Consider the following 72,089-nt stretch of genomic DNA (forward strand, 5'->3'; position numbering starts at 1 on the left):
TAGTTCTGCTCTTGACTTGACGTGCCCAAATTGCAATTCTTTGAAGCTTTCTGTATTGGGAGATTTCGCTGATCTCAGCAGTTCCACGTTTTCATGAGTGTTGTATGAAGTATGCCCAAAGTCAGATTGCTCTGTGGTGTCCAGTCCATGCAGTTCCTGGCTTTTTACCTACTTTCCTGGAGGAGTAACTAAAACTTACAGCTCACCACCCCCATGGACTTTTATCTCATCTCTTTTATATTTTAAGAAATTTAAAATATCCAGGAAAATACAAAATAGTATAACATTCTTTTTCCCCAATATAGAATTAACAATTGTTATTTTTTTTGTTATATCTTAGTTTTTTAAAGATCTAAAATATTGTTATTTCAGCTTAAACCCTAGGGAACTAACCCAACACTCCCACTCTGATTCCCCTTTCTAGCTCCTCTGAAGCTTACTATATGATGAGTTTAATGTTTGTTAACCAAAAATAAAATATTAGAAAATATTTTACATATTTTTGTTTATAAACAAATATAGTATGTTTTGTATTGTTTTAATTTATGTGCATGATATGATACATAGCTATCATTCTGTAATTTTTCTTACTTTGTATTATATATTTGGAATCTGTTTGACATATGGAGATAGGTCAAATTTATTTCTTTTAACTGTTGTGTAGGAGTCCATTGTAAGAGTCTGTTGTGTCCAGTCCCCTTGTCCTGGATTCTTAGATTGTTTCCAGTTATTCACTGTTAAAAGCCATACTGCTGAAGTGTTTTTTTTAATATGTCTGGGCACAAATAAAAGAGTGACTTAAAGGGATATACTTATAAATAGTGTGCATATTTTTTATTTTGCTAAATAAAAGCAAATTGTCTCCAGCAGAAAGTCCGTATTTCCTCATATCTTCACCTAAACTTAGATAGATATTATTATGGTGTGGAAATAGTATCTGATTGTTGTTTTAGATCTGCATTACTCTGGTTACTTTTGAGATTGAGACTACGTAAGACTATTGGCCTTTTAAATTTTCCTCCTTTGTGAATTGCCTGTTTATGTCGTTTGTCCTGGCAATTCTGTTTTTTGAGTTTTTGAATTGTTGATATTTTCTTTCATTTTCCTCTTTTTTATTGAATCTCTCTGTCACAAATTTTTAATGTATGTAAAGCATTCTTTCATTAAGAAATCTTAAATTTGTATGTAATCAAATCAAAGAATTGAAATCTTTTAAAAATTTAGTATCTTTATACATGTGTGATATACTTTTTTCATTTATTCAGTTCTTTTTAATGTTCTCAATACTATTTTATAATTTTTACCCATAAAAGCCTTTAACCTTTTTGGTTAGGTTTATTCTTAGGTACTTTATAGTTTTGTTCGTATTGTAAATGGGATTTTAAAAATTTACTATTTCTAATTGAGTTGCTTATGGGACTACTATTGAAATTTATGCATTGAATTCTTATGTTCACATAGTTTTTATTTGCATCTCAAGATTCTTTTATGAAAATGATTACATGGTTTTCAGAAAATTACAGTTTTGTCACTTTATGATACTCATACATCTTATTCATTATCTTGTCTTTTTGTACTGGTTAGAGCCTCTAAGCATAATGTTGACTAGTAGCAATGCTAGCAGGCATTTTTACTTTCCTGACTTTAGTGAGAATGCTTATAATGTTTCCTTATAAATTATGATGCTTGGTATAAGAAAGTGCAGGAACCCACTAAGATTCTTTCAAATCTCAGTTTACTATATTTTTCTTTTCTAAAAGTCATGAATAGGTGGTAGTTGAATTTATTAAATGTCTTTTTTTGCACCTATTGAGATACTCATATGATTTTTCTCCTTTAATCTGTTAGTATGGTGATAGATTGATAGAGTTTGTTTTTGTTATTCTCTCTGTGTGTGCATGCATGTGTAGTTTTCCTTTTTTTTTATTTTTTGCTTGTTTCATTTGGAACTCAAGCATAGAATCGAATCAACAGTTCTCCTCAGTTGATGATGCACTATCATCATTGGTCTATATAAGTCCCCTCTATTGTGTCATTTACTAATTTTTTTCACCATCCTAGAATCCTAGTCCATTTCTCTTACCCACAAAGGCTTTTACTTTAATGTGGTGTTAAATATCTTGTAGAATAAATTGTCACTGTGTGTGTGTGTGTCTATTTTGTTTCCCACTTTTTTTCACACAACACTATATATTTTAAGATCTATTTTGTTGCTGTATATGCATCTAGTTTATTGTTTCTAACTATGGCATAGTATTTCAGATTATGCATCCACTGTATTACTTATATATTCCCCTAGAGATGGACACCTAAAGTTGCTTTCAACTTCCTGCAACCACAAAATAACAATGTGATAAATATCCCATGTAAGATGTCTTTTCATCTGTGTGCTGGTTTCTTTGGTGCATATATCCAGGTGTGTGATTGTTGGTGCATGGTGTATGCATATCAAATTCATTACCATCAGATTGTTTTCCATAATGCTACTTCAGTTACACTTCTGACAGTAGAGGATGAGAATCCTTATTTCTCTGTGTACTTGCCTGCAATTGGTATCATCTGATTTTTAGTTTTTATCAGTCTGATGGATGTAAAGGTATATCTCAGTGTTGTGGCAACTGGCATGTCTCTGATTATTAGTGGTTTCTCTGATTTCTACTCTTATTTGCCATTGGATTTTTCTTTAAATGACTTATGTATTCATGTCATTTGCCTGTTTTTCTATTGAGGTTTCCTTTTCCTTGTTAATTTGCAGGTGTTCCTTATGCATTCTATATGTTAATTCCTTAGCAGGTTTTAAACATTGCAAATATCATCTCTTATCTGTCAACTATTAATTTTGCCTCTGGTATTCTTTTTGAACAGAAATCCTCAATTTTGATGTAATTAAACCCATCTTTTTTTTTTTTTTTTTTTTTTTTTTTTGCCTTACATTAGGCTTTGTGCTTTTAGCTTTTGCTTAGGAAGTCCTTTCAGACTGCCCAGACATTTTTCTTCATTTTCTTCTATTAGCTTTTTAAAAATTGACTTTTAAATTTAAGATCTTAATCCAAATGGGTTTCACCTGCATATACAGAACAGAATAGGGATCCAATTTTATTCTTCTATATGTACTGAGCTAGTTTTCGTAACACTATCTGCTAAGTTGTCTGTTTTTTCTCTATTGACTTATGGTGCTACCTTTCTCATTCTGAGTTTGCTATTCTGTTTCATTATGTGAATTATTAATTTCTATGCACTTAAACACGTATTTATTACTATAGCTGTGTCCACTGTATTAATATCTGGAAAGGAACTTCTTTCATTTTACTAATTTTTTCAAAATTAGATTAGTTTTCCATAAATATTATTTCATAAAATTTGGATAATATGCTTGTTGTGTTCCTAAAAGAAGTCTTCTGGAATTTTTATTGAAATCTGAATTAGTTATCTATTGCTACAAAACTACTTTGTAACTTAGTGGCTTACAAGAACGTAAACATTTATTACCTCATAGCATTTATAGGGCAGGAATTCAGGAGCAGCTTAGCTGGATGGTGTAGTTGGGGTCTCTTGTGAGGGTATAGTCAAAATGTCAATTGAGGTCAAAGTAATCTGCAGGCTTGACTGTGGCTAGAGGATCCTTTCTAAGTTAGTTCACTCACATGGCTGTCAAGTTGAAGCTGGCAAGATAACAGATAACTTCCTTGCCACACAGACCTCTCCAAAGGGCTATGAGAGTATCACTTGCTTTCCCTGGAGCAAGGATTCAGGAAATAGCAAAGTAGAAGCTGTGATATCACATATGACTTAGCCTCTGAAGTCACATTCCCACATTCCTGCAATATCCTATTGGTTACATAAATCAGCTCTCTTTAGTGTGTTGTGGGGGTGGGGTGGGGGACTACACAAGGAAACATCTATCATTGGGGGCCATCTTGGAAACTGGCTACTTCAGACCATCCTCTGGCCTCCAATAATTAATGTCCCTCTCACATGCAAAATACATTCACCCTCCTGACAAGGCTCACAAAAGTCTCATCCTACTACAGTATCAGCTTGAAGTTCAGAATCTCATCTAAATGAGGTCCAAGGGTGGGTAAGACTCCTGGGGTATAGTTCCTTAAGCATAGTTCTTCAAATTCAGTTCCTCTAAATCTGAAAATCTGTGGATTTAAGAGAGAGGACTACACCACAGGCCGTCTTGGAGGATGACCACTACGAAAGTGCATTGAATTTGTAGATTATTTTGAAGATAATTAGCATATGAACATGGCATAACTCTCAAGTCTTTTTTTAAAAAAATTTCTCAAAATGTCTTGTTCATTCTTTGATAGGCAAATATCTAGGTATCTTATAGTTTTTGTTGCTTATTATAAGTGGTACATGATTTAAGATTCTACTTTTGGTTTGTTACTGGTAGTATCGAGGAACACTATTGATTTTTATAATTTGATCTTGTTCTGGTTACTTTGTAGAACTCTCAATTAGTTTTGTTTGTTGATTCAACTGGATTTTCTTTGTCACCTGTAAATAGTTACGGTTTTGTACCTTTCCAATTTTTGTATCTTCTTCTTTTTTTCTTACTGTGTATAAATCTTTCTTTTCTCTGTGACTGTTAATGCTCTATAAATCATTTCTCAGTGTAGTGGCATGTAGCTGAGAATAGATTAATTATGTCTTGACCCTTCGAGGCTTTCATAAATAAAAAAATTTTTTAACAATTTATAGACTTATGCCTTATTTTCCTTGGAATTTAGAGTTCTGCCTCTCTTGTATCTAATTTCTCACCCCCACTTAAAGATGGAATGTGCCTTTTCTTTATTTTTAAATTATCAGGATTTGAATATTATGGTGCAATCTGTTTATGACTCAATTCTAACCATTGTGTATGAGTCACTGAAATTCCTAGGGTGTGAAATGTTTTTTCTAGGTGAATTGCTTAAATCCCTAAAACTACTTTGATATCTTACAGAAGGAAATTCTTAGAATGACAGCCATCTGTGTAATACAAGTCAGAACATGGAAAGAGTTTACTATTTTATACAATAACTTGTTAAATAAAACAAGGATTGTATATCAGTGTTTTGGTGATGAAGTATAATTTAGAAAAAGTTTGTATAAAAGCTTTTTTCATTTTGATGATCCTTTTTGTACATTTCAGGTGCCTCTTTTTAATTTTTTTAAAAAATTGTGTATTATATATTCAGAAAGTGTGTAAAACATATATTCACAGTTTAACAAAAAGTTATAAAGCACACCATCCAAGACAAGAAACAGAACATGCTGTCACCCCAGAACTCCCTGCTTGCCTCATTTTGATCTTAATACTTTTCGACTCCACTAAGGACAATCAGTCTTCTGACTTTTCTGGGAATCACTTCTTTGTCTTTGTTACCATCTCACATGTATCCCTAAACAGTATAGTTTTGCCTGTTTGTGACATCTATTCAAATATAATCATGTGTATTCTTTCCTCTTCTGCTTTTCTTCAACATTATATTTGGAAGATTTTTCTATGTTGTAGGGTATAACTGTGGTTTATTCATTTTATTGCTACATAATATTCCACTGCAAAAATACTCCATAATTTACTTATCCATTCTATGATTGAAGGGTATTTGGATTGTTCAAATATTTTTTTTTTCTATTACAAACAATGCAGCAATGAACATTCTTGTATACATATCCTAATCTTTATGCTTCTTTTTGTTTTATTGCTTTACTGTGTTAGCTAGGATCTCCAGTACAATTTTGAGTAAAAGTAGTGACAAGTCTTGTTGGCTTGTTTTCAGTGTCAAAGAGACAGCCTTCAACATATCACCATTAATTCTGATATCTGCTATAGGTATTTTTTTCTTTTTGTAGATACCCTTTGTCAGGTTAATAACGTTTTCAAAGGTTGCATTTTTAATGTTGAATGGAGGTTGAATTCATATACTTTTTCATTTATTGAGATGATTGAGTAGTGTTTTTCTTTTTTTGTCTGTTAATATGGTAAATAACATTGATTTTCTAATATTGAACCATATTTCCTTTCTGGGATAAATTCAAGTTGGTCATAATATATTAATAAGTTTTACATATTTCTGGATTTGGTTTGCTAATGTTTTAAGATTTTTTTCTCTGACTCCTTCACCTCCAAATATATCAAGTAGCTTCCTTCTTTCAGACATTCAGAGTTTCTGAAATCTTCCTGCTTGTAAACAGGGAATTTTCTTCAAATATAACTGTCACTTTTAATTTCTCTCTCTCAGAAAAATCACAGCATCACTATACTAATAGCTTATTTATATTTTATTAGATAGTTTATTTATCTATTCTATTGACATGATGCAGTTAAGTTCTTGACAGTTTATATGATGGTTCCCATCAATGTATTACGTGGTTAGTTTTCATTGTATCCTGGCCTTATAATACCATGAGCACATGCACATTTTGTGGATATTTTTTGATGTAATGGGGGTAAATTAATTTCTTTCGGGAGCATAAAAATATTTATTAATTTATTTAACAAATATTCATTGAACATCTGCTATGTATCAAGTACTATTCTAAGTTCTAGAGTACAGCCATGAAAACAGATCCCTGCCCTAATGGGGAATTTGGGTGATACTCTTGGGACCTAATGATGGTCTCAGAATAGAAACGGCTTTATTGCAATGTTCCACAGTTCACAGAAAAAAGCATACTTGGTAGTTAATAATCATTTCATGCCTATGGCTGAAACTTTCATATTCCACTTTTAGTCATTGATAAAAACCAAATTTGACCTCCTTACTGCTTTAGAGCATTTCCCATTGAAAAATTTTCTGTATAGTACTTTTTGATTATTGGTATTGTCATAAAGTGTTCATTCATAATTGGGAATGGAACCTAAATAATTCTACCATAAAGTTATTTGCTATTGTAGATACGTAAATATTTTTTGAATGAATTGAGTAAATTCTGATTTTTTAATATACTAAATAAATCTGTAGCATACCCTTGAATTGTTTTTTTGAAAAGCCTGCAAGTACAAATACACATCTTCTTTTTATATTTAAAATTAATAAATGGATTTTTGAAGGGGGTTACTATACTCATTTTTATGTCCCTTTAGCAACTAAATTAGTATTAATTAACCCAGGTAATTAGGACATTTATAACTTTCACATGTTCATTTTTATATTACAAAGAGTTTTATAATAGACTATGAGTTTAGTAAATTAAATCAAAGTGCTGTAGATATTTACCAAATATGTATAACATTGAATTTTAGTTCTAATACAATTTCTAGTTTAAAATATGGATAAAATGACAGCTAATCCCCAAACTTCCAAACTGATTGAAGAAGTATTGACACCCAGAACAGAGACACTGGGTTCCTGTAGAGGAATAAACTTGGTTGCATGTGCAATGTTAGAAACCTCTGAGGTCAGGTTGGCTTCATGGATGTCTGAAATTGCAATGTGGAATTCAGTGCCATTTTCTATTTTTTAAATGTTCTGGTTTAAATTTATAAATTTCTATTGTTCCAGCCTCTTAAGGTATCAGATTGGGAGTATTCACTAAAGCAGCATTGTCCAAATCCTCTTGGAGATCCAGGAAGGATCTTTTTTTTTGTTTTTGTTTTTGTTTTTTAAATAACACCTTTATTGAAATATAATTCACATACCACACAATTCATTTTTTAAAAATGTACAGTTCAGTAGTTTTTAGTGGTTTTTAGTTTATTTGGAGTTGTGCAGTCATCACTACAGTCAATTGTAAAACATTTTCATCACCTCAAAAAGAAATTTTGTACCATTCAGCTATCACCTCTTATCCCCTCATCCTTCCATTCCCCTCCCCACCCACCCCCACTCCTCAGTACTAAGTAACCAGTAGCGTACTTTCTGTCTGTATAGGTTAGTCTGGGCATTTCATATTAATGGAATCATACAATATGTGGTCTTTTGTGGCTTTTCTCACTTAGCATAATGTTTTCACAGTTCATCCATGTGTAGTATATATCAGTACTTCAATCCTTTTTTGGCCACACAATATCTCACTGACTGGATATACTATGTTTTGTCTATTCAGTCATTGGTTGATGGACATTGCAGTTGTTTCCACATTTTGGCTATCATGAATGATGTTGCTAAAAACATTTATGTAAAGATTTTGTATAAGACATACGTTTTCATTTCTCTTGACTATATACCTTAGAATGGAACTGCTGAGTCATATGGTAACTCTAATTTAATCATTTGAGGAACTACCAGACTGTTTTCTGAAGCAGCTGAACCATTTTATGTTCTCACCAGCAGTGCATGAGTTCTCTACTTCCATACCAATACTTGTTATCTGAGTTTTTCATTACAGTCATCCTGGTGGTTGTGAAGTAATATTTTGTTGTGGTTTTGATTTGCTTTTTGTTGGTACTAATGATGTTGAGTATGATTTTATGTGCCTTTTGGTCATTGTATATCTTCCTTGGAGAAATATCTATTCAGATCCTTTGCCTGTTTTTAGTTGCTTTATTTGTTTTTTTGTTATTGAGTTTAAGTATTCTTTATATTTTCTGTATACAAATCCGTTATCGGATATATGATTTGCAAATATTTTCTACCATTCTGAGGGTTATCTTTTTACTTTCGTGATAGTGTCTTTTGAAGCACAGAGTTTTTAATTTTTTTCTTGTGTTGCTTATGCTTTTGATGTCATATCTTAGAATCCTTTGCCAAATCCAAGGTCATGAAGATTTTCCCTTATGTTTTCTTCTAAGAATTTTATAGTTTTAGCTCTTACATTTAGGCCTTTGATTCATTTTGAGTGGACTTTTTATATGGTGTGAGATAAGGGTTCACCTTCATTCTTTTGAAGTGGTCTGTTCTTTCCCAGCACCTTCTGTTGAAGAGACTGTTCTTTCTCCCATTGAATAGTTTTGGCACTACTGTTGAAAATCAGTTAACCGTAGACACATGGTTTTATTTCTGGACTCTATTCCAGTTCGTTGATCTATATGTCTGTTGTTATGCCAGCACCACATTGTCTTGATTAACTGGTAAATGTCTGAAGAGTGTGTGTGTTTTTTGTATTCCTGCCTAGCTGGGTATAGCTTTTTTGTGTTCACCTTGTGCCTCCCACAGACAAAATCGCTCAAATTGTTCCCTAATACGTCAATCAAGTTGAAACAAATTTGCGTCTTCAAAACAAGACAGCACAATTGACTGTATATATAAAATCCTAATGTTTTAAAATTGAAAAAAGATGAAAGCTCTAAAATGCAAGAGGACAAAAGAGAAAGTATTCCAAGTCTCTTTTAAGTAACTCGCCATGAATTTAATATGTATACATTTTTCGGGATCTCTTTTGAGCCTGCATATACTTTTAGCCTGAACCATATCTTACAGTAGTACTTATTACTTTCTGCTGGTTAAAAAAAAATAAATATATTTTTTCATTTATTATAGAATTTGCCATCTGAGATATGGTGAATAAAGTTGTTGTTATCTTATTTTCATATCCATTGGGACTTTATCCCTTCTCAGAAGGATCAGTAACAAAAGTGAAACTAAAAATTATGGGAAGAAGATACTGTTTTCCTCTAACAGATTCAACAATCCATAGTTTGATAATATAGTGTGTTGACAAGGGTTTGGGAAAGTAGGTGCCAATGGGAATGTAAATCGCTTCAATCTCTATAAAGAACAGTTTGGTAATAACTATAAAAATTACAGATGCACATCTCTGACTAGTGATTCTGCTTCTAGGATTTTATCCACTAGATAGATATACTTACACACCTATAAAATTTTGAATGCATAGGATTACTCATTTCAGCATTGGAAGTTACCTAAATGCCCTTTATTAAGAGACGGGCTAATTTTAATCCACACCATGGAATACTCGGAAGCTGTTAAAATAAAACAAGCAAACAAAAACACCCCAGATTGTTATTTACTGGCATGTTGTTAAGTGGAAAAAAGCAAGGTGAAGAAATGCGTGTAGGATGCCACCACTTATGTAAAAAGTTGGCAGGGTGGAATCGATGTGTCTCTGGAGGTATATATGAGAAACTGATAAAACATAGGCTGTCTCTGGCAAAGGGATCTAAGAAACTAAAAGACAAGGTCAGAGGGAGACTTTCCACTGAATATCCTTTTGTATCTTTTGAATTTTGAACCATATTAATGTATTACATAATAAAAATGAAAATTATAACGAGTTAGAGTTTTCAGTACTTAAGTTACTGCTTGGTTATTGAAAATTAAGCCTATATCAACAAGCTGCTAGATTTCTTTGATGCTACCTAACCTTTAGTGGACTGTAAAAGTTATCTTTCTAAACTCAGGAAGGATCTTTTAAGAGAGACAAAGACAGGGAAATCCCTGCACATTGCATTTGCCTATGGCATACCTTTCTGATAGGAAGGCTGAAGCTCAAGAAAATCTGTCTCATCTGGTTACACAATTAAGAAACAGATGTCTCAGGGAATAAATTCAAGATTGAACATTTAAAAATATTTAAATATACAGTGTGCAACAAGAGTACAAAGACAAATACATATTTCATATGTATTAAAAGTATATTAAATTAAAATTATGTTACATTATAAATTAAAATTATGTTAAAATCACTAGGATACCTTACTGCCATCACATTGCCTTACATATCAGAAATGCACACTAAGTTTTAGTTATGGAAATCCAAAATGTGCTTTCCATCTGGTCATTACAAGTTCTTCATATTAAGAACAAGTATGTGAAAAGTTTTCCATCCAGAGTTATTGGGTCATAGAAAAAAAAATTGTAAATCATATAATACTAAAAAAAAATCCTGAATCTAGGTTGCTTTTCAGGAAGTGAAATATAAAGAGCTGAATCCACTTTACAATTTAGTACAAAAAGTGCAATGATGTTCAAGAAGTGGAATAAAGACATTCTGTACCCCAGGTCACATTAAGTTGAGAAAGGGAGTAATAGGGGAGGAAAAGAAAAGAGAAGATAAACAGAGTAGGAGACAAGGATAAGGACTGTTCTAGTTTGCCAGTGCTGCTGGAATGCAAAACACCAGAAATGGATTGGCTTTTATAAAGGAGGTTTATTTGGTTACAGAGTTACAGCCTTAAGGCCATAAGGTGTCCAAGGTGACACATCAACAATCAGGTACCTTCACTGGAAGATGGCCAATGGTGTCTGGAAAACCTCTGTTAGCTGGGAAGGCATGTGGCTGGCATCTGCTCCAGAGTTCTGGCTTCAAAATGGCTTTCTCCCAGGACGTTCCTCTCTAGGCTTCAGCTTCTCTCCAAAATGTCACCCTCAGTTGCTCTTGGGGCATTTGTCCTCTCTTAGCTTCTCTGGAGAAAAAGTCTGCTTTCAAAGTCTGTCTCCAAAATGTCTCTCTCAGCTCCTGTGCATTCTTCAAAGTGTCCCTCTTGGTTGTAGCAGGGTCGCTCCTTCTGTTCTGAGCTTATATAGTGCTCCAGAAATCAGGACCCATGCTGAATGGGTGGGGCCATGCCTCCATGGAAATTATCTCATCAGAGTTATCACCTACAGTTTACGGTGGGTCACATCTCCATGGAAACACTCAAAAGATTCCAATCTAATCAGCACTAAAACATCTGCGCCACAAGATTGCATCAAAGAATATGGCTTTTTCAGGGGGACATAATACATTCAAACTGGCACAAGGACAAAGGGCAAAAGGGGCATAGGGGCTGTGTTGTGTCCTAGTTAAAAACATGCTCAGGATATATCAGAGAAAGGGTTGTGGGAAGATGGCAGAGAAGGGAGCACTAGGACTCAGTCTTTCCACCAGAACAACTATTAAATAGGCAGGAACTGTCTGAAACAACTATTTTGAAACTCTGGAGTCCAGAACACTGTCAGCATCCAGGAAAGAGTAGGGGGAAGAGACTGATAAATTATGGTAAAGAACAGTAGTTTGCTCTCTCTGTGCAGTGGCAGTGGCTACTGGTGCCCATGCCCCACTCCCACTGTGGGGTCCAGCCCTGGCTAACTCACTGGTGACTGAAAGGAACATAGAAATCCTCTTTCCAAGACTAGGGCTGGGCACGCTGATCACTGATCATGGCTTTTTATTAGTGACTCTGGATCACTGGAAGCCCAGCTATGAGGGTGGCCATTGTTTTTATATCCCTCTCCCCCAGACAAAGGCAGCAGTGGCCATTGTTTCAACCCACCCCAGATAAAGGCCACAGCAGAGGAGACTTAAAGATGCTATGTTTCCTCAGAGCTGCAGGGGACAGTTAGGTGAAGGACTTCACTTTTTCAACTTTGGGAAGCCATGGAAGGAGCTCTTGGCACCCTTTGTGATCCCCTCCCCTTTGTGAGTCCCTGGCCCTGTTTTGCCTGGAAAAGACTGACTTGAGACAGTTCTCTCTGGCATGCCCCTCCTTTCAGAATTTGCCCTCCAAGCAAAAGTAGCTTGATACAACAAAATGGTTGTAAGAAACTATAGAGGCAGACAGTCTGGGGCAAAGTCTTGCAAGCCTCAAACACCCAGGAGAGAGAGGTCAGTTTCTTAGGAAATAGGGTGGACAACCAAACTCCTGTAAGTAGGGGAACTTCAAAACTACTAAGAAGCAAAAGGCCTGGGCAAGACACAGGCCCAGAAAGACAGGGAAATCCCTGCACATTGCATTTGCCTGTGGCATATCTTCCTGATAGGAAGGCTGAAGCTCAAGAAAATCTGTCTTATCACCAGCTGATTACACAATTAAGAAACAGATGTCTCAGGGAACAAATTCAAGATTGAACATTTAAAAATATTTAAATGTACAGTGTGCAACAAAAGAGTACAAGACAAAGAAACAGGAGATGGTGGCCCATCCAAAGGAAGAAATAAAAATCCAGAAAACACCAAAAAGAAGTCTAGGATATGGACACACCAAACAGAGCCTTTAAAAAAGTCATCTTAAAAATGCTCAAAGAGATGAAGGAAAAAACAGAGAAAGAACTAAAGGATATCAGGAAAAAAGGAATGGGCAATATGAGAATCTTAGTAAAGAGATAGAAATTTTAAAAAGGAAGCAAATAGAACTACTGGAGTTGAAGACAACAATAACTGAAATAAAAAGTTCCCAGGAGGGTTTCAAGAGCAGAACGGGGCTGGCAGAAGAAAGAATCAATGAACTTGCAGACATAACACTTGAAATGAGTCAGGCTAAGGAGCAGACAAAAAAGAAAAAGAAAAAGAAATATATGAAGCAAAAGTAGCCTAAGACACCTCTGGAACACCATCAAGCATACCAGTATACACATTATGAGAGTCCCAGAAGGAGAATAAAGATGGAAAGGGGGAGGAGGAGCAATGAAAGAAAAAAATGATAGAGAACTTCCCAAACTCAGCAAAAGACATGAATATGCACATCCAAGAGGCCCAGAGAACAACAAACAGGATAAACATGAAGTAAAATACACCACATCATATATTGACCACACTATGGAATGCAAAGGGCAAGGAGAGAGTTTTGAAACTACAAGAGAAAAGCGATGTGTTAGGTACAGGGGAGTCCCAATTAGATTGAGTAAAGATTTCTCAACATAAACCATGGAGGCAAGAAGGCAATGTGTTGAAAGACTTAGATTGCTGAAAGAAAACAACTGTCAGCCAAGAATTTTATATCTTGTGGGACTTTCTTTCAAAAATGAGGCAGAGATTAAGACATTTCCAAATAAACAAAAGTTAAGTGGGTTCATCACCAGTATATCTGCCCCACAAGCAATGCTAAAGGGAGATCTTCAGACTGAAAAGAAAGGACATTAGACAGTGGTTTGAAGTGGTGTAAAGAAATCAAGATCTGCAGTAAAAGTAACTATTTGGGTAATTATAAATGTCAGTATTACTGTAGTATATTGTTTGGTATGTAATCCCACTTCTTACTTCCTACAGGTGCCAAAATGCAAATGCATAAAAGGTAATGATAAATCTATGGTTTTTGGACATACAATATACAAAGATATAAGTGGTAACAAGTACAAAAAAAAAGGTGGGGGGTAGAGGGATATAGGAAAAGTAGATGTGTATGCTATGAAAGTCGAATTGTTATCAAACTAAATATGATTATTATATATTTATGATGTTAAATTTTAACCCCATGGTAACCAGATAGAAAAGAGAAGGTACTCTATATGGTACAACACAAAAATTAAATATATATAAAAGTAGGCATTAACAGAATAATTGAGGGTCAAAAAAGGTATAAGACATAGAAAGTCTAAACATAGATATGACTTGAAATGTAAATGGATTAAACTCTCCAGTCAAAAGGCAGTAATTGGCAGAATGGATAAAAAGGCATGTCCAAAAAGACTGATATCTTGCATATATAAAGAAATCCTACAACTCAATGACAATAGTACAGACAGCCCAATTATAAAATGGGCAAAAGATATGAAAAGACAGTTCTCTGAAGAGGAAATACAAATGGCCAAGAAACACATGAAAAAATGTTCAGCTTCACTAGCTATTAGAGAGATGCAAATTAAGACCACAATGAGATACCATCTAACACCGGTTAGAATGGCTGCCATTAAACAAACAGGAAACTACAAATGCTGGAGGGGATGTGGAGAAATTGGAACTCTTATTCACTGTTGGTGGGACTGTATAATGGTTCAGCCACTCTGGAAGTCGGTCTGGCAGTTCCTTAGAAAACTAGATATAGAGTTACCATTCGATCCAGCGATTGCACTTCTCGGTATATACCCGGAAGATCGGAAAGCAGTGACACGAACAGATATCTGCACGCCAATGTTCATAGCAGCATTATTCACAATTGCCAAGAGATGGAAACAACCCAAATGTCCTTCAACAGATGAGTGGATAAATAAAATGTGGTATATACACACGATGGAATACTACGCGGCAGTAAGAAGGAACGATCTCGTGAAACATATGACAACATGGATGAACCTTGAAGACATAATGCTGAGCGAAATAAGCCAGGCACAAAAAGAGAAATATTATATGCTACCACTAATGTGAACTTTGAAAAATGTAAAACAAATGGTTTATAATGTAGAATGTAGGGGAACTAGCAATAGAGAGCAATTAAGGAAGGGGGAACAATAATCCAAGAAGAACAGATAAGCTATTTAACATTCTGGGGATGCCCAGGAATGATTATGGTCTGTTAATTTCTGATGGATATAGTAGGAACAAGTTCACAGAAATGTTGCTATATTATGTAACTTGGGGTAAAGTAGGGACATGTTGGAAGTTAAGCAGTTATCTTAGGTTAGTTGTCTTTTTCTTACTCCCTTGTTATGGTCTCTTTGAAATGTTCTTTTATTGTATGTTTGTTTTCTTTTTAACTTTTTTTCATACAGTTGATTTAAAAAAGAAGGGAAAGTTAAAAAAAAAAAAAAAAAAGAAAAACAAGGGAAAAAAAATATGTAGTGCCCCCTTGAGGAGCCTGTGGAGAATGCAGGGGTATTGGCCTACCCCACCTCCATGGTTGCTAACATGACCACAGACATAGGGGACTGGTGGTTTGATGGGTTGAGCCCTCTACCATAGGTTTTACCCTTGGGAAGACAGTTGCTGCAAAGGAAAGGCTAGGCCTCCCTATGGTTGTGCCTAAGAGCCTCCTCCCGAATGCCTCTTTGTTGCTCAGATGTGGCCCTCTCTCTCTGGCTAAGCCAACTTGAAAGGTGAAATCACTGCCCTCCCCCCTACGTGGAATCAGACACCCAGGGGAGTGAATCTCCCTGGCAACGTGGAATATGACTCCCAGGGAGGAATGTAGACCTGGCATCGTGGGATGGAGAACATCTTCTTGACCAAAAGGGGGATGTGAAAGGAAATGAAATAAGCTTCAGTGGCAGAGAGATTCCAAAAGGAGCCGAGACGTCACTCTGGTGGGCACTCTTACGCACACTTTAGACAACCCTTTTTAGGTTCTAAAGAATTGGGGTAGCTGGTGGTGGATACCTGAAACTATCAAACTACAACCCAGAACCCATGAATCTCGAAGACAGTTGTATAAAAATGTAGCTTATGAGGGGTGACAATGGGATTGGGAAAGCCATAAGGACCACACTCCACTTTGTCTAGTTTAGGGATGGATGAGTAGAAAAATAGGGGAAGGAAACAAACAGACAAAGGTACCCAGTGTTCTTTTTTACTTCAATTGCTCTTTTTCACTCTAATTATTATTCTTGTTATTTTTGTGTGTGTGCTAATGAAGGCGTCAGGGATTGATTTAGGTGATGAATGTACAACTATGTAATGGTACTGTGAACAATCGAAAGTACGATTTGTTTTGTATGACTGCGTGGTATGTGAATATATCTCAATAAAATGAAGATTAAAAAAAAAAAAAGGCATGTCCAAATTATATGCTTCTGCAAGAGACTCACCTTAAATTCAAAGATACAAGTAGGTTGAAAGTGAAAGGATGGAAAAAAATATATGTATCATGCAAGTAGTAACCAAAAGAGAGCTGGGGTAGCTATACTAATATCAGATAAAGCTAAAATACTATTATCAGATTAAACTAATTTTTACTTAATACTAACTAATTAAAAAAAGTTATGAGGAACAAAGATGGTCCTTATAAAGGGGACAATTCAAAAGAAAATGTAACAATTATAAATATATATGCACCTATCAGCAGGGCCCCAAATATATGAAGCCAATACTGACAGATTTTAAGGGAGAAATTGACGGTTCTACCTTAATAGTAGAAGAATGTAATATACCACTTTTAATAATGGATAGAACATCTGTTTAGAAAATCAAGAAGGAAATAACAAGACTTGAATGATACTCTAAACCAACTAGACCTAATTGACATATACAGAATACTTTACCCAACAAAAAGAGAATGCACATTCTTGTGAAGTGCACATGGATCATTTTCCAGAATAGATCATATGTCCTAACAAAACAAATCTCAATAAATTAAAACATATTGAAATCATACAAAGTATATTTCTGACCACAACGGAATGAAGCTAGAAATCAGTACCAGAGGGAGAAATGGAAAATTCATAAATATGTGTGAATTATACAACATATTAAACAACGAATGAGTTAAATTGAAATTCTTTAGCAAAATTAGGAAATATCTTGAGGCAAATGAAAATGAAAACACAACAAACCAAAACTTATAGGATGCAGCATAGGCAGTGCTGAGAGGGAAATTTATGGCTCTAAATGCTTACATTAAAAAAGAAGACATAACCTCAAAACTGAAAGAACTAGAAAAAGAAGAGCAAACATAACCCAATGTGAGCAGAAGAAAGGAAATAACAAAGATTAGATAGGAGATAAAAGAAATAGAAAACAAAACAAAACAAAAACAATAGACTCAACAAAGCCAAAATTTGGTTCTTTGAAAAGATCAATAAAATTGAGAAACCTTTAGCTAGACTGACAAAGATAAAGAGGATACAAATAACTAAAATCAGAAACGTAAAGGGGACATTACTTTCAATCCTTCTGAAATAAAAAGGAGTCTAAGAGGATGGTATGAACAACTGTACATCAATAAGATGTCAACAAACCAATTACTAGTAAAGAGATTGAATCAATAATCAAAACCCTCACAACAAAGAAAAGCCTGGAACCAGATGCATCACAGGGGAATTCTTTCAAACATTCCATGAAGACTTAATGCCAATTCTACTCACTCTCTCTCAAAAAATTGAAGAGGAAGGAACATTCCCTAATTCATTCTACAAGGCCAATGTAACCCTCATATCAAAGTCAGATATAGATACCACAAGAAAAAAAACAAAACAAAACAAAAAAAAAACACTGCAGATCAATATCTCATAAATGTAGATGCAAAAACTCATAGAATCAGTATCTAGATTGTAGGTTACCAGGGAATGGGGTGGATATATGGAATGAGAAGCTGAGGCTTAAAATATACCACATTCCTATTTGGAATGATGGAAATGTTTTGGTAATTAATAGTGGTGATGGTAGCACAACATTGTGAATGTAATTAAAGGACTAAAATTGTATATATATGAATGTGATTAAAGGGGTAAATGTTAGAATATACATATAGTAACAATAAAAATTTTTAAAAAACTTTTTAAAAACTCATGGAACTGCACTACACAGTGAACTCTAAGCTAAACATGAACTATAGTTAATAGTACAATTATAAACATATGCTATCATCAATTGTAACAAATGTTCCACACCAATGCAATGTTTTAATAACAGGGTGATACATGGGAATCCTGCATTTTCTGCATGATTGTTTTGTAAACCCACTTCTGTAATAAAGGGGTGGAGGGAAGCATGCTCAAGAGCTAGACAGACCTTGAGTTGAACTGTACCCTTGACTAGAACCCTAATTCTGCTGTTTCCTACCTGCGTAACAAAGGAACATTTTTAACCTTTCTTACCTAAAGTTTTCTTGTATGTAAAATAGAGATCTAGTTATTCAATTCCTTCAACAAATTATCTATCTATCTATCTATCTATCTATCTATCTATCTATCTATCTATCTATCTAAGAGGGTTATATTTGATAATGCAGTAGCACAATGTCTGGGACTTAATAAATGTTTGAAATATTAGCTATTAAAGCAGTTTATAATTTCACCAAGAAAGGAAAGCAGAATACTGATCTCGATGCTTGATTTCAACATTTTTGAAATCTACTAGAGCCATGGATATAAGAATAAATTTTCATGTTCTGAAATGCCATGAACAATAAAACATCAAATATACTTTATTGAAGTAAAGCTTTTGTTTTTATTTTTTTCATGAAATATTGAAGGTATTTTGAGTGTGTGGGTGAATACCTTTGATTTACTTTTTTTTTTTTTAAAGTTCTGGCCTTCTGCTTAGTTCTAGTTTCTCCATGAATAGGCCTTATCAGTCCATTCTAGTATTCTTCATATGCTGCCTGTATTCCATTTAGGTGGGTATATCTATTTATCTTTGATCTATCCTTTATTTTAATTTAAATCCTCCTTTGTGAATTTTTGCTTTCTTTGACCTTGATCATATTTTTTTTATTCCTTCTCTCCCTGCCACTACTGCCTGGAATTTGATCCCCCTTTACCTATTTATGCAAATTGTACTCATTCTTCAAGGTCCAAATATAGGCCCAACTATTTTGGAGTCTTATCCAAGTATTTCGTCCACCCTGAAGCTATCTTCCATGAACTCTTCCATGAAATCCTCTTGTATGGAGTACTTCTGCTTTCTGTATTGTTTTGTGCAGGTTCAATTTCTCATTCCAATTTGATCCTGCTGTTTTTGAGAGCAAAGACGATATTTTATACTCCTTTTGTATCCCCTATAGTATCTGGTACTGTGGTAGGCATGTATTTGAGCTCTTGTCTACCATCAAAACAGTTACTAAATTATTACATTATTAAGTTGCTAACTAAAGTGATGGAATTAGCCTAATTTAAATATTTTCCAGGCATGGAAATTAAACCTAAGAGAATTTAAGTGCTTTACTCAGGGTTATATAGATGGTTCACTTATTTTTTAAAATTCTGCTACAACTTTACTTTTTCAATGTCCAAAGGTGACATTTGATAGCAACTATTACAGCTTCCTATTTGTCACAAGGAGAGAGAGACTAGATCCCACTTATATTAGGCATTTGTGATTAAGCATGGTAAGGTCCTCTCTCTCCCTGTATCCATATGTAATGCATTCCTCCTACTTTTGTTTCCTTTAATCAGCATGAGGAACATTTATTGTGAACCCAGTCTAGAGCTGAAGACTTGATCTTGACTGAATTGAATTTAAAATTAAATTTTTGGTCAGGTAATTTCATTTGTTGTCTTTTCAATGGCAGTATTGGTATTTGTTCTAACCCAACTCAGCCCCAAGACTGAAAAACACAATAGGTAAGGAGGTAGACATGAGATTAATGGGATTTACTGACAGGAGAGAGTTCTTGCTGGCATCAGCTGGCCAAAAAAGATGGAAGTTAGCACTCCAGAAAAAGCAGGGGTTGCCAGGGAGTGGTTTATAAGGGTTAGAACAAAGACATTCCATAGGGTGTGAAAATACAGTTTCACAGGGTCTTGTGATGCTGGGGTGTGGAGACTTATCAACAGTGATCAGGGGAGGAGAGTTTTAGTGCTTTGTTTATGATTCCATTTGTTTATTCTTTCCCTCCCTGGGGAGGTCTGATGACCTTTAACATTTGTCCTGGTCAAGTAGGCAGCGATGTGAAATAACTCACTTTCACTATGGAGGGGAGGGGTCCAGACCCTGGGTACAAACAATCCACCCACATACAGCAGACTACATTGACCATAGAAGACATTGCATCCATATTCCACAATAACAGTATATAAGACCAACAGAACGCTAGAAGTCCCCCACACAGAGATAACAACCCCACAGAGTTGCCACCATGGCCGAGAAAGGGAATCAAACCATTTAGATAAGAGTTCTGCCTATAATTGATTAATTTTATGTATGTGCTGAATTCTGCCAGGCCAGCAAGGTATTCCATGCAGTCCAATTCACAGGGATTACCATCCAAGGAAGGCTGGTAACACCAGTTGATGACAAGTCCACGAAAACCCAACAGTGGGTTTGATTGTGGGCATGAGTTACCACATTATGGTAATGGGATGATGTTTCCCATTATGGGGAACAATAAAGGGTAATTCCTGCTTATTTAACAAAATACATGCTACAGTTCCATTGGTTGATAACAATGTACTTAGCAGAGGACCATTACGGGGAAGTTTTATTTTTATTTCTTTAAATCTTTTTCCTTTTTTTTTCAGCTTTATTTATTGAAAAATTAAAACAAATAACAAAAAACCACAACATTTCAAACAAAACAAAGCAAAGGATTAAGGAAAACAAATAACCTAAAATAACTACTTTGCTTCCAATATATTCCTACCATACCCCAAGAAAATTAATAAACCATATCCAAACAAAGGAATAAGAAAAAATCTAAAATAAATACCTTGCCTCCAACATGTTCCTAACATACCCCAAGAAAATTAACAAACCATAATCAAAGGTATAAGAAAAACCACATAACCTAAAATAACTACATTGAAGCTAATTTTTTAATGCAATAGTTTTTTTTTACTTTATTAAAAACTTAAAAAAAAAACCAATTCAAACAAAACAAAACAAAGGATTAAGAAAAACAGATAACCTAGAATAACAGTATTGCTTCAAACTTGTCCCCACCATACCCCAAGAAAATTAACAAACCCTAACAAAACAAACAAATAAGAAAAACAAATAAAATAACTACACTGCTTCCAACACGAGTCTACCATACCCAAGAAAGTTTGCAGACCTTAATCATTCCTGAGTATTCACATAACATTGAGATTACCCTCAATAGCTTATATGTTCTTATCAGCTTATCATTTCCCCTTCACTAGTCACTGTCTATCTCTTATGTCCCCTACATTCTACAATATAAAATATTGATTTTACATTTTCACAGAATTCACATTAGTGGTAACATGCAGTATGTCTCTTTTTGTGTCTGGCTTATTTCACTCAGCATTATGTCTTCAAGATTCATTATGGGGAGGTTTTAAATACCAGATACTCTCCCCCTGAAAATTCTGAGAGTTTTCTACCATTATGTCAATTGTTAATTTGGGCATAAGAAGGGTCCAAATAGTCATGCATAAGATTCCTGTGAGAATAGGAGGCCACAGATTGGTGATAAAGATTTTAACAGTCATTTTCTGAATAGACTGAGGTCTTATTACAATATTTTGGGTAACTCCTATTCCCCAGGGACTTAGGATTCCTAACCAAAGTGGCTTCATAAGCCAGCACCAAGGCCAAAGGACCTCATTTTCCCCATTTTGTATGGTCTGAGGCACAGGCAACATCAAGTTATTACTATTTCACTTCTTAGGCTGTAAGGTGCCTGTCCCTTGAACTTGTATTCTCAATGCTTGCATTGTTCTTTCCACTAGCATTTCAATGGGGGCAGGTGTAGCAGCCCAGTGGTGTTGCTTTCAAGTGAGTTAAGGCCTGAGGGAGCCTTTTAGTCCATTGCTGCAATGACCTTTTATCTTTTACTGTTTCTTTAACAAACCATTCATTCTTTCAATGAGGCCTGCACCTATAGGGTTATAAGGTAGAAGGAAAGTCCGCATTGCATCATAGACCATGGCTCATGCTTGGGTCATTTGTCCAGTGAAAGGGGTCCTCCAATCACTGTCTATCTGTGTAGGTATGCCATACAGAGCTCTCATTCTTTCCAAACAGCATATGGTAGCCCACTGGTTCACTTTCTCTACTGGGAAAGTTAAGAAATGTGCTATGGTTGTGCCCACAGCAGTAAAAGCATACTTCTCTGCTTCTGGGAGTGGAAGGGGGTTGATGTAGTCTGCTTGCCACCAGGTCACTGGAATTTGTGACTGATTGATGTGGCCCACGTGGTGTAGCAGCCTACGTGGTCAAAACAGGACATGAAGGGCACTCTCTAGTGATGTCCGCTAGCTGCTGGCAGCAGTTACCTTTCTTTATTGGCAGGCATCCCAGATGTCTTTCCACAATTCTTGTCCCCAGAGGGGGTAACCTATGATTGTCCATTGTTCCTGCTTCCAGATTGCTATCCAGGTCATAAAGCTTTTGTAAACAGCCCAGTTGTTGGTACAGGTGGTTAGCATGTCTCCTGGATCATGCATTATTACCATCCACACTGCTCTTAACTCAGCCCATTCACTGCTTTGCATGGTGCCAGTCTCCCAACATAAAGTGTCAATACTGGGTTGTACTCCCACAGCTATCCATGTGGGAGGTTGCCTGCTAGTGGACCTATCAGTGTATCAAGCAGACTCAAGAATGGTACTCCTACCTTCTATAGCAGACAGTTAAACAGCTATTTTAGGTGCTTCAATATTAGCTGTTGAATATTCTATATGGGACGCTGTGCATTTCTGCCCTCACAGGGCTGTATATTGAAAACGCTGCACTGTAGCAAGTAGGCTTTCCATTTGGTCACTGTGCTTAGTTGGGCACTGCCAGAGTGTTGCTTAGAAGCCACAACAATGATCCACCCCTGAATAGGGATGGCTGTTTTCAAGGTGACTGGGCATCTCTGTGTCAGTCCCTCCATTTGCAATAAGGCATTATATGCAGAACACAATTGATTTTCCAGGGGGCTGTATCTCAGTTCTGCCCCTTTCCATAATTGTGAGCAGAAGCCAAGGCACATTCATTTAGAATGTTGCCACTGCCACAGATCCCACCCAAAGCCAATACCAGTGCTGTCTACATCCAATACACCCCTCAGTGCTTATGCCTGTGCTATTGCCTTTTTTTGCCTTTTCAAAGGTAGCCTGTTTGGAGGTGACCCATTCCCAGGGATGACCTTTCCTAATCAAAACATTAAAAAGTTTTAACATTTGGGCTAAGTGAGGAACAAAAAGTCTCCAAAACCAACAACCCCAAGAAAGCCATTAGTTGCTTTGACGTTTGTGGCATGGGGAAAATTGCACCTTATCAACTACAACAGAAGGTATAGTTTTTGTCTTACCCAACCATACAACACCCAAGAATTTGACAGAGCAGCCAGGGCCTTGCAGTTTGTTGCCATTGACTGCCCATCCCTAACTTTCAAGGTGAGATGGCAATGAGCCTGAGGCTTCTTTTAATTCTGAAAGAAAGTTACTGGTTAACATGGCATCATCATGTAGTGAAATAGAGTTACACTTGCAGGACTTTTCCACTTAGCCAAATCCTTTGCCACGAGACCATGGCAGATAGTTGAGCTATGTACATAGTCTTAGGGAAGCATAGTAAAAGTCCACTGTTGGCCTTCCCAGGAGAAGGTGAATGCAGGATGGCATGATTTTTTTTAGGAAGAATAGTAAAGAAAGCATTAGCAAGATACAATTCAAAGTGATATTGACACAATTGGGTACTAATTTCTTCTATTAAACCAGCAATGTTCAGGACTGTGGCATACAAAGGTGGTGTTACCTTGTTTAACTCCAAATAAACTACTGTTCTGCACTACATTTCATCAGACTTTTGTACTGGCCATACAGAACTATTGAAAGGGCTATGGGAGGTGTTCCAGTTTGCTGAAGCTGCTGTTATGCAAAATACCAGAAATGGATAGGCTTTATAAAGGGGATTTATTAGGTTACAAATTTACAGTTCTAAGGCCATAAAAGTGTCCAAACTAAGGCATCAACAAGAGGATATCTTCACTAAAGAAAGGCCAATGGTGTCTGGAACAACTCTGTCAGCTGGGAAGGCACTTGGCTGGTATCTGTTGGTCCTTTGCTCCCAGGTTGCATTTCAAAATGGCTTTCTCCAAAATATCTCTGGACTTCTTTGTTCCTCTCCCTCAGCTCCTGTGTGTCCTTGCTTCTTTCTCCCAGGGCATTTCTCTATAAGCATCTGGAAGTCGTCTCTTAGCTTCTCTGGGGCAAACTTTGGGTTTCATCTCTTAGCTTAGCATCTCCAAACGTCTTTCTGTCTGCATCTCCAAGTGTCTCCAAGTAACAGCTTCTGTGTTGGCTCTTGAACTCTCTTAAGTATTCCAGTGAACTAATCAAGACCCACCTGAATAGGTGGGGTTCACACCTCCACGGAAATAATTTAATCAAGGGTCCCAACCACAGTTGGGTGAGTCACATCTCCATGGAAACACTCAATCAAAAATTCCACCCTAATCAAAAGACTAAAAAGTCTGCCCCCACAAGATTGCATCAAAGAACATGGCTTTTCTGGTGGACACAATATATCCAAACCAGCACAGGTGGGTATTATTATCCCCACCCACTCCAACTCTTTGACAGTGGCTGATATTTCTTGGTGCCCTCCCAGAAATTTACATTGTTTTGTGGCCATGACCCTCTGAGGAAGGGGCACTTTTACTGGGGACCATTTTGCCTCCCCTTTAAGACTGCTTTGATCACTCTTCATGGAAGGTGAATTCCCCTATAGTAGTCTGCAGTGTGGCATTCTGTAGAAGATGGATTCCTAGAATTTATTCTGGTAAAGGGGAAATATATACTGTATACACTTTTTTGGGGGGGATCACCCAATTCATAAAGTTACACTGTGCCACTTTGCCTGGACCCCCCCCCCCCCCGCCATGGCAGTCTATAGTTAGTACTGGCCCAGGGAATCAGGCTACATTCCCAAAGATTAAGGTACATTCAGTGCCTGTATCTACTAATGCTAACACTTGCTGCTGGTTAGTAAGGGACAAGTAAATGGTTAATTCTACATGTGGCCTCCAATCCTGGAGGTCCCCAGCTATTGTTTACACTCAGGGATCTCGACCTACCCCCTATGGAAGAAGGGAAGGGGCTTGCCATACCTCTTGTGGGGGAGCAGAGGACTCCTGGGCTTGGGCTCTGAACAGAGGTTTCTTTCCTGACTTTCTTTCTCTCTCAGAGGTTTGGGAGCTCACTCTAGTAAATCTCTGGCCCTTAGGCAGTTTGCCCCATAGTTTTACTAGCACTGCGTTAGGTTGCTTATCTATAATTTTTATTTTAAGTCTGCAGTGATGAGATCTGCCCACATCTGCTCACAGGATACCCAATTAGGGCCGTCATGCTCACAGGGAGCCTTTCCCAATGCCATCACTCCTGCCTCCTTTTATGCTCTCCTATTCTTCAAGGTTGGCTACAGCCTGAGCTCAAGGGAAATGGTCTGTACTACCAGCAGACTTAGGACAGATATGAGAGACCCATAGTAATGGTTGCAGGCAGTATTCAAAACCCTTGCTTTCATTCTTGTGGTAAAAACTTCAGTGTCAGGACCTACAAAAGCTGTGACACAAATGGTGTGTTTCATTCCCAGCCCCTTTAAAACATCTGTAGCTCCTCCATAGTTTGCCAATGGGGGGTATTGTGTGGTATATCCCCTTCATTAGGCCATGCAGCCTTCCACCCATCAATCAGCCATACCTATAAAGAGGTGGTTTTTGCATTAGCTGAGGTAGCATACAAGCATTGTTGTAGTGAAGGGTGGGTTGTAATAGATGCCAGTCTATTCATTTCCACTCCAGAAAGCACTACCTCCTCTGCACCAGTGTCCCATAACCTCAGAAGCCAACTGGGTAAGGACTCCATATTTTTGCCTACTGCTGCTCTCAGTCATCCAATTCAGCAGCAGTATAGTATCTCATAGTAACATGTAATTTCTGTTCAGGAGGCTGGAATTGCTGAACCCCAGGGCTTTGATGTTGCCTTACATTTCTGTTGTATTATGGGGCACACATGCTGGGGGCTCCTTGTCCTCCTCTATCTCCCATTTTTTCTCCCCTTCCTCTTCCAAGAAGGAGTCTATGGGGTCCCATGTTTTGGGGTCCAAACCTTGAGTAACTAAAATCTTCTTGACTTGAGCCCAAGGCAACATACAACCTTTGACTTGGGTGTATCTGCATGCCAGAGTCTCTAACTGATTGTCCACTCAGAGCAGGTGATTGGTCAGAGAGGCCTTCATTTCTTCCTGGGCAAGGTACATGTCTCTTTCTAGTTTTACTTCTTTAAACATCACACAGTAGCTTTCACCACTTGTTCTGCCTTAGTAGCCATCTGGAAGTCTCCTAAAAGGGGCCATACCATGGCTGCCATTATTTGGAGGTCACTTTTCTTCTTACTCAAATTTAGTTGTCCTGCTATTTGTTGCAAAACAGTTAGCATCCCTGCTGAAGTTTTCAGGGTATCCCCATACTCTTGTGGCTGTCTCCATTTGTCTAGGAGGGCAGCCACTCCTCCCCACATGGATGACTCATGCCCGCTATGACTGGCAGCTCCTTGGTCTCCTGGCTGGCTCACCAATTGTTCCAACCCAGCTCAGCCCCAAGACTGAAGAAAGAACATGCCTGGCACAGAGTTAGACATGAATTTAATAAGGCTTATGGACAGGAGTGAACTCTTTCCAGCTGGAGAAGATGGAAGTTAGTACTCCACAAAGAGTGGGGGTTGCCAGGAGGTGGTTTATAAGGATTAGGACAAAGGAGTTCCATTGGGTTTGAGAATAGAGTTTTGGCAGGATCTTGTAACACAGGGGCGTGGTAAATTATTATCAACAGTGATCAGGGGAGGGAAGTTTCAATGCTTTGTTTATGATACCATTTGTGCATTCTTTCCCTCCCTGGGGAGGTCTGATGACCTTTAACATTTGTCCCAGTCAAGCAGGTGGCTATGTGAAGTAACTCATTTTCACTATGGAGGGGAGGGGGCCTGCCTGGGCCCTGAGTCCCCACAGTATTTTTTCATTTTTTAAATTCTGCTTTATGTTTAAGGGTTACAGCACTGGAAATTAATGTATTTCAGTAGCTGTCATAATAGGAGTTTTGAACATTGAAGTACACAGAACTCCTTCTGGATATTTGTATTCAATGTTTCTCTGAATTTTGAACAATCCCCCCCTTATATAATAATGATAAAAGAATTTATATATAATATTCTAAGGAAGAGTAAAAAGCTTCTTTTCTTTTGAGAATTTACAGTGAAGAGTTTATCATAACTCAGGAGAAAGAGCAGTGAACCTGTGGTATTTCAGCACTGACAACCCCTGAGATCTGTATATCAACATTGCATATTGCTTTCATTTTTCTATCTTAAAGGCAAAAGAGCAAGATTGGCTTTAGTCTTTAGGAAACTGCTTATCTAGCACAATAGTGTAATGGTAGATACCAATTGAACTCATTTAAGTTTAAAGCAAAAATAGAAGTAATTTAAGCTTTCTGGAATGAAGATGAGTTGCTATTAGAAATTTTGAATAAATGAGACATTTTGGTCTTGAAATTTGTTCAAACTCCATGGGAAATACCTCCAACTATTAGGTTTCCCAGGATGCAGTTGTCTCCCTGGGACACCTTCACCCAACCTGGCTACATTCTTTCCTTCTTCAAGTCTCGGGTCAGGCATAATCTCCCCTGGGAAGCCTTTTAAGATTTATTCCTGTACTCTTCTGTGCTGGTTTGAAGCTGCTATGTACCCTAGAAAAGTCCATATTGTTTTATTCCATTCCTATGGGTACAGACCTGTTGTGGGTGGGACCCTTTGGTTAGGTTATTTCAATTGAAATGTGACCCACCCCATTCAAGGTGGGTCTTAATCCTTTTACTGGAGTCCTTTATGAGAGGATAAAAGATAGAAAAAGCCCAGAGAGAGTTTAGAGAGAAAAGCCCTTGGAGAAGCTAAGAGGGAACCAGAGAAGCTCAGAGATGAGGCCACTAGAACCAGAAGCGGAAATCAGTGAAACCCAGGAGTGAAGGACAAGCATATGCCAGCCATGTGCCTTGCAGTCTGACAGAGGAAGCCCAAATCCCAGTAGCCTTACTTCAGAGAAGGCATCTTCCTCTTAATGCCTTAATTTGGACATTTTCATGGCCTTAGAATTGTACATTTGTAAGCTAATAAATCCTCATTGTAAAAGGTAACCCATTTCTGATATATTGTGTTCCAGCAGCTTTAGCAAACTGAAACAACCACTAACCATTTTCAGTGCCTTCCTAAGCATATCTCTGATCACATTGTATCAAATTTTCTCTTTACTTGTGTATCTTCTGCACTCAATTGACTATTGAGAGTAGGGATCATTTTTCATCACCTAAATTTTTTAAAACTAAAAAAGATGTTAATAAATAAATGAAATAGTTCAAGTACAAAAATACTTAGAAAAAAATTTCTCTAGGAAGAAAAGAATATAACAGAAAGCTGTTAACTTCTTCTTCTCAAAGTAATTTTTAAAATGGTTAAAACTGAGAGGCAGTTTGGCACAACAAAATCTGACAAGGCTATGTTAGAATTCTAGCTATGTTACTAGATACGGAAGAAATTTGGGCCAGTTATCAATTGGAGCTTCAGTTTTCATATATGAAAAAAGGTGAATAATAGCCCATAATCAGCACTGTAAATGTTATTTATAAATGGGACATTAGGAAATTCTTAGCAAATGTAAGCCAAAGTGATTTAGTGTAGTTTAGAATGTAATATCAAACTTAAGTTTTCCATTATCAAAAATATTACCAGGAACAGTCTGAGAAAGTTGAATATGATTTCCTTTCAACTTAGCTGCAAGGTCTGCAATTGTACCTGGTATGAACAAATGAGCATGATTATCAGGAGGGATTCCTGATTCAGTAAATGATCCTCCAGAGGTTAATTGACTGAAGTGTTCTACTTCAGCTTCTTCTACATCAACTTTGAATTCACGTCTGGGTGGGTTAGGTATAATGTTACCTACCAAAAATAGTAATTTTGACTTTTCATATTGCCATGTCTATTCTCTACCTTGTCAACTCATCTGGCAGCTGTAGATGATAAAAGATATAGAAAAAGCAGCTTTCAGTGAGAAAAAAAAACCTGTTTAAGTTGTCTTTTTAAAATTGATGAGGAGACATTATGCTATACCAAAACTATCTTTTTACCTATCAGTCTCTACTTGGATGTAAATATTTGGAGAACAAGTATTGCATTTTATTTATCTTTGTAACTCTGTATCTTTGTAATTTTGTAACTTTGTATCTACTGTAGTGCTTGCCATATAGAAGGTGCTCAATAGTTGTTTTTTTTTAAAATTCAGTTTTATTGAGATATATTCACATACCATACAATTATCCATGGTGTACAATCAACTGTTCACAGTACTGTCATATAGTTGTACATTCATCACCACAATCAATTTTTGAGCATTTTCCTTACACCAAAAAGAATACAAATAATAAAAAATAAAAGTTAAAAAAAAAACCCAAATCATTCTATTCCCCCATCCCACCCTATTTTTCATTTAGTTTTTGTCCCCATTTTTCTACTCATCCATCCATACACTGGATAAAAGGAGTGTGAGCCACAAGGTTTTCACAATCACACTGTCATACCATGTAAGCTACGTACTTATACAATCATCTTCAAGAATCCAGGCTACTGGGTTGCAGTTTGACAGTTTCAGGTATTTACTTACAGCCATTCCAATACACTAAAACCTAAAGGGATATCTATATAGTGCATAAGAACAACCTCTAGAGTGACCTCTCAACTCCATTTGAAATCTCTCAGCCACTGAAACATTATTTTGTTTCATTTCACTTCCCCCTTTTGGTCAAGAAGATTTTCAGAATACCATAATGCCAGATCCAGGCTCATACCTGGGAGTCATATCCTGCATTGCCAGGGAGATTTATACCACTGGGAGTCAGGTTTCATATAGGGGGGAGGACACTGAGTTCACCTTCCGAGTTGGCTTAGCTGGAGGGAGAGCAATAAAGAGGTTCTCTGAGCGAGACTCCTAGGCACAATTATAAGTAGGCTTAGCCTCTCCTTTTGAGTATCAAGCCTCATAATGGCAAGCCCCAAGATTAAGGGCCTGCCATACCAAATTGTCAGTCCTCAGTGTTTATGAGAATATCAGCAATAACCCAGGTGGGGTCATCCAACATTTACACATTTTCCCCCAGCTCCTCAGGGGGGCCCTGCAAATATATTTTTATTCTCTGCCCAAATTTCTTTGGGATGTATTGCTATTTCACACTAACCTGTACAAGCCTACCAGATCTCACTTCCTATTCAAAGTTCCATGTAATTATGGTGATTGAATAAACTGACTATACAAGTTAAATTATTTAGTGTACTGTAGAAGATATATATCCTGCACCAAATAAACATCTTTTCTCTTGATCCCACACAGAAATTGAAGTTCTAAAACACACTCAAAATCATTCTTTACCCTATGGTCTGTTTGCCTTAGTCCTAACCAGATTTGCTTCAGTCGTATCTCTAACTGAAGTCTGGACTCTTTTTCAGCTTTTTTAATAGTTGCTATTACTGACATTCAGCTGTTACTATTTTTAATAGTTGCTATTACTGACATTCATAGCTGCTGAGCTCTAGCTCTGAGTTTCAGGTGTCACACAGATACCCAAAGTTCCAGAGACTGAACAGGTTATACACAAAGAGATCAGCATCTCCGAATTTGGAGATACCCATTGCAATTCAGGAATAGAAGTGAGTGCTGTAAGAGCTTACAATCTAGGGATCATTACAATAAGCATTCCCCTGATAAGCTGTGCTCTGTTTCAATTTTCAGAGTTTACACATTGTAGTTAGTCCATATTGGTGAGACATTATAATTTTTGTCTATTCATTTCTGGCGTACTTCACTCAAAATGCTGTCCACAGGATCCATTCACCTTGTTGCGTGTCTCACAGCTTCACTCCTCACAGTTGCTCAATATTCCATTGTATGCATACACCACCCTTCACCACTCTATTCGTCAGTTGATGTACCCTGAGGCCACTTCCACCCATTGCAAATCATGAATAGTGCCTTCATAAGCACCAGTGAGCAAATGTCCATTCATGTCCCTGCTCTCAGATCTTCCAATTATCTACCTCATAATGAGTTTGCAGGACTTTATGGCACCCACATGCTTAGCTTCTTGTGGAACCACCAGACTGTCCTCCAGATAGGCTACACCATTCTACTTCCCCACCAACAGTAAATCGGTACATCCTTCTCTCCATGTTTTCTCCAGCACTTTTATCCCTGTGTATATTTTTTCCTACAATTTTACAGAAATATATTCACATACCATACAATAATCCAGTGTACAATCAATTGTTCACAGTATCATCATATACATCCACTCATCACCACAATCAGCACTTGAACTTATACACTACAAAACATTTTTGTTAAAGAATAATAAAAAATTTAAAAAAACTGTAGAATACAATATAATAATAAGGTCAGACAACACCACCACAATGAAGAATTTCATATCCCTCCCTTATTTCCTCCTCTTATACACTTTTAGCTTTGGTATATTGCCTTTGTTACATTTAATGGAAACATATTACAATGTTTTTGTTAACCATAGACTCCAGTTTGCTTTGATTCTATTTTCCCCCAATACCATCCCTTTTTCAACACTTTGCAAGGTTGACATTTATTTGTTCTCCCACATGTAAAAACATTTTTATATTTGTATGTTTATTCACAATCATTGACCATTCTAGTTTTCACTAAGTTATTCTGTCCCAGTCTTTATTGTCTCTCTTTACTTCTGGTGTCATACATGCCCCTAGCCCTCCTCTTTCTGCTTTACTCACAGACATCTTTGTTCAGTGTACTTACAATATTGTGCTACCGTCACACAGTATTTTGCTATCCATTTGTGGATCTATACAATCAATCCTGTTGAACATTCTATACTCCTTCAGCATTGAATGCCTGATCTCTACCCACTTTACATCTCCTGATAACCTGTGTTCTCAGCTTTCAACTCTCAGTTTGCTCATTAATGTTAGTTCTATTACTGAGACCATACACTGTCCTTTTGTTTCTGCCTAACTTTGCTCAACATAACATCCTCAAGGTTCATCCACATTATTATATGTTCTGTGACTTTGTTCTGTCTTAGAGCTGTGTAATATTCCATAGTGTGTGTATACCACAATTTATCTGCTCATCCATTGATGCACATTTGGGCTGTTTTCATTTCTTGGCAATCATGAATAATGCCACTATAAATGTCAGTTTACAAATGTCCGTTCATGTCTTAACTTTCAGTTCCTCTGAGTATATACCTAGTAATGGAATTGCTAGATTATATGACAAATCTATACTTAGCTTCCTGAGGAACCACCACACTGCCTTCCAGAGTGGCTGCACCAATCTACATTTCCACCAACAATGAATAAGTGTGCCTCTTTCTCTACATCCTCTCCAGCACTTGTAATTTTCTGTTTTTTGGATAATGGCTGTTCTGGTAGGTGTGAGATGATATCTCATTGTGGTTTTGATTTGCATTTCCCTAATAGGCAGTGAAGTTGACCATTTTTTTTTTTTCATGTTTTTGAGCCATTTGTATTTCTTCTGCAGAAAAGTGTCTGTCCATGTTTTTTGCCCATTTTTTAATTGAGTTGTTTGTCTTTCTATTCTTGAGTTGTTGGATGCCTTTATATATTCAGGATATTAAACCTTTATCTGATATGTTGTTTCCAAATATTGTCCCCCATTGTGTAGGCTGCCTTTTTACTTTTCTGACAAAGTCCTTTGATGTACAAAAGTGTTTAATTTTGAGGAGATCCCATTTATCTATTTCTTCTTTGGTTGCTCACACTTTGGGTGTAAGGTCTAGGAAACCACCTCCTATCACCAGATCCTTAAGATATTGCCCTACATTTTCTTCCAAGTGTCTTGTGGTCTTAGCACTAATGTTTAGGTCTTAAATCCATTTCATGTTAATTTTTGTATAAGGTTTGAGATAGGAGTCCTCTTTCATTCTTTTTGATATGGCTATCCAGTTCTGCAAACACAATTTATTGAAGAGGCTGCTCTGTCCCAGTTGCTTTGGCTTGAATGCCTTATCAAAGATCAATTGTCCATAGTTGCAAAGGTCTATTTCTGAACATTGAATTTGATTCCATTGGTCAGTATATATATCCTTATGCCAGTACTGACTGTTTTGACCACTGTAGCTTTGTAATGTTTCAAAGTCAGGTACTGTGAGACCTCCCACTTGGTTCCTCTTTCTCAAGATGTTTTTGGCTATTCAGGGCACCTTGCCCTTCCAAATAAATTTTGTTATTTGCTTTTCTCTTTCTGCAAAGTAAGTTGTTGGGATTTTGATTGGTATTGCATTGAATCTATAAATCAGTTTAGGTAGAATTGGCATCTTAACTACATTTACTCTTCCAATCCATGAATACAGTATGCTCTTCCATTTTTTTAGGTCCTGTTTGATTTCTTTTAGCAGTTTTTTGTAGTTTTTTCTGTATAGGTCTTTTGTGGCCTTAGTTAAATTTATTCCTAAATACTTGATTCTTTTGGCTGCTTTGATAAATGGAATTTTTTTCTTTATTTCATCCTCCTGTTGCACATTACTTGTGTATAGGAACACTACAGATTTTTACATGCCGGTCTTGTACCCTTCCACTTTGTTGTATTCATTGGTTAGTTCTAGTAGCTTTGCTGTAGATTTTACTGGATTTTCTGCATATAGGGTCATGTCATCTGCAAACAGTGAAAGTTTTATTTCTTCCTCTCCAATTTGCCTTTTATTTCTTTTTCTTGCATAATTGCTGTAGCTGAACTTCCAATACAATGTTAAATAACAATGGTGACAGTGGGCATCCCTGTCTTGTTCCTGATCTTAGAGGGAAAGATTTCAGTCTTTCCTGATTATGTATGGTGTTAGCTGTGGGTTTTTCATATATTGCCTTTATCCTATTGAGAAAGTTCCCTTCTATTCCTATCCTTTGAAGTGTTTTCATCAAGAAAGGATGTTGAATTCTGTCAAATGCCTTTTCTACATTAATCGAGATGATCCTGTGGTTCTTCTGCTTTGATTTATTGATGTGGTGTATTACATCAATTGATTTTCTTGTGTTGAACCAGCCTTGCATACCTGGAATAAATCCTACCTGGTTGTGTTGTATATTTTAATGTGCTGCTGAATTCAATTTGCAAGTATTTTGTTGAGAATTTTTGCATCTATAGTCATTAAAGAGATTGGTGTTTAATTTTCTTTTTTTGTAGCATCTTTGTCTGACTTTGGTATTAGGGTAATGTTGGCTTCATAGAATGAATTAGGTATCTTTCCCTCCTCTTCAATTTGTTTTTTTAAGAGTTTGAGCAGGATTGGTGCTAATTCTTTCTTGATTGCTTGGTAGTATTCACATGTGAAGCCATTTGGTCCTGGGCTTTTCTTTTTTGGGAGCTTTTTGATGACTGATTCAATCTCTTTACTTGTGATTGGTTTGCTGAGGTTGTCTATTTCTTCTCAAGTCAAGGTTGGTTGTTCATGCTTTTCTAGGAAGTTGCCCATTTTGTTTAAGTTGTCTAGATTATTAGCATATAGTTGCTCATAGTATCTTCTCATTATCTCCTTTATTTCTAAAGGGCCAGTAGTTATGTCACCTTTCCATTTCTGATCGTATTTATTTGTATCTGCACCCCCCTCTCTTGTTATCCTAGGTAAGGGCCCATCAATTTTATTGATTTTCTCAAAGAACCAACTTCTGTTTTTTTTTATTTTCTCTCTTGTTTTTCTGTTCTCAATATCATTTATTTCTACTCTAATCTTTGTTATTTCTTTCCTTCAGTTTGCTTTGGGGTTAGTTTGCTGTTCTTTCTCTTGTTCCTCCAGGTGAGCAGTTAATTCCTTGATTTTTGTTCTCTTTTGTCTTTTAATAGAGGCCTTTAGGGCAACAAATTTCCCTCTCAGAACTGCCTTTGCTGCATCGCACAAGTTTTGGTATGTTGTGTTTTCATTTCATTTGCCTCACGGTATTTACTAATTTCTCCTGTGATTTCTTCCTTTACTCACTGGTTTTCTAAAGGTGTGTTTTTTAGCCTCCATATATTTGTGAGTTTTACAACCTACTGCCTGTTATTTATTTCCAACTTCATTCCATTGTGATATGAGAAAGCATTTTGTATAATATCAATATTTAAAAAATTTGTTGAGTCTTGTTTTGTGACCCAACCTGTGGTCTCTCCTAGAGAATGTTCCATGAGCCCTTGAGAAAAAATGTGTATCCTGCTGTTGTGGTGTGTATTGTTCTATAAATATCTGTCAAGTCTAGTTCATTTATCATACAATTCAACATCTCTGTTTTCTTATTGACCCTCTGTCTAGATGTTCTATCCATTGATGAGAGCAGTGTATTGAAGTCTCCTACTATTATTGTAGAGGTATTTACTTCTCCTTTCAGTGTTCTCAGTGTTTGCCTCATATATTTTGGGGCACTCTGGCTTGGTGTATAAATACTTATGATTCTTATGTTTTCTTCATGAATTGACCCTTTTATTAATATACAGTGTCCTTCTTTGTCTCTTTTAATTTTTTTACCTTTGAAGTGTAATTGTCTGATATTAATACAGCTACTCCCATTTTTTTCTGCTTGTTCTTTGGGTGGTGAAATATCTATTTCCAACCTTTCACTTTCAGCCTATTTTTGTCCTTGTGTCTAAAGTGAGTTTCTTGTAGATAGCATATAGTTGGGTCCTGTTTTGAATCCATTCTGCCAGTCTATGACTTTTTATTGGGGAGTTATCATTACTGTAAGGGGAGTACTTTCTTCTACCATTTTGTGTTTTGGATTTTATAGGTCATATCTTATTTTTTTCTCTCTCTTCTTTTACTCTTCCTGATAGTCATAATTTATACACTCTTCTCCAAACCTCTCTCTCCTGTCTTTTCTTATCAGCCTGTAGCACTCCCTTTAGTATTTCTTGTAGTGCCAGTCTCTTATTCACGAACTCTCTCAGTGTGTGTTTTTCTGAAAATATTTTAATGTTTCTCATTTTTGAAGGACAGTTTTGCTGGATATAGGATTCTTGGTTGGCAGTTTTTCTCTTTCAGTGTCTCAAATATATCCTTCTTGCCTCTGTGGTTTCTGCAGAGACATCTGTACATAGTCTTATCAAGGTTTCCTTGTATGTGATGGTTTGCTTTTATCTTGCTGCTTTCAGAGTTACTCTGTCTTTGACATTGGATACTCTGATTAGTAAGTCTCTTGGAGTAGGTCTATTCAGGTCTAATCTGTTGGGATATGCTGTACTTCTTGAATCTGTAATTTTATGTCTTTCATTAGAGTTGGGAAATTTTCAGTCATTATTCTTTCTATTATTCTTTCTGCCCCTTTTCCCTTCTCTTCTCCTTCTAGGACACCCATAACACATATATTCATGTGCTTCATGTTGTCATTCAGCTCCCTAAGACCCTGCTCATATTTTCATTCTTTTCTCTATCTGTTCTTTAGTATGTCTGATTTCAAATGTCCTGTCTTGTAGTTCATTGATCCTTTCTTCTGCCTGTTCAAATCCACTGTTTTATGTCTCCATTGTGTTTTTCATCTCTTCTATTGTGCCCTTCATTCCCATAAGTTCTGCCATTTGTTTTTTGAAGCTTATGAATCCTTCTTTATGGTCATCCTGTGTCTTCTTTGTATTCTTCATCTCTTTTGCCACATTTTCCTTCGACTCATTGATTTGGTTTAGGAGGTCTATTTGAACATCTTTAATTAGTTGTTTCAACTCCTGGATCTCAGTTTAACTGTTAGTTTGTTCCTTTGACCAGTCCATATTTTCATGTTTCCTAGTATGGCTCGTTATTTTTAGCTGTCTTGGCATTTGATTTTCTTGATTGGTTTCTTCTGGAGTTCATTTTCACTCTTTTACCTAGTGTTCTCTTGTTGGTTGGCTTTGTTATTCACCTTTTGGCATTCAGTTCAACTTATTCTAGAACTTTACCATAGCTTCTGTTTAGTTGATCCAAATTTTTCACCTCTTGTTTTTCTGGTTCTTGCTCTACCTCTATGTAACCTTTATGTGAGAGGGTCTCCCCATATATGATTGATCCCAATCGGATTTTCTCAGTACAGACAGGCCCAGGTCTCAGGAGGAGGGTATGGAATTTCCTTTAGAATAAGTACCTGCAGGTCGTCAGACCCTTCTGTGAAGCCTCTAGTCTCTGTGCCTCTCCTATCCCATCCAGCAGGTGGTGCTTGTCAGCCCACAGCTACCTACCAGTGTAAAGAGATGCCACAGGTGCCTTTAATTCCCTGCAGGCCTTGTCCCTGCCAGGGGTGTAGCTGACTCAAGGTGGTTTCTGTTTTCCAGTCCCTGGGCACTGAGTTCTCTGAAAGAGGGCTGCCACCTGCACTGGGCCCCACCTTGGAAGTTATGCCCTTCAGGCTAAACTCATTGCTTTGTCTCTCAGAGCTATCTTAGCTCCACTCTTGCCTGGGTCCAGTGGCCAATTGCAAATAATCAAGGCTTTCTGTAAGGAGCTACTTAGAATAGTTATTTTAAAAAAAACCCAACAAAACAAAAACAAAAAAAAGAAAGAAAAAGAAAAAAAAGCCCCTTTTCAAGGTCTTTCCCTGCCCCCAAGTTTTGTCAGTCCCAGTATAGACTATTTAAAGATAAGCTCTTTAGGCTATTATCTCTTTCACTCTGAGACACTTTAATTCCTCCCTGCAGGGGGGCCAGGCTGAGGCAGGAACTCTGATGGGCTATTGAAATGCAAAAAGATAAAGAGTTGGAGAGCAAGAAAAGAGGAAAAAAACAAAAACAAAAACAAAAACCTGCTTTCAGAATGGGACTCCAGCTTCCCAGGTTTGCAGATGGGAGTTGGTACCCATTTTTAAGTGCTTTTTTTTATTGGGGCCCAGCCCTTTTCCAGTATTCTGATCACCTCCAATTCCAAAATTCTGTGTTTTTTTTTTTGTTGTTGTTTGTTTGTTTTGTTTTTTTCCTGTTCTTGTTAGCCTTGCCTCCTCTCTGCCAGGCTGATTGTTCCCAGATTCTTTCATGCCTGGTCTCAGCTTATCTGTGCTTGGAGTTTTTATTCAGCAGTCCAAGTTTGTTAATTAATTCTGCAGTTGGGTCTGGATTGACCCCCCCCACCTTCTTCCCAGCATAGATTGTTTAATTTTTCCCTTGGGGAACTAGCTCCAATAAAGTCTGCTGTGCCTGTGGGGTAGGGGTGACATTTCCCCCCTCCCAGCCAAGGAAACTTACAGGTTTCACTGCAATCTCAGCCACTCCACCCATTCCAGACTGTTGTATGATGTGTGACTGATCACAGACTTCCTTGATATAGCTGTTCCACATAGTTCCTGGCTATTTACCAGCTGCCCTAGAGGAGTAACTAAATTTCACACCTCACCACTCTGCCATCTTGCCCCAGCCTTGATAGCTTTCTTAAAAAATGTAAATGAAATGAACTGAGGTGGATGTGAGCAAAACACTGGAAGCAAAGTCCTAGGCTAAGTCCAGTAATAGGAATATGATTTTCAAATATACAAATTATTAAATAACTGTATACTTAGGTTTTCCATATACATTATATTTTCAATGCTTGTCATATATAATTTACTAAACAAATGTCACATTTCTATTTTGATGTCACTTACCATTTTTGACATAGCCTGGTATATACAGAGCTTCATTCTGTAGCCATCTTAAACAACCTATTTGTAGTTTTTCTTTCCTGGATGTGTACTTTTAAACTGTATCTACCATTTCCATAGTAATATGTAAAATACCTTGAATAGATGCCATCATTCTTGACAATACGGCACCTTGATATTGAAATGTAATATTTAACCACCAAACAATGTAAAAATGACAGTCACAACTGTTTATGAGCACTGGTGATAACAATGATTTGGGAGACAGCATAGAACAATGTTTTAGGTACATGAACCCTGGCAGCAGACCTTTTGGGTTCAAAACTTGGCTTGGCCATTTTCTAACCCTGTGATTTTGGAAAATTCTAATTCATGGTAAGCATTCAGTTAATCTTAGCTATTATTATTATTTCATAAAGGAAACTTATGAAAAACTAGGAAAATGTAACTAAATTGAGGAAAGTATGTGTGAAACACCAACATTAATGAAAATAGAGAAAAATTATACTCTTAAATTCCATGGGAAAATTGAAATTATTCATAAAAATTATGACTATGGCTTGTTAAGATGACTGGGTAAAAGCTAAAATAATAAAATTAATTTTAATTTGCTTTATAATATGATTCATTAGCATAGATAGGAGGTATTGACGTCTAAGTCACATGACTGTCGTTGAGTTATAAATTCAGTGGAAGTTGATGCAGTTTCTTATTACCTGCACCATTGTCCCAGAGCTCCAATGTTAGTTGATGTCCTTCTCTGTTTTCTATAACAGCTATTACATTGATTCCAAGAACAGGAAAAATTCCTTGACTGATATGCATAAACAATCATTGGGCTAGAGTAATGGGCTGTATTTTCACTCATGTGAGCAGCTGCAATCACTAGGAGCAGCTGCAATCACTAGGACTTCTTGCTCTAGTGGTCATTATCACAGTTAGCAATTGAGAATTGGCATAATTATTTAGAAGACAGTAAGTCCAAGTGCCCATCTGAAAATCAAAGATATCTGCTTAAGAGTTTCGCTAATATTTTCGTACTCCTTGTTTGGAATATTAAGTTATTTAGAAATTTAAGCATGGTAACATTAATGATGTTTAGTACCTGGTTTTACAAACTAGTAAATGGTATGAATATTAACCTTTAATTATTTTCTTTGGCTTCTTTTTTATGACAAGTGGTCTGCTGCTCTTTTAATATTGGCAATGTGTATGATATTTTCCTTTCTTCTTCCTTTTCCTTTTCCTCTTCCTCTTCTTCTTCCTCTATCTCTCCTCTTCCTCCTTCTCCTTCCTCCTTCCTCTTCTTTTAGAAATTGATAAAGCATGGAGAAAATCAAAGTATAGACTTTTCTTTGCAATACCTGGTATTTGAAGACAGGCAGATGAAATACTTAGCTTATCTTCTTAGAAATCTGAGATTTTCTCTTTCTTTCTTTTTGCATCCTGAAAAAAGAATTTTTGGCTTTTGTATTGTTTTGTGATGACAAAAAGAATATTTCCAATTATACTATCCACAGGCACTGTGCCATTTATTCATTTCCTTCTTGTAATCTTTAAGGCTTTACTTTCCAGCTATTACATAAGCAAAAACAACAAACACATAAATAAAACCTGTTTGTTATAATAGTTAATAACCTTTCAAAATTTAGAGTAATTTTAAATTCCTTTTTTTTAAGATTTCAGTTAAAATAACTAAGAATTATTTTGAAGAATTTTGCAAATAAAAAGCATTTATAATTATGAAGAATAGAATAATTCAAGAAAATGTAGCTATGAGTATCACAGAAAAGAAAACTCAAAATATTGGTTTTTTTTTTTTGCACACCTGAAATATTTTCATGCAAAAGAGTTATTTATTAGAAAAGGAAAATTTAATATTTAGGATAATAGAAATTTATTACAAATGTGAAAAAGCAAATAATTTTCCTGATATACTAAGTTGAACGGCCTACTGAGATATGCTGCCACTTCTAGATGAATTCATTAAGCATCAAGGCCATTTGTGTCTTTTTCAGCATAAAAATGATATCCTCCTAAAATGGAATTTAATTTACTTTTAAAATAATTTGAATGGGAAAAATCATATTTTTTATTGTGCTCTCATCAAAATACTTTAAAATCTTTTTAAAAATTCTTCTTAAACTTGCAAAAGATGAATTTCCCAGAATCTTAGGAACTTTCAATACCACAGTGTTTCAGATGTAATCCTACAATAACTAAAACTTCGCTCAAAATATGTAAGAATAAAGCAAACTTTAAAGAACAGGTCAAATTTTATTGTTTTTATGGCAATCAGTTACCAGACATAAGTGTCTGCTATATTAGTAAAGCTTGTCTAAACATTAAATAATATTATAAAAATGAAATTTATGGCAGTTCTTCTGAACTGGCTTCTTATTTTCTAGTTGAGTCTATGATATACCAAAACAATTAGGGAATGAAAGGTTAGAAAAATTAAAAGTTGCTAAGTTCATAAAATGAATAATATAGGAGTTAATGAAGAATCATTTGAGTATGAGGTGTTAGGAAAGAATGAATTGCAGGGGTAAAGAATTAACACAAGTGGCTGCCATGTATACACCAATCAATATGTATTTATTGAATTAATAAATGGCAGAAAAACCAGCTGGGAGATTATTGAAGTAGCCCAAGCAGGAGGTCATGTGAGCTAGATTATGACGTGAAGACAGCAAATGTTGAATAATATTAGAAGAAGCTGGTATGTGAAGGAAGGGAAAGAGAGAGAAAGATGGGGAGAGAGGGAGAGAAAGGGAGGAAGAAAAAAAGGAGGGAAGATACTAATTTGGATGACAAGGAAGGGACAAGAGTAGATTAATTTTTAGGAAAGGGAATTTTTGAGCAAATTAGTAGTCTAATGGGAAAGAGCCCCTGGAGTGGTGGAAATATATTTTCTATCCAAACTATATTCCAAAGGTTTACCCATTATATTTGACAGTCTCCAGTTCTTTGGCAGCAGGAGGTCCCAGAGCAATGGTATGTATGATTGGCACCACTTCATTTTACCTCTTCAAAGCTTGTAGTATTATCTCCCCCATCTGTTAGTAATATGATTTCAGAACCAGAAGTACTTTGGTTGCTATGGGTAATTGCCTGATAATAAAAAGCCAGATTATTAGTTACAGAATATTATATTTGAATAAATTTAAACTAGGAATAAACCTGCTCTTTGGTATAGGAGAAGCCTTTAGTCCTATGCATCAGTGCAGGCAAAAGGAAACTTTTCGCATTGTCATTTCAGGCTGAGTTGGTATGTGGAAATGACTGTAATGCATAGTCTTGTAGGTTTTCAAAGCTGCAGTGTTAAAAATGCTTCTTTTCCTCTCACATATACTCCTGCTACTGAAGAGAGGAAGCATAAACCGCTTCAAACAATTCTTGGCACATAATATGTAGTCAGTGAATATTAGCTATTATTGTTATTGTTATTATCCCTGGAGATACTTGGGATGGAGGCAAACAATTCCGACACTTCTGTAAGGCTGCAGACTAGATAGCATTTGCTAAGTCATGACCAAAGGCAGGTGTTCCCCTTCCAGTGTGAAGAAATTATAATGGTCATTGCCCAGATATCCCTGAATATAAATGAGAGGGAGGAGGTGTAACTGAGAAATTAGGGTATAACAAATGACTGTGACTACTGATTCATTATATAGTTATTTCTTTTTAGTGTCTAGTGTTTCAGAGTAGACAGAAGGAAATATCTGAAGTTGTTGAACTGTAAACCAGTAGCCCTGATTTTTGATAATGACTATATAACTATATAGCAAAAAAAAAAAAAAGTCAATTCCCATGTTTGTATGGATCTACTTCTGGATGTTTTGTTCTGTTCCATTGATCTATATATCTATCTCTGACAATACTGCACTGTCTAAGTTAATCTACCTCTTTGCAGTCTTAGAATTGGGTAGGGCACAATACTAGTGGTCAATAAGGAAGGGCAGTAAAGGATATGGCAAAGGGTATGGGATGTGTGGGGTTTTCTTATTATTTTATTTTATTTTATTTTTTTCTGGAGTAATGTAAATGTTCTAAAAATGATCATGGTTATGAATGCACAACTATGTGATGACACCATGAACCATTGATTCTATACTTTGGATGGATTCTATGGTGTGTGAATATATCTCAGTAAAATTACATTTTTAAAAAAGGCAGGTGTTCAAGGTTAAGTGATGTGGCATGTCACATTTTTATGCATTTTATTTGATTACTGCTAAAGAATCTCAGGATTTCCCAGAAAAAAACTTTGACTGCCATGAAGAAGGAAGTTCATAAATTTATCAACTGTTAAAAATGTATTTTTTTTCTTTTTGTCTTTTCAAAGAGTTGCTCACCAATTTTTAAGTTCACAATTTTGATTTTAGTAAACTTCCTTCTGCATGCACTGACTTTGGTATCATACTGCCTGGGAAGCTACCTCTATCTTTGTTGATTTTTAAGTGTCAATTTAACTTGATGAACTGGGGTTATTTTTAATCCATATTATAGAAATGTTACTAATTCCCTTTTCTATAGTACCCTCAACAGCATCTTTTTCTGCATGTGAAAATTCATACTATGAGAGTGATAGAGAAATGGGGAGCTCAAGGTGATTTTTTGCACACTGGGTTTTTCTTCCCTCACTTAACCATTCCCTGATGTAACTCTGGAATGTGTCAGTGGAACAACTGCACTCAGAGAGGCTTCAGTTGTGAACAGCAGAACGGGAGAGTCCTTTTTTTTTTTCCTCCTTAAAGATTTGCCTTGATTAGGTAACAACATTATTAAATGAGGGACCCATGAGCTCATGACCCTTGTTCAAAGGTTATTGAACAATGTAAAAAGCAATGATAGATGGCAAATGCTATTTAGAAAAGCATTTTTTTTTTTTTCAAACTTGGAATCCTGCTTTGAGTTCACTGCAAACTGAAGTTCCACCACCAGCTTTTTGAGGAAGGTTTGCAGTGATTTTTTGGTGGGCATTATCATCAGTTATTTTTTTTCTAACAGTTTATTATAATTTATTTTATTTAACATCTAGGAAATTTGCAGCCATCAGCTGTTTCAGTGCAACTGGAAATTGGGGAATCTGGGTGGAGCTGTTAGTGTAGAGAAGCTTGTAGGTAAAATACATGCATACTTTTGATCCCATGTGAAGGGATCTCTCTAAAATTGACCTCATTGGTTTCATTCTCAGCAAACTGACCGGGGCCACTCAACATGGCTTTTATTGTTCCTGATGTTAGTGCATGTTCTCTTTTTACAAATAATTCATGACCATCAGAAGATATCAATTTGACATACATGGCATCAGGGCCTTCACAGCCACCATAGACTTTCTCGTCTCCATCCATCATGTTCTTATGAAATTCAACTTTGATTCCACAGGAACTTGAGTAGTTTCCTAGAGAGGCAAGGACACGCTGCACCAGTCGCAGGCTTCCGTTTGGCAGAAGTGTGCCTCGTCAGTTATTTTTGTAAGATTGTTTTGGATTCCAGCTAAACTTTCAAATATGACCATCCCAACAAAGGATCCCTTTCAACGATTTGAATCAAGTACAGTTCTGCTGCTTGATTCATTTGAAAGAAACTCCTCCTGTAAGAAAATGGTGTATGAACAACTCCAGAGATTGCTCACATCCTGAGAGATAGATTATGATGAAAGGTTGTTCATGAGCCATGGGTCATAAAAGTTGCTTGCTATGTTTTAAAATTTAACTCCATTTTATTAAAAAGAAAATATATTAATGAAAAATTAAGAAAACAATCATGTTATACTTGAAAATGCCTTAAAATATATTTTATTTGACAGTTTTATATTCGGGAATTTCTCGTTAGGAAATATGAACATGTGCAAACATGTTCATTACAACATAGTTTTAAATAATAAAAAGTTGAAAATCTCCAAAATGTCCAAGGAAAGGGAATTGTTTGACTAAATTATAATATGTATATATGGCACAACCATTTAAAATCATGTTGTAGATGCATTTTTTTTAAACATGGGGAGAGTTTAAGGTAAATTATTAAGTAAAAAATTCAGATTATATATGCTAGGGACTTTATATTAAGTGTCATATCTTTGAGCATATAAGTTCTGTCTCATTACTTTTCTTTTCTTTAATGCAATTTTATGAAGATATATTCACATACCATACAAAGCATCCAAGGTATACAATCAATGGCTCACGGTATCATCACATAGTTGCACATACATCACCGTGATCAATTTTAAAACATTTTCATCACTCCAGAAAAGAAATAAAAAGAAAAAGAAAACCCAAATCCTCTCTTATTTGGATAGTAATCCTATTATTGACCCATAGTATTGGTATGGTACATTTATTACTGTTGATGAGAGAATATTAAGATATTACTGTTAATATCGTCCATAGTATGCAATAGGTACATTTTTTGCCATATACCTGTTACCTCTATTATTAACTCCTTGTAACAGTGTCGTACATTTGTTCTAGTTCATGAAAGAACTTTTAAATATTTGTACAGTTAATCACAGTCATTGTCCATCACAAGATTCACTGTGTTATATTCCTGTTTTAACCTCCAACTTCCTTCTGGTGACATACATAACTCTAAACTTCCCCTTTCTACTACATTCACACACAATTCGGTACTGTTAATTATTCTCACGATAATGTAATGCCATCACCTCTACTTCTTTTTAAATGTTTAAGTTCGACCTAAACATTCTGCACATATTAAGCAACAGCCCCCCATTTCTTTAGCGTCATTATATACCCTGGTAACCTATATTCCATATTTTATGCCTATGAGTTTGCATATTATAATTAGATCATATTAGTGAGATCATATAATATTTGCTCTTTTGTGTCTGACTTATCTCACTTAACATAACGTCTCCAAGGTTCATCCATTTTGTTGTGTGCTTAAGGACTTCATTCCTTCTTACTGCTGAATAATAGTCCATTGTATGTATATACCACATTTTGTTTATCCATTCATTTGTTGATGGACACTTGGGTTGTTTCCATCTTTTGGCAACTGTGAATAATGCCACTATGAACACTGGTGTGCAAATGTCTGTTCATATCACTGCTCTCAGCTCTTCTGGATATATTCCAAGCAGTGGGATTGCCAGGTTGTAAGGCAACTTTATATTTAGCTTCCTGAGGAAACAGCAAACCATCCTCCACAGCTGCTGTACCACTTTACATTCTCACCAGCAGTTGTTTCTCCACATCTTCTCCAACACTTGTAGTTTCCTGCTTGTTTAATAGCAGCCATTCTGGTAGGTGTGAGATGATATCTCATTGTGGTTTGATTTTCATTTCCCTAATAGCTAGTGAAGCTGTGCATCTTTTCACGTGCCTTTTAGCCATCTGTCTTTCCTCTTTGCAAAAATGTCTATTCGTTCTTTTAATGAATGAATGTTCTTTAAAGAACAAAAATTGGGTTCTTTGTATTTTTATTTCTAAGTTGTAGGATTTCTTTATATATTCTGTATATCAAACCTTATCAGACATGTAATTTCCAAATATTTTCTCCCATTGAGTTGGTTGCCGTTTCACTTTTTTGACAAAGTCCTTTGAAGCACAGAAGTATTCAATTTTGAGGAATTCCCATTAATGTATTTTTTATTTCATTGCTTATGCTTTGGGTGTAAAGACTAAGAAACTGTTGCTTATCACTAGATCTTGAAGGTGTTTCCTCATATTTTCTCTAGGAGTTTTATGGTTCTGGCTCTTATATCTGGCTCTTATATTTAGGTCTTTGATCCATTTTGGGTTGATTTTTGTATAGGGTATGAGATAGTGGTCCTCTTTCTTTTCTTTTCTTTCTTTTCTTTTTTTTTTTTTTTTTTGGTATGGATAACTAGTTCTTCCAGCATTATTTACTGAAGAGCCTATTCTGTCCCAATTGAGTGGTCTTGGGAGCCCTGTCAAAAATCAGTTGACCATAGATCTGAGGGTCTATTTCTGAACTCTCAATTCAATTCCATTGATTGATATGTCTATCTTTATGTCAGTACCAGCTGTTTTGACCACTGTGGCTTTATAATATGCTTCAAAGTCAGGAAGTGTGAATCCTCTCTCTTCATTCTTCTTTTTTAAGCTTTTGGCCCCTCACCCTTCCAAATAAATTTGATAATTTGCTTTTCCATTTCTCTAAAGTAGACTGTTGGAGTTTTGATTGGTATTGAATTGAATCTATAGATCAACTTGGGTACAAATGACACCTTAATGACATTTAGCCTTCCTATCCATGAACACAGAAAGACTTTCCATTTATTTAGTTCTTCTTAGACTTCTTTTAGCAATGCTTTGTAGTTTTCTGTGTACGTGTCCTTTACATCCTTGGTTAAGTTAATTCCCAAATATTTTATTCTTTTAGTTGCATTACAATTTACAAACGGAATTTGTTATATTTACAAATAGAATTTTTTCCTTGATTAACTCCTTGGATAGCTCCTTGCTACTGTATAGAAATACTATTGATTTTCGCATGTTGATCTTGTATCCCACCACTTTGCTGGACTCGTTTATTAGCTCAAGTAGCTTTGTCATGATTTTTTCAGTATTTTTAAAATATAGGACCATATCATCTGTACATAGTGAAAGTTTTACTTCTGTCTTTCCAATTTGCATGCTTTTATTTCTTTTTCTGGCCTAATTACTCTAGCTAGAACTTCTAGCACAAAGTTGAATAACAATGGTGACAGTGGACATACTTGTCATGTTCCTGATCTTAGAGGGAATGCTTTCAGTGTCTCATCATTGAGTATGATGTTAGCTGTGGGTTTGTCATATATACCCTTTATTATATTGAGGAAGTTTCCTTTGATCCCTACCTTTCAAAGTGTTTTTATCATGAAAGGATGCTGAATTTTGTTAAATGCCTATTCTTCATCAATTGAGATGATCATGTTTTTTCCCTTTTGATTTGTTATGGTATAATGCATTAATTAATTTCTTGTGTTGAACCACCCTTGCATACCTGGAATAAAACCCACTTGGTTGTGGTATATACTTCTTTTAATATGCTGTTGGATTCAATTTGCCAGTATTTTGTTGGGGATTTTTGCATCTGTATTCATTAGAGAGATTGGTTTGTAGTTTTCTTTTCTTCTAGTATCTTTATCTGGCTTTGGTATTAGGGTGATGTTGGCATCATAGAATGAGTTAGGTAGTGTTCCCTCTTCCTCAGTGTTTTAGAAGCGTTTGAGCAGAATTGGTATTAATTCTTCTCAGAATACTTGGTAAAATTTGCCTGTGAAGCCATCTGGTCCTGGGCATTTCTTTGTTGGTAAGTTTTGTTTGTTTGTTAATTTAAAAGGGTTTATTGGTTTATTGAGCAACTTGAAATCCAGTGTTTCCTTTTTCTTTTTCTTTTCTGTCTTTTTTCTTTATACCTCCCATTTCATTTTTTGATTGAGATTTTTCACAAACCATACAATTATCCAAAGATCCAAAGTGTACAATCAATTGTCCATGGTACCATCATACAGCTGTGAATCCATCACCACAATTAATTTATTTTTCAATTTTTAGAACATTTTCATTACTCCAGAAAAGAAAGACAAAAAAAGGAAACTTGAATCCTTCCATACCCCTAAACCGCCCCCCCCATTATTGATTCATAGTTTTGGTATAGTACATTTGTTACTTTTGATGAAAAAAAAGTTAAAATACTACTAACTGTAGTATATAGTTTGCAATAGGTATATATATATTTTATATGCCCCTCTATTATTAACTTCTAGTTATAGTGTCATACAGTTGTTCTAGTTCATGAGAGATATTTCTAATATTTGTACAGTTAATCACAGACATTGCCCACCACAAGATTCACTGTTTTATACATTCCCATATTTTAACCTCCAACTTTCCTTCTCGTGACATATGTGACTCTGAGCTTACCCTTTCCACCACCTTCACACACCATTCAGCATTGTTATTCTCACAACGTGCTACCATTACCTCTGTCCATTTCCAAACATTTAAGTTCACTCTAGTTGAACATTCTACTCATAATGAGCAACCACTCCCCATTCTTTAGCCTCATTCTGTATCCTGGTAACTTATATTTCATGTCTATGAGTTTACATATTATACTTAGTTCATATCAGTGAGACCCTGCAATATTTGTCCTTATGTGTATGTCTTATTTCACTCAATATAGTGCCCTCAAGTTTTCTTCATCAACCCACTTTTTTTTAAGACAGTTTCGTTCACACACCATACTTTCCGTCCTAAGTAAACAATCGTTGGTTCCCTGTATAGTCACGTATTTATGTATTCAGCACCATCGCCACTAGCTATATAAGGACATCTCCATTTCTTCCACAAGGAAGGAGGAAGAATCACAGAAGGTAGAGGGAAAATAGGAAAAAAAAAAAAAAAAAAACAAAGAGAAGAGAAAAAAAAAACATGACAGCTAGAAAGCAACAAAAGGAAAGATAGCATTAAACTAAAGAGAATAAAGAGTTAGACATCACCACCAATGCCAGGAGTCCCATACCCTTCTTCTATGTCCCCCCCACCCCCATATGCATTTAGCTTTGGTATATTGGCTTTGTTATATTAAAGGAAGCATAATACAGTGTTTCTGTTAATTATAGTCTCTAGTTTGCATTGATTGTATTTTCCCCCCAGTTCCACCCTATTTTTGACATCTAGCAATGTTGACATTCATTTGTTCTACCTCATGTAAAAACATATTTGTGACTTTTATTGCAATCGTTGAGCACCCTAGGTTTCACTGAGTTATACAGTCCCTGTCTTTATCTTTCATCTTTCGTCTGGTGTCCCACATGATCCTAACCTTCCTCTTTCAACGATGCTCACAGTCATCTTTGTTCAGTGTACTTACATTGCTGTGCTACTATCTCCCAAAATTGTTTTCCAAACATCTCACTCTTGTCTTTTCCTATCTGTCTCTAGTGCTCCCTTTAGTATTTCCTGTAGAGCAGATATCTTGTTCACAAACTCTGTCATTGTCTGTTTGTCAGAGAATATTTTAAGCTCTCCCTCATATTTGAAGGACAGTTTTGCTGGATATAAGATTCTTGGTTGATGGTTTTTGTCTTTCAGTGTCTTAAATACATCACCCCATTTCCTTCTTGCCTCCATGGTTTCTATTGAGAAATCCACATATAGTCTTATCAAGCTTCCCTTGTATGTGATGGATTGCTTTTCTCTTGCTGCTTTCAGAACTTTCTTTATCTTTAACGTTTGATAATCTGATTATTAAGTGTCTTGGCATAGGCCTATTCAGATCTATTCTGTTTGGGGTATGCTGTACTTTTTGGATCTGTAATTTTATGTCTTTCATAAGAGATGGGAAATTTTCATTGATTATGTCCTCTATTAATGCTTCTGCCCCTTTTCCCTTCTCTTCTCCTTTGGGGACACCAATGACACATACCTTCCTGCATTTCATTTTGTCCTTAAGTTCCCAGAGACTTTGCTTATATTTTTCCATTCTTTTCTCTATCTGTTCTTTTTTTTTATCTTCATTTTGTTGAGATATATTCACATACCATGCAGTCATACAAAACAAATCGTACTTTCGATTGTTTACAGTACCATTACATAGTTGTACATTCATCACCTAAATCAATCCCTGACACCTTCATTAGCACACACACAAAAATAACAAGAATAATAATTAGAGTGAAAAAGAGCAGTTGAAGTAAAAAAGAACACTGGGTACCTTTGTTTGTTTGTTTCCTTCCCCTATTTTTCTACTCATCCATCCATAAACTAGACAAAGTGGAGTGTGGTCCTTATGGCTTTCCCAATCCCATTGTCACCCCTCATAAGCTACATTTTTATACAACTGTCTTCGAGATTCATGGGTTCTGGGTTGTAGTTTGTCTATCTGTTCTTTTGTGCGTAGGCTTTCAGGTGACTTTTTCTCCAGTTCCTGAGTGTTTTCTTCTGCCTTTTGAGATCTGCTGTTTTATGTTTCTATTGTGCCTTTCATCTTTTATGTTGTGCCTTTCATTTCCGTAGATTCTGCCAGTTGTTTTTTTGAACTTTCAATTTCTACCTTTTGTACACCCAGTGTTTTTATTATACTGTTCATCTCTTTTGCTATATCTTCCCTAAACTTTTTGAATTGATTTAGTATTAGTTGTTTAAATTCCTGTATCTCAGTTGAAGTGTCAGTTTGTTCCTTTGGGCCATAACTTTGTTTTTCTTAGTGTAGGTTGTAGTTTTCTGTTGTCTAGGCATCTGGTTTCCTTGGTTACCCCAATAAGGTCTTCCCATACCAGAATGGGCTAAGGTCTTAGAAGGAGGGAATAGTATCCAGTTTTCCTGAGGGTATCTTAGAAGATTGGTATACCCTGTGAGGCCTCAAGTCACTGTGCTTTTCCTCCCAGCATGTGGTGCCTGTCAGCCTGTAGCTCCAGACTGGTGTAAGGAGGTGTGGCCCATGGCTGTTTTCTCCCAGGCTCTGGGGTCTGGTTCTGAATGGAAGGCAGGTAGTAGAGCTGTGCTTCCACCTCTTTCTTCATAGGGAAGATACACCCCTTAGGGAGAGGTCATTTACATTAGAATAGTCTCTCTGCCTGTGCTATGTCCACCCTTGTCTGATTCAGAGCACTGGGAACTGAAAATGGCTGAGGCTTTCTCCACTGAGCTGAATAAGGGACAGAAAGCCCCCTTGAGGGCCAGTCCACAGCCACCCTCTGGCTCTCCAGGGTCACCAAAAGCCTCTGTCTGCTCATTGGGGATTCATAGCTTGTGGTGAGCAGTCCATACTTGTTAATTAAAACCCCAGTTGGAGCTCAGCTGAGCTATATTCGCTTGCTGGGAGAGTGCTGCTCTCTAACACCCCGAGGCTTTGCAGTTCGGGCCATGGGGGTAAGGGGCTCCCGGCTTGGATCCACAGTTTTTACTTGCAGACTTTATGCTGTGATCTCAGGCATTCCTCCCAATTCAGGTTGGTGTATGATGAGTGAACAGTCATGTTTGTCCCTCCACACTTATTCCAGATAATTTACTAGCTGTTCCTGGTTATTTATTAGCTTTTCCAGGGAGACTAACTTGCTTCCACTCCACTCTATGCCACCATCTTCTTCCATCCTGTTGGTAGGTTTTGATGACTGATTCAGTCTCTTTACTTGTGATTAGTTTGTTGAGGTCTTCTATTTCTTCTTGAGTCAGTGTAGGTTGTTCATGTATTTATAGTAAGTTGTCCATTTCATCTAAGTTGTCTAGTTTGTTGGCACACTGTTTGTTCATAGTATCTTCTGATGATCTTTATTTCTTCAGGGTACATGGTAATGTCCCCTTCTCATTTCTGATTTTATTTATTTGCATGTTCTTTCTTTTTGTCTTTGTCAGTCTAGCAAAGGATTTGTCAATTTTATTGATCCTCTCAAAGAACCAATTTTGGTTTTTTGATTCTAAGTTTTAATTCTCCATTTCATTTATTTCCACTTTAATCCTTGTTATTTCTTTCCCTCTGCTTACTTCCTGGAGCTCAGTAGCATCTGACTTTGTGGGGCTGAAACTGTGCTCTTAATTCACTGGCCAAAATCTGGCTCACTGTTGGGTGTTTCCCCCTCTGTGCTTGGGGCCAAGGATTCCCGCAGCCACCCTAGTCTGCAGTCATCCCACTGGCAAGGATTGGGCTGCCTGCTGCTGTTTCCCTCAAGGGTAAGGGACAGGCACAAGGAGTCACAGTCTCTGTACATATTTTGTCAGACTCTTCATCCCTCACTGACCTGAGACTTGACTATCCAAACAAATGTCAGCATTTGTGGGATCCTTTTCTGGTCAATGTCCCCAAACACTTGATTTAGATAGTTTCTGCCTGGCTATTTGCTGCTTTGGGGAAAGATTCTGCTGTTCCCTCCCTAATCCTTCATTTGGTAGTCCCTCATTGGTGCCCTTTTATATTCCACCCTTCCCAGTGGCGAGTCCTGTTATGGGTTCCTGTGGGCTTGGGCCTCTCTGTCTAGATATAGGTGGGTATCTGTCACACTGCTTTGAGAGATTTCATAGTCTGTATCCCTGGTGGGAGGTGGGAGGGATCTTGGCCACTGCCTCTGGGCACTTACCAGGTTTTATGGGACTGAGTGGGAGGGAGGGGAGAGGATCAGTTGGTCTGGGATGGAAGTTTCCTACCTGATATTTTCCTCTGGTCTTTACCTTCCTCCAGAGTTCTGAACAAGTAAGATTTTTCCCTTATTTGCTGAATCTCTGGGGAGAGATTTTCAGTGGCTGTCTTATGTCACCATGTTGATGACATCACTCTTACTTATCCTTTTCTTTTTAAAGTGTGACTATTCCCTGCTGACCTTTGTCCTCCTTTTTTTTTTAAAAAAAAAATTCAGTTTAACTGCAGTGTATTCACATACCATACAGTCATCCATGGTGGACAATCAACTGTTCACAGTACCATCATATAGTTGTGCCTTCTCTTACTTATCCTTTTGAAGAGTACTTTTTCTTCTCTAGGATTAAGAGTAAATGAAAAATAAAATATCTTTATTATGAAGCTCTTGCAGTTTGATTTCAATGAAACAAATTCCCCTTAAACAATTATGAAGCAAACAGAATAAAAGGGTGTGGGTAGGAACTTTAACTCCAGTTCTCAGATATCTTGGGGTTTAGGCTAAGGATTCTTCCTTTCTCCTCTGCCAATAACATATTTTATTGCAATCTCCATGAATCATGAAGTGATTTCCAATTTCTGGTTGATCTTGATTCCAAGGTGGAATCCACAGAAGTAGCAGAACACGTAGATAATGAGGAAGGTTGGATATTGCAATTAACTATAAGAACATTCATCCTCTAAGCTGGATTTTGTTTACCTAGTATAGAAAATAAAAAAGTCATAAGTGAATAGTTTTTTTAAAATTCAATTTTATTGAGATTGTTTGCATACCATACAATCATCCAAAGTGCACAATCAATTGACTACGGTACCATCACATAGCTTTGCATCCATCACAACAGTTAATTTTTTTTTTCAATTTTTAGAACATTCTCATTACTCCAGAAAATAAATAAAAACAAAAATGAAAACTCAAATCCTCCCATACCCCTAACCACCCCCTCCATTACTGACTCATAGTATTGATATAGTACATTTGTTACTATTGATGAAAGAATGTTAAAATACTACTAACTGTACTATATAGTTTGCAATAGGTATATTTTTCCCTATATACTCCTCTATTATTTTTTTTACTTTTTTTACTTTATTTATTTATTTATTTTAATTCATTTTATTGAGATATATTCACATACCATGCAGTCATACAAAACAAATCACACATTTGATTGTTCACAGTACCATTGCATAGTTGTACATTCATTACCAAAATCAATCCCTGACACCCTCATTACCACACACACAAAAATGACCAGAATAATAATTAAAGTGAAAAAGAGCAACTAAAGAAAAAAAGAACACTGGACACCCTTGTCTGTTTGTTTGTTTCCTTCCCCCACCTTTCCACTCATCCATCCACAAACTAGACAAACGGGAGTGTGATCCCTATGGCCCCCCCAATCCCACTGTCCCCCCTCATAAGCCACATTTTTATACAATTCTCTTCAAGATTCATGGGTTCTGGGTTGTAGTTTGATAGTTTCAGGTATCCACCACCAGCTACCCCAATTCTTTAGAACCTAAAAAGGGTTGTCTAAAGTGTGCGTAAGAGTGCCCACCAGAGTGACCTCTCGGCTCCTTTTGGATTCTCTCTGCCACTGAAGCTTATTTCATTTCCTTTCACATCCCTCTTTTGGTCAAGAAGATGTTCTCTGTCCCACGATGCCAGGTCTACATTCCTCCCCGGGAGTCATATTCCACGTTGCCAGGGAGATTCACTCCCCTGGGTGTCTGATCCCATGTAGGGGGGAGGGCAGTGATTTCACCTTTCAAGTTGGCTTAGCTAGAGAGAGAGGGCCACATCTGAGCAACAAAGAGGCATTCAGGAGGAGGCTCTTAGGCACAACCATAGGGAGGCCTAGCCTCTCCTTTTGCTGCCATTCTAATGGGTTTCTCTGATTCTGCTTTGAACTGAATAGCAAAGTCCACCAGTCTCTCTCCCTTCCCTTCACATATGTGATTCAGCCTAGGATGTTCAGAGAAGGGAAGAAGCTGGCTTCTTATTTCCTTGGTGGTATCACTTCCCTTTGCAATTGTCTAAGGTTGAAACCTTGTATTCATTTCTGCCTCTGTCTTCTTTATCATACACATCTAATTGGTCATAATTCTGTTTCTCAATGTGCTGTCTTCTTGTTCACATCCATTGGCACTCCATACCTACCCACCTCTCAATATCTGTCACCGTGATGGTTACAGTAATTTCATTACTTATTTCCCTGTCATTCAGTCTCTGGCCTTCAACATCATCATCTACATGATTAACAAAGTGAGTTTTTTAAAACAAAAATATGATACGTCATTCTCCAGCTTTCAAACTTTATTGGTTCCTCAGTCCCTAAGGAGAAATATATACACATTCTACCCTGGTACACTGGCTTTCTCACAGGACTTCCCTTATATTCAAACAAAAGGACCCCTGCCCTAGACATACTGTTTTAGAGGAAATCACATATTGAAAATGTGCAAAATAATTTATTAAAGATCATATGGGCCCCTCTGTCACTTAGGATCCAGTACTTAATACTGGCAACCAGCGACCCATAACCTAAACATCTATTTTCATGGCTTAGAACATGAGGCCTTAAGGGAAGCACTGTGCCACACTTCCTTTCTGTCCATCCACCTTAAAACAAAAGGTGACTGCACTCAAATGCCACAAAGGCTTGTGGGTTGTGTTATGGCTGTTATTGAAGATTGACATTGATTTAAAATGCAAGAGAGGATTTGAGAGATGAAAGAAATTAGAAAAGAGAAAAGGAAAAAAGGAATTAACGTTTTAGACAGCATTCATGCACAAAGTATCATTTCCTGAATGCTGAGTGTGCTGATTTGAATTTGTTATGTACCCGATAAAAGACTATGTTCTTTTAATCCACTCTTGTCAGGGTAGACCTATTTCAGATGGGATCTTTTGATTAGGTTGTTTCCATGGAGACATGACTCTGCCCATTCAAGGTGGGTCTTAATTAGTTTACTGGCATCCATTATGAGAGGATAAAAGTCAGAGACATTTTGAAGACAGCTCAGAGACACAGAGAGAAAACACCCAGAGACATTTTGGAGACAGCTGTTGAAACCAGAACCAGGCGAGAAGCTAAGAGATGAAATCCTGAGTTTGCCCCAGAGAAGCTAAGAGAGGGCTCCCAGATGCTTAGAGACAAATGCCCTGGGAGAACAAGCAAGGATGCACAGGAGCTGAGAGAGAGAAGCTAAGATGCTTAGAGACAAATGCCCTGGGAGAACAAGCAAGGATGCACAGGAGCTGAGAGAGAGAAGCTAAGATGCTTAGAGACAAATGCCCTGGGAGAAACAAGCAAGGATGCACAGGAGCTGAGAGAGAGAAGCTGAGACAGAAGCCCTGAGACATTTTGGAGACAGCAATGGAAACTAGAAGCTAACCCCAGGAGAGGCCCAGAAGACGACTCTGGCCATGCTCCTTCCCATGTGACAGAGGAACTCTGGATGCCATCAGCCTTTCTTCAGAGTCAAGGTATCTTTCTCTGGATGCCTTAATTTAGACATTTTCATGGCCTTACAACTTTAAATTTGTGAACTATTAAATCCCCGCTATAAAAACCAATCCATTTCTGGAATTTTGCATTTCAGCAGCTTTAGCAAACTGGAACACTGAGCATCCATTTTTTGCTTCTCTTTGTGTTCTAGTACATGGCTCTGAAGTTACTCACAAATTAACAGGTCATTAGGTAAGTTGTACATGGAAGCTGAGGAGAATTTTGAAATTTAAAATAAGTCATCTTACTCATAAATTTTAAATATGATTGGTCTAGACATCAACACCGAATAAGCAGATGTGACAAGTAATAATTACATTTAGTCATCTTAATATATGACATTTTTCAATCATGTAAAAAGTTTAGTTTATACTTCTATACTGAGTTTTCATTATGAAGATACGTAGGAGGAGAGAACAAATTTTAACAGCTTGTTAGCATGATTCATAACTTTTGAATATTTAAATATATGGTCTTTGTGCTATATTGCACCATTTATACCCTTACCCTGACCCCCAAAATGTTAGGAATGTACTTGCCTCTTAGCTAATTTTCTACCATGTTCTCTCCACTTTACATGGCAGTCCCTTATGGTGGCTCCCTAATCTCCAGCTTGCCCAGCACTTTTTATATAACTGTGCCTTTGCCCTTGTTGTTGCCTTACCCTTTCTCCTTTGCTGCCTGGTAGTTTCCTCATTCTTCAATGCTCAACTTAAATATTGCTTCTCTGGGAAGCCTACCTGACTTTCCCTCCTCTGTGAATCTAAAGACATTACATATATCACCTACAATAGTGAAGTTTGAAAACCAAGTTGTGATGGTGTTATTCCCAGTTACCTTAGGATAAAGTTCAAATCCTTAGTGAGACTTTCAAGGACTCCACTCCAGCCCAGCCCACATACTTAATTCCTACTTACCCCTCAAGTTTTAGCTAGAATTCTACTTCCTCAAAGAGACTGTCTATGACCCCCTATAGTAGGTTAGCTCTTCCTGATAAAAGAGCCCAAAGCACTCTGTACTTTGTACTAAAATGCTGTATTCAATACTGTCTTATCTTTTATAATTCATGAGTATGTTTCTTATTCACAGTTATATCTCCATTATTTATGCATGGTTTAGATACCTCAAAGGCATTTGCGAAATACTTGCTGGAAGAAACTTTCTCATTTCATTCTTCCAGTGTTTATATAATGCCAGACATGTAGCAGGCACTCAGTGATGTCATTAAATTTCATTTTTATAAATATGCTTTATTTAAGACTTATTTGTAATTGAATACTCAGGAAATTTCCAGTAAAGCTGGCCCAACTTTACTTTAAGTACTATGATATTTTCTGTTAAAAAACATGTAGAATATTTAGGTTTTTTTCAGACCTCCTGCCCACTTCATCTCAAACTCCTTGTTTCCTTCTCCTCTGCCGTATCTCAAAGTTTGAAGACCCCCAGGGCTCTATCTAGCCACATTGTCTTCCTTAAGGTGATCTCATCCAGTCTGGTAAGCATGAAATACCAATTATAGGCTGATGACCCTCAGATTTGATGCCTGCCTGAAATTCCAGATTGATATAACAGTATCTACTTGACATCTCTACTGGGGTGGTTAGTAAATATCTCAAACCTAACATGTCCTAAGCATAATTCTAAAATTGCTCTTTTTGACAATAAGAAATCCTTATCCTTTTAGGAAGTGATGGAATGATTTTTGGTTCCAGTAAAAAGTGAGCCATAGAACAGATTATATATTTATCCTGGTGGATCAAAGACAGATTCCCATGAGAACACACACCTTTAAAAGCCAACCAAGTAGCAACAGCTTCACTCCGGTGACCACACTTCCATGATTTTAGGTCAATCAGTCCCTAAACACTCCAACTTTTGAAATTCCATCATTTCCTGAACTCCATGCTTCTCCAAAATCAATATATCAGCAGTTTGCTTTCTTCATAGGCTTCACCTAGAAGCATAACTCTCTTTTGATTAACACACAGTAAAAGTCAGCTTTTGCTTTCTGATATTTCACGGAAATCCTTCCTTTGATATTCTCCAATGATCCTTACCCAGGTTTTCTTGTCCCACATCTTTAATTCTTCTCTTTATCTTACATACCACATCTTATATATCAGTAAGTCCTGGCAACTCTACCTTTAACATATGTCCTCAATCTATCCAGAGTAGCAGAATGCATAAGTGTGTGGATTTTGAAGTTAGTCTATCAGATTTTCCACTTATTAGACAACTCACTTAAACTTTTTATGCCTTGGGACAATAATTGTACCTACTTCACAGAATTATTGGTAAGATTAGATGACTTAATATACATAAAGTACACAAAACATGTAAAAGTACCATATAAACATTAACTGTTATTATGATTACCACTATAATCCAAGGTGCCATCATCTCTGTAATAGCCTCTTAATTAGTGTAGCTGCTTCCACCCTTGTCCAGCCAAAATTCAATTTCTGCATGGCAGCCAGAATAATCTTTTTAGAAAATCAACATTACTGAAGTATTGTCAATTTTAAGTGTTCATTTCTGTAAGTCTTAAAAATTTTATACCATTATAACCATGACCGTAATTAAGATGTAGAACATTCTTATTATTCCAAATAGTTCCTTTTATTTTCCATGATGTTTCTATCAGGGATAACAAGGATATATTGGCTTCAGAAAATGAGTTGGGGAGTGTTCTCTTTCTTCTGAAAAATTTAGAATATGATTGGTATTAATTCTTCCTTCTGTGTTGTAGGATTCACCAGTAAAACCACCTTAATGGGGAGATTTCTTTGTGGGCAATTTTTTAAATCATGATTCAAATTTATTCTATTGGCAAATTTGCTTCTTACAGGGATACAAACCAGCAATTATGAAACTACTTTACCTGGATACTAGAGTTAAACAAATAAGTAAACAACTGCAGATTTTTCATTGTCAAAGAAAAAAATTACAAATAAGAAAATGGGGAACTAGAATGAGCAATGAAGTATTGGATTAGAATTAGCGACATCAGAATGAACTTATTTATTTTAGTGTATATACTGATAGGTACAGAAATAAATTAGATCTATGGTTATACCTGAGTTAGTATATGTACATATGTTTCCTAGCTCTATTTGCTGAAGGGCCTAGAAACAACGACACTCCAGGAGCAACAAGTACATCTAATGCTCAGATCTTGGTTCTAAATACTGTTTCTCAATAAGAGGAACCAGGATTCCTTGGTGAAATGGCTGATTCTAATGCTGAGACAGAAAAAATATAAAACTTACAGCTAACATTATACTTAAAGGTGAAAGACAAAAGCTTTTCCCCTAAAATCAGGAACAGAACAAGGATGTCCACTCTCTCCACTACTATTCAACTGTATTAGAAGTTCTATACAGGGCAATTAGACAAGGGGAAAAAATACATCAAAATTGGAAAGGAAGAAGGTAAAATGTTCGCAGATGACATGATCTTATATATAGAAAATCCTAAAGTATCTACCAAAAATTATTAGAGCAGATAAATTCAGCGAAATTGCAGAATACAAGATCAACATACAAAAACTAGTTGTATTTCTACATACTAGCAACGAACAATCCAAGAATGAAACAAAGAAAACAATTCTATTTATAATAGCATCAAAAAGAATAAAATACTCAGGAATAAATTTAATCAAGGGGATGAAAAATTTTACACTGAAAATGACAAAATATTGTTGAAAGAAATTAAGACCTAAATAAATGCAAAGGCATCCTGTATTCATAGACGGGAAGACTTAATATTGTTAAGATGTCATTACCTCCCAAAGTGAACTGCAATTTAATGCAACCCCCCTAGAACTTCCAATTGTCTCTTTTGCAGAAATGGGCAAGCTGATCCTAAAATTTTATGTAGAATTGCAAGGAATTCTGAATAGTCAAAACAATTTTGAAAAAGAACAAAGTTGGAGGACTCACATTTCCATATTGATTCTCACTTTTAATCAAAATTGTTTGGTACTGAATAAGGATAGACATATAGATCAATGAAATAGAATTGAGAGTAAACAAATAAACCAGTACATCTATGGTCCATTTGATTTTGACAAGGGCACCAAGACCATTCAATGGGGGAACAAATAGTCTTCTCAACAAATGGTGCTGGGATAATTGGATATCCACATGCAAAAGAGTGAAGGTGGATCCTTATCTCACATCATATTAAAAAATAACTCAAAATAGATCAAACACCAAAATGTAAGATATAAAACTATCAAACTCTTAGTAGAAAACATAGAGGTAAATCTTCATTACCTTGGATTTGGCAGTGGATTCTTAGTTATGACACCAAAAACACAAGCAACAAAATAAAAAATAAATTGGATTTCAACAAAATTAAAAACTCTTGCGCATAGAAGGACACTATCAAGAAAGTGAAAAGAAAACCCACAGAATGAGAGAAAATATATGAAAATCATATTTCTGAGGAGAGCCTAGTATACAGAATATATAAAGAATTCTTACAACTCTGAACAACAAACAGATGAACAACTCAATTAAAAAATGGGCAAAGGACTTGAATGGACAGCTCTCCAAAGAAGATATAACAATGACCAACAAGTACATGAAAAGTTGCTCAACATCTTTAGTTAATAGGGAAATATGAATCAAAACTACAATGAGATATCACTTCACGATGATGGCTATACATACATACATACATATACATAAATATATAAGCATATGTATTATACATAAACAGCAAATAAATGTTGGCAATCATTGCAGAAAAAATCCATGTTTTCATATACTTACTTGCCATTTGTATATCTTGTTTGGTGAAAGAACTGTTCATATATTTTTGTACATATTTTTACTAGATTGTTTTTTTTTTTTGTTTTCTTCCCACATTTTTCTGCTCATCCATCCATAAACTAGACAAAGGGGAGTGTGGTCCATATGGCTTTCCCAATCACATTGTTACCCCTCATAAGCTACATTTTTATATAATCATCTTCAAGATTCAAGGGTTCTGGGTTGTAGTTTGATAGTTTCAAGTATTTACTGCTAACTATTCCAATTCATTAGAACCTAAAAAGGGTTGTCTATATTGTGTGTAAGAGTGCCCACTCAAGTGAACTCTCAGCTCCTTTTGGAATCTTTCAGCCACTGAAGCTTATTTCATTTCCTTTCACATCCCCCTTTCGGTCAAGAAGATGTTCTCCATCCCATGATGCTGGGTCTAGATTCTTCCCTGGGAGTTACATTCCATCATGCCAGGGAGATTCACTCCCCTGGTTTTCAGATCCCACGTATGGGGGAGGGCAGTGATTTCACCTGCCAAGGTGGCTTAACTAGAGAGACAGGGCCACATCTGAGAAACAAAGAAGCATTCAGGAGGAGGCTCTTAGGCACAATTATAGGGAGGCCTAGCTTCTCCTTTGCAGCACAGCCTTCCAAGGGCAAGCCTTGTGGTAGAGGGCTCAGCCCATAAAACCACCAGTCCCCTATGTCTGTGAGCAAATCAGCAACCATCAAGGTAGGGAAGACCAACACCCCTGCATTCTCCACGAGCTCCTCAAGGGGGCTCTGCATATTTTTTTCATTGTTTCTTTTTTTTTTAATTAACTTTTTTAAAAAAATCAACTATATCAAAAAATTTTTTTAAAAAATACAATTAAAAAAAAACATTTCAAAGAAACCATAACAAGGGAGTAAGAAAAAGACAACTAACCTAAGATAACTATTTTACTTCCAACGTGTTCCTATTCTATCCCAAGAAAATAACCTAATACAGCAACATTTCTGTGAACTTGTTCCTACCATACCCATCAGAAATTAACAGACCATAGTCATTCCTGGGCATTCCCAGAAAGTTAAATTTACCCACAATAGCTCATCTGTTCTTATTGGGTTATCATTTCCCCTTCCTTAATTGCTCTCTATCACTATTTCCCCTACATTCTACATTATAAGCCATTTGTTTTACATTTTTCAATGTTCACATTAGTGGTGGCATATAGTATTTCTTTTTTTGTGCCTGGCTTATTTCACTCAGCATTATGTCTTCAAGGTTCAACCATGTTGTCACATGTTTCATGATATTGTTCCTTCTTACAGCTGCATAGTATTCCATTGTGTGTATATACCACATTTTATTTATCCATTCATCTGCTGAAGGACATTTGGGTTGTTTCCATTTCTTGGCAATTGTGAATAACACTGCTATGAACATTGGCGTGCAGATATCTGTTCGTGTCACTGCTTTCAGATCTTCTGGGTATATACCAAGAAGTGCAATTGCTGGATCGAAGGGTAATTCTATGTCCAGTTTTCTAAGAAACTGCAAGACTGACTTCCAGAGTGGCTGAAACCATTATACAGTCCCACCAAAGATGAATGAGTTCCAATTTCTCCACATGCCCTCCAGCATTTGTAGTTTCCTGTTTGTTTAATGGCAGCCATTCTAATTGCTGTGAGATGGTATCTCATGGTGGTCTTAATTTGCATCTCTCTAATATCTAGTGAAGCTGAACATTTCTTCATGTATTTCTTGACCATTTGTATTTCCTCTTCAGAGAACTGTCTTTTCACATCTTTTGCCCATTTTATAATTGGGCTGTCTGTAGTATTGTCATTGAGTTGTAGGATTTCTTAATATATGCAAGATATCAGTCTTTTCTCAGATACATGGTTTCCAAAAATTTTTTCTCATTGAGTTGGCTGCCTCTTCACCTTTTTGACAAATTCCTTTAAGGTACAGAAACTTCAAAGCTTGAGAAGTTCCCATTTATCTATTTTTTCTTTTGTTGCTTGTACTTTGGTTGTAAAGTCTAAGAAGTGGCCACCTAACACAAATCTTGAAGATGTTTCCCTACATTATCTTCTAGGAGTTTAATGGTACTGTCTTTTATATTGAGATCTTTGATCCACTTTGAGTTAATTTTTGTGTAGTGTGTGAGGTAGGAGTCCTCTTTCATTCTTTTGGATATGGATATCCAACTCTCCCAGCCCCGTTTGTTGAAAAGACTGTTATGTCCCAGTTCAGTGGCTTTGGAGGCCTTATCAAAGATCAGTCAGCCGTAGATCTGGGAGTCTATCTCTGAATTCTCAATTTGATTCCATTGATCAATATGTCTATCTTTGTGCCAGTACCATGCTGTTTTGACAACTGTGTCTTTATAATAAGCTTCAAAGTCGGGGAGTGTAAGTCCTCCCATTCGTTTTTCTTTTTTAGAGTGTCTTTAGCAATTCGAGGCATCTTCCCTTTCCAAATAAATTTGATTACTAGCTTTTCCAAGCCTGCAAAGTAGGTTGTTGGAATTTTGATTGGGATTGCATTGAATCTGTAGATGAGTTTGGGTAGAATTGACATCTTAATGACATTTAACCTTCCTATCCATGAACATGGAATATTTTTCCATCTTTTAAGGTCTCCTTCTATTTCTTTTAATAGAGTTATGTAGTTTTCTTTGTATAGGTCTTTTACATGTTTGGTTAAGTTTATTCCTAGGTACTTGATTTTTTTAGTTGCTGTTGAAAATGGCATCTTTTTCTTGAGTGTCTCTTCACTTTGTTCATTTCAAGCATATAGAAACATTACTGACTTATGTGCATTAATCTTGTATCCTGCTACTTTGCTAAATTTGTTTATTAACTCTAGTAGCTGTCACTTTCTCAGGGTTTTCCAGATATAAGACAATATGATCTGCAAACAATGACAGTTTTACTTCTTCTTTTCCAATTTGGATGCCTTTTATTTCTTTTTCTTTCTGGATTGCCCTGGCTAGCACTTCCAGCAGAATGCTGAATAACAGTGGTGACAGCGGGCATCCTTGTCTTGTTCCTGATCTTAGAGGGAAGTCTTTCAGTCTCTCACCATTGAGTACTATGCTGGCTGTGGGTTTTTCATATATGCTCTTTATCATATTGAATAAGATTCCTTCAATTCCTACCTTTTGAAGTGTTTTTATCAAAAAGGGATGTTGAATTTTGTCAAATGCTTTTTCAGCATCTATTGAGATGATCATTTGATTCTTTAATGTGTTGTAATACATTGATTGATTTTCTTATGTTGAACCATCCTTGCATGGCTGGAATGAACCCCACTTCGTCATGGTGTACAATTTTTTTAACGTGTCTTTGGATTCAATACGCAAGTATTTTGTTGAGAATTTTTGCATCTATATTCATTAGGGAGATAGACCTGTAGTTTTCCTTTTTTGTAGCATCTTTGCCTGGTTTTGGTATTAGATTGATGTTAGCTTCATAAAATGAGTTAAGTAGTGTTCCATTTTCTTTGATGTTCTGAAGCAGTTAAGTAAGATTGGTATCAGTTCTTTTTGGAAAGTTTGGTAGAATTCCCCTGTGAAGCCATTTGGCTCTGGGCATTTTTTGTGGGAAACTTTTTGATGACTGATTGGATCTCTTTGCTTATGATTGGTTGGTTGAGGTCTTCTGTTTCTTCTCTGGTCAGTCTAGGTTGTTCATATGTTTCCAGGAAATTGTCCATTTCCTCTACATTATCCAGTTTGTTGGCATACAGTTGTTCATAGTATCCTCTTATGATTTTTTAAACTTCTTTGTGATCCACAGTAATATCACCTTTCTCATTCATTATTTTATTTATATGGGTCTTCTCTCTTTTTGATTTTGTCAGTCTAGCTAGAGGCTTGTCAATCTTGTTGATCTTCTCAAGGAACCAACTTTTGGTGTTATTTATTCTATTGTTTTTTTGTTCTCTATGTGTTTCATTTCTGCTTTAATCCTTGTTATTTGTTTTCTTCTACTTGGTTTAGGATTGGTTTGCTGTTCATTTTCTAGCTTCTCCAGTTGAAACATTAGTTCTTTGATTTTGGTTCTTTCTTCCTTTTTAATGTATGCATTTAGGGCTATAAATTTCCCCCTCAGTAACACTTTGCTGCATCCCATAGGTTTTGATATGTTGTGTTTTCATTTTCATTCATCTCTATATATTTAGCAAATTCTCTTGCTATTTCTTCTTTAAGCCACTGATTGTTTAGGAGCGTGTTGTTTAACTTCCAGGTATTTGTGAATTTTCTAAGTCTCTGATGGTTATTGACTTCTAATTGTATTCCATTGTGGTCAGAGAATGTGCTTTGAATAATTTCAATTTTTTTAAATTTATTGAGGCTTGTTTTATGTCCCAGAATATGATCTATTCTGGAGAAAGTTCTGTGAGCACTAGAGAAGAATGTGTATCCTGGTGATTTGGGATGTAATGTTCTATACATGTCTGTTAAATCCAATTCATTTATCAGATTTAGGTTTTCAATTTCCTTATTGGTCTTCTGTCTGGTTGATCTGTCTATAGGAGAGAGTGATGTGTTGAAGTCTCCCACAATTATTGTGGAAACACCAGTTGCTTCCTTTAGTTTTGCCAGTGTTTGTCGGCACCTTGGTTGGGTGCATAAACATTTATGATTGTTATTTCTTCTTGTTGAATTGCCCCTTTTATTAGTATGTAGTGGCCTTCTTTGTCTCTCATAACACCCTTGCATTTAAAGTCTATTTTATTTGAGATTAATATTGCTACTCCAACTTTCTTTTGGCTGTAGCTTTCATGAAATATTTTTTTTCCATCCTTTCACTTTCAATGTTTTTGTGTCCCTGTGTCTAAGATGAGTCTCTTGTATGTAACATATTGATGGTTCATACTTTTTGATCCGTTCTGCCAATCTATATCTTTTGATTGGGGAGTATAATCCATTTACATTCAATATTATCACTGTGATGGCATTTCTTGAATCAGCCATCTTATCCTTTGGTTTATGTTTGTCATATATATTTTTTCCCTCTCTCTCTTAATGTCCTTTAATGTACACATATTGAATCTCCAGTACTGAACCTTTCTCCATCTCTCTCTCTCTTTTCTTTGTCTGTCAGTAGGGCTCCCTTTAGTATCTGAAGTAGGGCAGGTCTCTTGTTAGTAAATTCTCTCAGCCTTTGTCTGTGAAAAATTTAAGCTCTCCCTCAATTCTGAAGGAGAGCTTTGCTGGATAAAGAATTCTTGGTTGGCAATTTTTCTCTCTCAGAATTTTAAATATGTCATGCCACTGCCTTCTTGCCTCCATGGTGACTCTTGAGTAGTCACTACTTAGTCTTATGCTGTTTCCTTTGTATGTGGTGAATTGCTATTCTCTTGCTGCTTTCAGAACTTGCGCCTTCTTTTCTGTATTTGACAGTGTGATCAGAATATGTCTCAGAGTGGGTTTATTTGGATTTGTTCTATTTGGAGTTAACTGAGCATTTATGATTTGTTTATTTATGGTGTTTGGAAGATTTGGGAAGTTTTCCCCACCAATTTCTTTGAATACTGTTCCTAGGCCTTTACCCTTCCCTTCCCCTTCTGGAACACCAGTGAGTCTTATATTTGGACATTTTATATTATCTATCATATCCCTGAGGTCCATTTCAATTTTTTAAATTTTTTTCCCCATTCTTTCTTTTGTTCTTTCATTTTCCATTCTGTTGTCCTCCAGGTCACTGATTTGCTGTTCAGCTTCCTCTAGTCTTGTACTATGAGTATCCAGAATCTTTTTAATTTGGTCAACAGTTTCTTTTATTTCCATAAGATCATCTGTTTTTTTTATTTATTCTTGCAATTCCTTCTTTATGCTCTTCTAGGGTCTTCTTTATGTCCTTTATATCCTGTGCCATGCTGTTCTTCATGTCCTTTATATCCTGAGCCATGCTCTCATTGTTTGTCTTTAGTTCTTTGATTAATTGCTCCAATTACTGTGTATCCTTTGATCTTTAGACATGGGTGTTTGGGCTTGGGTCTTCCATATCATTTGGTTTTTTCATATGGTTTAAAATTTTCTGTTGTTTTGGCCTTTTGGCATTTGCTTAACTTGATAGGGTTCTTTTAGGATATGTGGGCTGAGTCAAACCCTTATCTCTAATTTGTCAGATCTACAGCTTCATGGAGTACACTTTCTGTAACTAAATAGTAGATGGCATCCGCGAGTCACCTATTCCCCTCAAGCCAGTTCTTCCCCACTTTGTCTTTGTGGTGAGTGGGGGTGTGAGTCTTGTGGGGTCCAGTTGGTACACCAAGCTCGTGTGTGTAGTTGGTGTTGCCAGCCCTGCACATGGGGCATGTGTCTGAGTGGTTAGGGAGGGGGGCAGCTTTAATAATCAAATCTCCCAGGTGCTCCTGGAGATTTAAAGCTGTTGCAATAGTCTAATCCTTCAGTTCAGTCTTGCCACAGTTTGTCTCTGCCACTGACCCATGAGTCCTTGATATTGGCATATGGTCCCTGGGACTTGCGAGTGGGTCCCTCTTCTAAGCCGTACACTCCTAGGTCCTCTGTCTAGTGACAACTGTGCTACATCACAGGTGAGCACCATCCCCCAAGGGAAGTTCTGGGCTGCAGGGCTGTGTAGGGGCATTCCCAGCCTGCTGAAAGGATGGCTGAATGAGGCGTGTTAATTTCCCCCCTTTTCACAGAGCTCTGCCTTCCCAGCTCTGGGAGAATCAGGTGAGGGTGCAGGAAAGGCTATTGTCCATGCCCAGTATTGTGGTGTGTGCATGATTTGTTGGAAACCCTTCCCGTCACACTGGGTTGTTTGGCGCAGCTCTGGGCTGTGGCACTGGCACCAGGCAGGAGTGTTCCCAGCCCACTGGGAAGATGGCTGTAAGGGGATGCCTTTTCTTGGGAAACTGTGGAGTTTAGCAAATTTTCTCAGCCACTGGACTTACTGCCTTGTGTCTCAGAGCTCTGTTAGCTCTGCTCTTGTCTGTGCCCAAATTGCAAGTCTTTGAGGCTTTCTGTAATGGGCTTCTTAGAATAATTGTTTTAGAAAAAGAGAAGAAGATAAAAAAAAAAGAAGAAGAAAGAAAAAGAAGGGCTCTCCTTGAAGATCTAATGGGCTATTGAAATGCTAAGAGACAAGGAGATTAGGGCCATTAAGGAACAATCAAGGAAGCAGAGAAACTGGCTCTTTAGAGAAGGAAACTTACCTACTGGATTTGCATATGAGCCTGATGTGTTTGAGCCCTGCCCTTCCCTGTTCTATGTTCACCAGAATTCCGAAAAGTCTCTGTTTTTATTTTTGGGTTTTTTTTTTTGTTGTTGTTGTTTTGCTGTTTTTGCTAGCCTTATCTCCTCTCCACCAGGCTGACTGCTCCCAGATTCTCCAGTGTCTGGTCTCAGTCTATCTATGTTTGGAGTTTGGATCAGCAGACTGAGGTTTCAATAAGAGCCGCAACTGCAGTTCTCCCTCCTCATTCCCAGAACTGATGGCCCCTCCTCCCACAGGACTGAGCCTGGCAGGGAGGGGCACGGGTCCCCTGGCTGTGGGAACTTACAGATTTCTCTGACCTCAGCTCTTCCAAGGATTCATGAGTATGCCCAAATTTAAATTGCTCTCCGGTGTCCAGTCTACACAGTTCCTGGCTTTCTACCTACTGCCCTGGAGGAGTAACTAAAACCTACACCTCACCACTCCACCATCTTGCCCTGCCCCTCCCAGGCTTGTCTTTTGATTCTTTTAACAGTGTCTTCCTGAGAGAAAAAGTTTTTAACTTGTATTAAGTCAATTATCAGATTTTTCTTTTATAGGTCATGCTTTTGTTATCACATCTAAAAACATCTCCAAACCAAAATTACGTAGATTTTTCCTCTATATTTTTTCTAGAAATTTTATAGCTTTATATTTTATATTAGATCCATTTGGGTTCCTTTCATATAAAGTGTTAGGTATGTATCAAAATTAATTTTTTTGTATATGGATGTCCGATTGTTCCAGTCCTTTGAATTTCCTTTGCACTTCTGTCAAAAATAGATTGACCAGTACTGATGCTCACAGCAGCATTATTGACAATTGCTGAAAGATGGAAGCAACCAAAGTGTTTATCAGGAGATAAATGAATAAACAAAATGTGATATCTGCATAAAATTGAATATTATTTGGCCATAAAAAGGAGTGGAGTTCTGATACATGCTAAAATATGTATGAACCTTGAAGATATCATGTGAAATAAGCCCACATTGAGTGAAATAAGCAGACACAAAGGGACAAATATTTTATGATCTCATGATCATAATTAGAATTAGATGAAATAATTAGAATAAGCAAATTCATAGTCAGAAACTAGAATAGAGATTACCGGGTACCTGGGTGGGGAGTTAGAAATGGGGAGTTAATGGTTAATAGGTACAAAGTTTCTGTGTGGGGTGATGGAAAAGTTTTGGTAATGGATGCAGATGATGGTAGCACAACAATGTGAATGTGATTAACACCACTGAATTATATATTTGAAAGTGGTTAAAAGGGAAAATTTTACAGTTACTGTTTTAGTTTCCTAGGCTGCTCAAGCAAATACCATGAAGTGGGTTGTTTTAAACAATGGGAATTTATTAGCTTACGGGTTTGAGGCTGGGAAAATGTCCTGGTAAGGCATCGTAAAGGTGATGCTTTCTCCCCAACAGCTGTGGCATTTTGGGGCTGGCTGCGAGTTATCCTTGGTTCCTCTGTCATGTGGGAAGTGTGCCAGTTTGGATGTATTATGTCCCCCAAAACTCCATGTTCTTTGATACAATCTTGTGTGGGCAAACATATTAGTGCTGATTAGGTTGGAACCTATTGGTTCAGTGTTTCCTTGGAGATGCGACCCACCCAACTGTAGGTGATAACTCTGATTAGATAATTTCCATGGAGGCGTAGCACCGCCCATTCAGCACAGACCTTGATTACTTTACTAGAGTCCTATATAAGAAGCTCAGATAGAAGGAGCTCCAAGCTGCAGCTGAAAGACATTTTGAAGACGGCCGTTGGAAGCTGACTCAGGCATTTTGGAGAATGCCATTTTGAAATGTAACCTGGGAGCGAGCAGACACCAGCCACGTGCCTTCCCAGTTAACAGAAGTTTTCTGGATGCCAATGGCCTTTCTCCAGTGAAGGTACCTGATTGTTGGTATCTTACTTTGGACATATTTACGGCCTTAAGACTGTAGCTTTGTAACCAAATAACCCCCTTTATAAAAGCCAATCCATTTCTGGTATTTTGCATTCTGGCAGCATTAGCAAACTGGAACAGGAAGGCACATGACAGTGTCTCCTGGTCTCTTCCTTCTCTTCTGGGTTCCATTTCAACTTCTTGCTTCTTCTTTTCTTTTAAGAACATATTTTTCTGGGGTGCATACAGCTTCAAACCACCACACTCCACACTCTGGCCACCAAAAGACATGTTATTTCTATATGCAAAATATATTCATTCCATCACAATATCCCAAAAGCCTTGAGTCATTTCAGTAACAATGCTTAGTACAAAGTCTCATCAAAATTGATTATAGGTGTGGTCTTTCCTGGGGCACAATTCTCCTGTCTGTGGGCCTGTGAAAACTAGAGAAAAAATTATCTGCTTCCAATACACGCTGGAGACACAGGCATAGTATAAACACTTCAATTCCCATAGAGAGAAATTGAAAGGAAAACAAGGTCATGGTCCCAAACAATTCTGAAACCCAGGATTGGATTTCAAGATCTGAGAGTCATCTATGATATGTTGTTTTGTCCTCTGGGTCTGATGAGGTGGCAGTTCCAACCCTTCCAAGTGCTTGTATAGCAGCCATATTCTCCCTGAACACTGATGTGAAGTCTCCACCCTCTCCAAGCATCAGGATGGTGGCCACAGTCTTTGCAAATGCTGGGACATATGCTCCATTCTGTCTTAGAACTGGGGTAGCAGCACTCTTCCTGAATAAAATGGGGCAGAAGGCCTGTACTCTTCAAGTGCTAGGGCAGACTCACCTTTCTCACACACATGGATGGGCCTGCTCTCTTGGCCCAAGAATATATCTTTGGTCCAGACCTCTGCTTCCATGGTTCTGCTTCTGAAGTGATTTTTTCTTCAATTTGTCCTTTCTCTTTCCCTTTTAGTTCAGGCTGGCAGTGGTTCCATTCATACACATTACACAGAAAACTTGTCAGCCTTGCATTTAGTACATACGGGTCCAAACCATTAGACAAAAGAACTTTCCACAAATCCCCCTGGATAACTGCATTTCCAATCCTGACTTCCCCTGAAATGGCTGACTGGTTCCGTGTTCAGTCAGACTCACAAATGGAGCACTATTCTCTGGGGACTTGCTTTCCAGAAGCTCAGAATTTTCTAAACTACCAATTTCTGGTTTCTTTGTGCCCAGGAGTTAATTTCTCAGCTTATCACTTTTCTCTTTCATTTCATCATTTTCTTCTAGGGCCTCATTGGAAGTACCTTTAGCATCCATATTTCTACCAACAGTCTCTTCAAAGCAATCTAGGCCTTTTCTGTTGAACACCACAATTCTTCCAGCTTCTGCCCATTACCCAGTTCCAAAGCTGATTCCACATTTTTGGTATTTGCAGTAGCAGTACCCCCACTTTCCAGGTACCAAAATCTGTTTTATTTTCCAAACATCAGGGCACAAAAACAATTTGGATTCAGATAATATATCAATTCAGCCCACATTTTAATAAACATTTGGTTCCCAAATTGCTACTCAAGCAAATACCATGAAGACAGTTGAATTAAACAATGGGAATTGCTTATGGGTTGAGGCTGAGAAAATGTCCCAATCAAGACAACATAAAGGTAATGCTTTCTCCCCGACAATTGTGATGTTCTGGGGCTGGCTGCCAGTGATCCTTGGCTCCTCTGTCACATGGCAAGGCACATGGAAGCA

General features: G+C 36.9%; 2 pseudogenes; both read right to left on the reverse strand.

Moving 5' to 3' along the window:
* Nucleotides 1-7,259: 7,259 nt before the first annotated feature.
* LOC119513683 lies at nt 7,260-58,020 on the reverse strand (annotated as a pseudogene).
* Nucleotides 43,837-44,167, reverse strand: LOC119528159 (annotated as a pseudogene).
* Nucleotides 58,021-72,089: the final 14,069 nt, after the last annotated feature.

The sequence above is a fragment of the Choloepus didactylus genome, chromosome 2 (assembly GCF_015220235.1).
Source record: "Choloepus didactylus isolate mChoDid1 chromosome 2, mChoDid1.pri, whole genome shotgun sequence".
In the NCBI taxonomy this organism is placed as follows: Eukaryota; Metazoa; Chordata; class Mammalia; order Pilosa; family Megalonychidae; genus Choloepus; species Choloepus didactylus.